The sequence below is a fragment of the Anoplophora glabripennis genome, unplaced genomic scaffold (assembly GCF_000390285.2).
Source record: "Anoplophora glabripennis isolate ALB-LARVAE unplaced genomic scaffold, Agla_2.0 scaffold418, whole genome shotgun sequence".
In the NCBI taxonomy this organism is placed as follows: Eukaryota; Metazoa; Arthropoda; class Insecta; order Coleoptera; family Cerambycidae; genus Anoplophora; species Anoplophora glabripennis.
The window spans coordinates 308,619-380,707 of record NW_019416647.1 but is presented as its reverse complement, the minus strand read 5'-3'; the positions used below and the strand labels follow the sequence as shown (position 1 = coordinate 380,707).

The 72,089-nt window shown below is 33.0% G+C and overlaps 3 protein-coding genes across 4 annotated transcripts; 2 read left to right on the top strand and 1 right to left on the bottom strand.

Moving 5' to 3' along the window:
- Positions 1 to 22,128: 22,128 nt before the first annotated feature.
- LOC108910091 lies at positions 22,129 to 30,760 on the top strand. Its single transcript, XM_018714599.1, has 3 exons — positions 22,129 to 22,350; positions 22,912 to 23,137; positions 30,273 to 30,760. The coding sequence occupies exons 2-3, from the start codon at positions 22,955 to 22,957 to the stop codon at positions 30,480 to 30,482; spliced, it is 393 nt and encodes a 130-aa protein (XP_018570115.1). The 5' UTR covers positions 22,129 to 22,350; positions 22,912 to 22,954; the 3' UTR covers positions 30,483 to 30,760.
- A 4,564-nt stretch (positions 30,761 to 35,324) lies between these two features.
- On the bottom strand, positions 35,325 to 41,311 carry LOC108910090 (protein SET). 2 transcript variants are annotated; one of them, XM_018714598.1, is made up of 4 exons: positions 40,962 to 41,311; positions 40,699 to 40,885; positions 36,742 to 37,077; positions 35,325 to 36,373 (listed from the first exon to the last, which is right to left on the bottom strand). In XM_018714598.1, the coding sequence occupies exons 1-3, from the start codon at positions 41,208 to 41,210 to the stop codon at positions 36,746 to 36,748; spliced, it is 768 nt and encodes a 255-aa protein (XP_018570114.1). In that variant the 5' UTR covers positions 41,211 to 41,311; the 3' UTR covers positions 35,325 to 36,373; positions 36,742 to 36,745. The 2 variants fall into 2 exon arrangements, with proteins under 2 accessions (XP_018570114.1, XP_018570113.1); XM_018714597.1 differs by having other exon boundaries at positions 36,754 to 37,077.
- A 775-nt stretch (positions 41,312 to 42,086) lies between these two features.
- On the top strand, positions 42,087 to 67,156 carry LOC108910094 (protein BCL9 homolog). Its single transcript, XM_018714602.1, has 5 exons — positions 42,087 to 42,124; positions 42,175 to 44,045; positions 59,072 to 59,303; positions 60,777 to 60,958; positions 65,374 to 67,156. Exons 2-5 carry the CDS (start codon positions 42,476 to 42,478, stop codon positions 66,795 to 66,797), a joined length of 3,408 nt encoding a protein of 1,135 aa, XP_018570118.1. The 5' UTR covers positions 42,087 to 42,124; positions 42,175 to 42,475; the 3' UTR covers positions 66,798 to 67,156.
- The last annotated feature ends 4,933 nt before the right edge of the window (positions 67,157 to 72,089 follow it).

Genomic DNA, 72,089 nt, shown 5'->3' with positions numbered 1-72,089 from the left:
GCCAACAAAGTAAACCCATATATCTGTATGTTTTTGTGGTTGCTTACTGTTCTTAATTTTTGAAGTAGGTACCTATCTACTCATTGCTTCAAAAGATTTTAATATTTTTCTCACTTCCGGTATTTTGGAAACGAACGTTCTACAACTAGAGACAAGATTTCCGCATTTAAAATACTAACATACCTATGTAGATTTCAGTATGTCTTTCAGGTGAACAATGCAAATTATTTATATACTTTGCTTTATCAGGTACTAAAATGCATGGTAAAGCAATTTATATTTTATAATTATTTCTATCTGTAGACTATAGTTATATTCAATTTTTGCCTTGACCTGAATTTCTATCAATCTATAGATTTTAATACTACGGAGAAAAGTTTTTTTTAAATTGATTACATATGCCTTGTTAATAGGTTACAGAATTCTAAACCTTCTGAAGATTAACACATGAGCTTGATTTAGTTAAATATTTGTTTAATAATGAGTGCACATCCTGGACACAAACAACCTTAACGGTACAAATTTATTTCACAACCGTTATTTGGTTGTCTGCATATTTTTTCATAACAATATAGACTCCTTTTAAATGAAAAATATGTTTGTAACAAATATGCAACCATGGGTTATTAAAATCTTGGTCGATTAATAATAATTAAGAGCATATAATAAATTTTATTAATTGTACGCTTTGATGATTAATATTAAGTCATTTTATACGGAATATTTTTCTTTGAATCAACTAATCAGTCAACCTACCTAGCATTAATTTGCGATTATCTTATTTTCACTTAAACCAGGACGATGCTCTACTTTTTATTTGGGACGCACAGTTCGAATTAAATTGGCTGTTTACACAACTTTGAAGAGGATATATTTATTGTGGGCCTTTAGATATTCTTCCGACTACGATGATCTAGTTGGCAATCCATGCCTTGCTATTTTCTTTAGAAGCGACTTTTATCATAAAATCACTTTTTTTATTAACAACTTAGTTACGTACAAATTTACGTACCAATCAGTCAGCACCACCAAAAACCTCTACATCCCAAATTTTATAGATTTATAATACAAAATATTTTTTTATAGACTTGAAGTTTTACTTTAAAATCTTAAAGGCTTAAAACCCCTATATCCCAAATTTTATAAATTGATGATGCAGATAATATTTTAGACAACGTTTTAAATTTATAAAATTTCAGTTTCAGTTTAAAATTGTTATGTTTACATTCGGAATTGATAGGTGAACCAGCAATCATCTCGGTTGATTCATTACAGCTTTACGGATCTAATAAAAAATTGCATGCTTATTATCACACAATGGGACAGATTGCTGCAATTTGTTTAATTTGCAGTAGTGTTACCAACTGTGTATTGTTTAACATGTAAAATTTATTGTATGTATCTTGTAAACAATTATTTTTAAATCAAGCAAAACTTTGCATTAAAAGTAATTTACTGTATAGCTTTAATAGTGGCTTCAACGGAGTTAGCAACAACAACCATGACCAACAGCCAACAACAGCTAGGTTGGTAATAAACAAATCTTCATAAAATTAACTAGAATCCATGCAATTTTGTTGCACGGAATAGAGCATGTTCTAATTCATGCAATTCAGTTGCCAGGACAGAACTGCATAGTCTGATAAGACAAATTTCATGGATTCTATCCCTGCAACAAAATTGCATTGTCTGATACGAGCTTTAGATGTATTTGTGAATTAACGAAAGGAAAGTATAACCGACAAGTGCTTAAACAATTTACTTCTAACAAAGTTACAGATTTTACAAGATTGATCTATAAATAAACTTCATAACAAGTCAAACCAATAGTTAATTATTCAATTATTCAAATATTCAACTAATTCGTACAAGTGTATTTCCAACTAAAGACACATACAGTGTGGATACAAATTGTGGAATATTGCTTATATTTCTTAAAATATTCGTCATATCAAAAACATGTTTTATTAAAAGTGTTAGGGGAAATTATTTCCCGTTTAGTGATATCAAGCAATCTTTCGTATCACAAAAAATGTGGTTGCCAAGGTAACCGACTTAATTTTTTTAAACGGCACCATATAACGAGCGTTCAAATAAAAACGTGGTCAAGTTGGTTCTGAAAATTTGGACGTAGGGCGTAGCGTATAGCAAATGAACTTAAACGTCATCTGTCAAAGCGCTATATCGCCGCTATCAATTTGAATATTTTCGTTTTAAAAAGCGTTTAAAATGGTGTTTTCTCAAGAACAAAAAGTGTTTATCATAGAGTCCTACTTTAGAAATGGACGCAAGATTGATGGAATTTCCCGGCGTTGTTGAGTACAAAAATTTTCAAAGTGCAGTTCAGCGTTGTGTTAATGTTTTTCGTGAAACGGGCAGTGTAACAAGAAAAGAAGGAAGCGGCCGACCTAAAAAGCGGACTGAAGAATTAAAAGAAAATGTCCAACAAATAATGGAAAATGCGCCAAGAACTTCTGTACGTGTTTTATCACAAATGGGTTTGAGGAACAGGTGTGAAAAGTGCTTGGAACAAGGAGGGGGATACTTTCAGCAGCTGCTTTAATTTATTGTTATAACAAGGAGGGAGACATTTTCCGCAGCTCCTTTAATTGTTTGTTATTGTTATCACGATTATTCTTTAAAATAAAGTTATATAGTCATTAACGTTATTGAAACTGACAGCTGCTATACAGCTCGTTGAGAAATGAGGTTAAGTTGGTCGCTATAAGCTACTCCCTACGTCCAATGTGTCAGAGCCAACTTCGACCACGTTTTTATTTGAACGCTCGTTACTTTTTTTGGTGAAAATTAATACATTGGACCTTCCTAAATACGATACAATACAATTTTAATGGGGTCACATAAGAGAAAAATATAGTAATTTCAATTTTTATAATTTTATTTTATGTCCTAAAGTAAGGAGTAAAAAAATCAAAAGGTCATCGTTTTAAGCTAATTTTAATAGGAAAAATGAAAAAATGGAACGGATTAATTCATTAAATGTTCAAAATGACGGCCATTATTGTTCAGGCATATTCTTGGTCTCTTTAAATACGAATCACTCTAGTGTGCCAAGATCTACTGGTCTTTCTTTGTAGACTATACTTTTTAAGTAACCCCACAAAAAATAATCACACGGATTGAAATCGGGTGACTTTGCTGGTCATTTAATGGCCCCTCCGCGACCTATCCACCTTGCAGGAAACATTTCATTTAGATATTCTTTTATGGCCCTTCCATAATGTGGAGGGGCTCCATCTTGCTGAAACCACATTTGACGAATTGAACCTAGGGCCAATAAATTAAGATATTTGTCGGCAGTTAGGTTCCCACCAATAAAAAATGGTTCAAGAATATTATTTTGTAGTATACCTGTACCTGTCCAGACATTAATTTTTTCTGGTCGCTGGGTTCGAGTTTCTCGTATCCAGTGAGGATTTTCTTGACACCAATATCGATAATTTTGTTTATTATAAAATCCATGAAGCATAAAAGTGGCTTCATCGGTGAACACAATCTGTTTGCCAAATTCTAAATCCATGTTAAATTTATCTAACATAGTGTTACAAAATTCAACACGTTTTGTAAAATCATTTTGCACAAGTTCTTGAACGAGCTGCATCTTGTATGGATGAAACTTTTCCTTGTGGAGATCCACGTAAACTGCCCTTGTACTTCCATGGTCCATCAGTTGGTCAGTCGATACAAAGGTAATAGAATAGACTATTTTAGTGTGACGTCACATATCTAGGCAACCCGCAACAAATTGTCATAGTTGAAATTGTACAGATCGGATCTGACCCTTGTGTACTATTTACATAGAGTCTATAGAAATGAACAACTTCAAATTAATTTAAGAACAGCCAACACGTGTTTCGTAAAATAAATACACTAATGTGCTTAAAACTTGCAAAAACCGATATAAAAGAATATTCTTAAATTTAAATATAGTAAAAATTTAATATTAGCCGTGTTATTCCTAATGCACAAGCTCGGGAAGAATAACCTCATACGCAGGTGAGATATTGATATATCATCGCTGTCATCATTAACGTATTTTCTCTTCTTTTGTTTAGTCTTGGCATTTTCTAGTACTACCAAGGTATTTGTTACTGTTTTTCTTGGTGCTTTGTTGTGTCAGTCTATTTATCGAGTGTTTTTTTTCTTCAAGTAGTTTATTATAGACGTACTCTTAACCAGAATCAAACTTTTCTTGAATGGTATCCTATTGCGAGGCTACTTCGCTTACATAAAATTATCTTTAATGCGCATGCTCATTAACATTGATATAATTTTAATTTATTAATTAATATAAAAGTCAATATTATTCTATAAATTTAAAAATATAAATTCTGTAATTCTTATAGTTTGTCATTTGGGGTTTGAAACTTCTTAAATATTTCTAATATTGCCTGAATATCGCGACACAGGGTGATTCACAACTTATCCAAAAAAATTTGGGAATAGATGCGGCATGAGAAATGGTGTCAATATCGTAAAAAAAAAATTTGTAAAATCCTTATAGTTTCCGAGAAAAAAATTATTGAAGTTGAACTACTTTCAAACACTACATCGCTGGACAACTATAGTCTCTAGCGTCATTCGCAATACGCGTGAGAGCCACGTGGCGTCAGCGACTCCCAATACAGTCGTCGTTGTGGTAGTGTGTACAATAGCTTTTTAGTACCCAGTTAGTGTCAAAAATGGCTTGTGTATAGCAACTCGGAGTTGGTAGATATCGTTTTAATTCATGGTGAAGCAAGACATCATTTGTATTATAGTGAAACATTTGTGTTATGGTGAAGCAGGACAACATTTGTGTTAGTTTGTAAAAACTTAGTAAGACAGGATCAAATGTGTTTACACGTCGGTGGACAAAATTTTGAACAGTTGTTGTAACATCAGGTATGTCAAATTATTTTATTGAAACCACAAATTAATTTCATTTATTAATAATAACAATAGCGGCAAAAATCAGTTGAATTTGCTGCTATAAAATTCTATTTATTCATTTCCTTGCGAAATTCTTTCAAGTTTTTGTCCGTTTTTATCACTGTCGCCGTAACGGTCGCATTGTACGAGATCAGGTTTTACAGTGGACCAGTTTCCAGTGCCGTGCATAAGTGTATTTTTAAATTGTTTTCGAACTGCCCTTTTTGATTTTTTCTTTACAAAATCGTATTTGTAAGAGTCCCCTGAACATCCAGATTTTTTTTTGATAAGTTCTGAATCACCCGGTATAGGTCATGACAAAGAAGAAATTTTTTTGGCACTTATGTCCAAAGTATATAGGATCGAAAATCGATCTAGTAAAAATACTGAGAAATTGCTCATGACAATGTGTCACGACAAGGTTGCCTATTATTTGACGTATGTGACGTAACTACTAAAAAGGGCTATGTGGTTTTTTTCTAACCTCAAAAAACCGAGCAGGAATCGCTATTTTCAAATTCTGAGCGGATTTTGACCAGATTTTGTATAAAGGGATTTTTTGGGTCGCTGATTACGAATATGAATTCACATTGTAAAAATTCAAGATGGCTGATCCAATATGGCGGGTGTACTTTTTTGAAATCCACCGATTTCAGTAAAATTTGGCATCATAAGGATTGCTGGTTGATCTCACCTTCATTAATCACACATCTGGAGCCAGATTTTCATAAATCAAGGTAAAAGATTCCACTCCGTCTAAAAATGTGACTTCGCTTAAAAAAATGACTTAAGGACTCTACACATGTAATGATGTGTAGTGTGATGTGCTTGTTTCCATGGGACAAGACAAAAAAGTTTCTACTTTATTCTTTCATTTATTTAGTCGTGCATGGGCTTATGGTTTTCCAATCAGATTTTTTTAACTACTATGCAGTTTTCCTATGGCATTTAGATGCTTTTATTTCTTAATAATTTTAAAGTTCAAGGAAAAGGACACATTACTGCCACACAGCACATCACTGCATCTGCTTATGCCTTCAATCTAAAAATGTGACTTTGCCGAAAAAATGCCGCCTACTCGGCCTAAAATTATGACTCTGCCTACAAATTTTACCTTGATTTATGAAAATCTGGCTCCAGATGTGTGATTAATGAAGGTGAGATCAACCAGCAATCCTTATGATGCCAAATTTTACTGAAATCGGTGGATTTCAAAAAAGTACACCCGCCATATTGGATCAGCCATCTTGAATTTTTACAATGTGAATTCATATTCGTAATCAGCGACCCAAAAAACCCCTTTATACAAAATCTGGTCAAAATCCGCTCAGAATTTGAAAATAGCGATTCCTGCTCGGTTTTTTGAGGTTAGAAAAAAAACCACACGTTCTAGCTCAATTCTGACAGTGGATTTGAATTCAGCAGAGTCTTTTACATAAAAATGTACTATTTGATGTGGAAATAAATTTTTTTCCAAATTTTCCCAGTAAATTTTCATCAATTTTTACTATTTTTCACAAGTTTTTTGAGGTTAGGAAAAAATTGTGACGTGATGGGCCAATTCTGATCCCAGATTCGTGTTCAGGAGGCCAAATTACTACGAAAAATATATGTCGCATAAAAAGTATACCCAACTTTTTTTTTGTGTGGCTGTGTAATTGTACTATCAGAGTATTTTTTTAATTAAAGCAGACACAATAGCGTGTCGTGTTATATGATATTTGTGTAGTGTTTGATCGACATGTGTCCGCGGTGGAGACATCGGAAGTTCGAATCGAGACCCACGTTGGGCGCCATGTCATGATAAATGATAGTTTGTGCCTAATATTTGAGAATTGTGAGGAGATTCAACAACCTGGGCTCGTCGCGAAGACGTCGAAACAGAGCTTCGAGCCCCACGTCGAGCGCCATATCGTGAATTATGATCTGAATTATTGGTTTCCCTGACCTGGGTCCGCGATAGAGACGCACGGAGTTCAAATGGATCGTCACTTGGGACGCCAGGTCGCATCAGATTCTCAAGCGACTGTGGTCTGTGGTGGATATGGCCTACAGACGTGGTGTCTAGGACATGAGCTCGTGGGGGAGATCTCGACGACGATGGTCGAGCCCCACGTCGAGCACCGTGTCGGGTTAGACTTTCTAAATAGGGACCACTTAGGCGGTGATCGAATGTTCGGGGGAAATCATGAGAGTGGACGGGCGATGTACCAGAATTGCTTAGATGAAGAGAATCAGCTACGTCACCTACGACATAGTCGGTTAAGGGGTTTTCGCATGCCATGGTACCCGAACGAGATGCGCATTGCTCCCACTGGGTACTATTTCGTAGAAATGCTGTGTGTACTGTATCGCCGGCGCCAACGGTTCCACGTTCCGGAACACCCGATATCGGAGGTAGGCCGACATCGGGGCCGGACCGCGAATCGTGGTTGGGCTCATGGGATTCCCCGGACCCTACCAGTTGGTACGTAGGTATAACCTCGTCCCGAGTATTCGTGGCTAACCCACTTCGTAGTAACACGTGAGAGCTACTCAGCTCCGTGAGTGCGTCGTGAGGGGTGGTCGAGGCGGTATCGATAACTCGCGTAGCAGCGGTCGCAACGGACCTCAACGCATACGGCGCTGTGGCTGCGCCGTGCCACGTACTTTCACGAGCTACCACCTTCGGTCCCTCAGACTCTTCACGCAACATCGAGATAGCGTTGGGGAATAAGACCATTTCCTCTTTCACCCGGAGTGTCGGGAGATCTTTCGCCGGCAAACAGGCGTGAGGGCAGTCCGTGTAACCGCTGGTCTCTCCGGATGGGGACGAGGTCTCGTCAGCTCAGTCTTGATCAAAGAATCACGATCTGACTTATTTGTTGTACCTACGAGGGCACCAATCCTCGAAGCACTGGATGTCGCGTCGCAGGGGTACATCTTACCCCGTACGACAATGTCGGAGCAAGCTCTTTTGCTCCGAAAGTCTTGTAGTAGTCTTGTAGAACATTGACTCTACTTTAAATGTAGGTCTCTCGAGGGAGCCCTGAGAAGCAAGGACAACTTCTACTAAATTTGGAGTACGCCGCCTCAATGACGTGCGTACTATTGCTTTGAACCCGTAGGTTGCAAAGAAAATGCCTCGTAGGGATGTGACGAGGAAGGCTGCCTCGACGAGTGACCGCCTAGAGGTTTGACGTCTGAATGATAGGACTCGTAGGAGCCTATATGTGTACCCTATACCGAGGTGCGGGTCTCTCGATGGAGCCAGCACAATCGGAGTCAAGGTCTTCGTCGGAAGTTCTCAGCCTCGGACGGTATGCAGGTCTCTGGAGAGACTGGGGTATCGCTGTGTCGATGCAGGAGGCTATCGCACAGGATCTTCGTCTGAGGTGGTCAGTCTCGGACGGTATCGCAAGTCTCAAAAAGGATCCTGGAATTTACTGCTGTTTCGATGCAGAGGGCTATCGAACAGGGTCTTCACCTCAGGCTAGGCTACCTCGGGTGGTATGTCTCGTGATACGAGTAGTGGTTGCTAAGCACTATTAATGGCCGCGTCAAGGAATGGCAGCCTTGACGGCCGCCAAAATTTCCAGTAAAAAGTACCATTCGCCGCTGTCGACGTCGGATCTCGTTCCCCTCTGGCCTCTCCGGATAGTTGATGTCGGTATCGGGGATTTTGGAGTTTTCTCCCATTTTGAGAAAACTCTACCCGCGGTCTCAGCTTAGGATACCGATCATCGCATCTAACCGCCAGAGCGGTGGGACCTTCGGAAGACGGTCCTTTCGGCCCAAAGACGTGGAAATTGGAAACATCGGTGAAATTTTCCCCGTCTTCGTAAAAGGGCTTACGGAGGTCTTAATACTGGATGGATAAGGTTCAAAAGTGGACTGGTGATGCACGGCACGAAGTAGTGCCGTGGTTGGAGTGTTCGGCTGAGATCACGCGGACACCTTCGACGGCAGCTAGGAAGACGTGTAAACCTATTATGGCTTAGCTGGCCGTTAGTAGTCGCACGATTCGGCTCGAATTTGGATATGTTAACCACCTAGGGATGCTCTAGTGTGGTTTTGAGGTTCGGCCGAGATCGAATGAGCGGAGCGGCTAAAAACGCGGAAAACGTAAAATCCGCGTTTCCCCATATAACGGCGTTTTGGCTCATCCGATTCGGACGGATAATGCCAGTGACTTGAGGAGTGCTGCATTAAATTTTGGCACCGATCGCTCAATGACTTTTCGAGTTATTGACGATAGCGTCCTTGACCAATTCAAAAGGTTAGTAAAAATTTAGTTGGTTGTTTCCAAATATAGCCCTGAAGCGCGCCGGGGTTCGTCTGCAGGTTGCGAGAGTCGCTGCAGTAGATACTGAGCGCAGGGAAGGCAGACCCAGGTGAGATCGGCCGCGATGCGGGTGACATTGGAAACATCGGTGAAATGGGTCTTCTCACTTCGGAGGCGCTATCGCCGGGAGGATCGATGTCATGTTATGGGGCGACATCCGCACTAGGATGCAGAGTCGCGGAAATTGTTCTCGGACGGTATCGAGTTCGGTGTCTGAATTGATACCGTGGAGGCTTTTTTGATTTACCCGGCCGACGGCGATTAGTTTTGCAACCGTGTCGGGTTTTCGGTTTGGATTGGAAAGGTAGGCGAATTTGAGTGTTCCCAATTCAACGGTCTCAGGCATATCCGTAGGTACAAGACGACTTCTAGGAATATACTGGGTGTTCTAAAATTCTGAAGCTCGCTCGAAGGGTGGAATACGACAAGCGCTTTTAACAGTACTAATGGATTTTATAAAACTCGTTTTTTCATACATAATATAAAAACACTATTACCATAATGCGTATAAAATATAAAATGATTTTTATACGGTTCAATATTATTATCTTTGTGCCGCTCGCTACGCACGTCGCACATCGATAGAATCTATAATCGTCTATAGACTGGGTTACACTGAACGTCGATCTATATTCTATCTCTGTCTTTTGCACTTGGTAGGGAATAGAGAAATGCTTTTTTAGTTGGGTGTAAACGGACTTGATTTACCAGTCCTGAGAAACGTCATAGCATAAGCGTAGACGAGGGGTCTAATTCCATGGCTATAATAAATTTATATTTAAAAAACACAACTGGGACGTTTTAAAATGCTGTAATAATTAAAATGGATCAAAGTGCCGGTTATAGCAAACCGTAAAAAATATTAGATGTTATGTTTTATTATCTTTTTTCAATATTTTCTATATCTTGTTGCCTTTTACGCAGACATGCCTATGGATTTTCGTTTCCGGCACGCTTCATCCCCCTTACTAGTCCAAAAGCTAGCGATTAGTCACTCTCTATAATTTCGACCGCGGAGTATATGTGAGTTTGGTGTCTTATACCTATTTATTCATAAATTATAGATATTATTTATAAAATTGGTTCGTATGACATTTTGACATATTTTAAAAATATACCAGTATCACAAACACCATAGTTAAACAATTGCCATTAATAACACAGACCCACAAAAAAAAAGTTGAAAATACCAGAGACTAGACCCACCTTTCCTTATGTATTTTGACGCGCTGAAACCGAATCCGGAGTCAAAATTGCTCCCATCACCCTCCAGTTTTTTTTAAATCGCGAAAAACTACCCCAAAAACACGGAAAATCTTCAAATTTCGCGATTTAAAAAAAACTGGAGGGTGATGGAGCTATTTTAACTCCGGATTCTGTTTCAGCACGTCAAAATACATAAGGATAGGTGGATCTAGTCTCTGGTATTTTCAACTTTTTTTTTGTGGGTCTGTGTAATTATTATTGATAAAAAATCATTTATTGCCGCAATTTTTATATTTTGACAATTTAGGCCCTAAACATTCTAATTCGTCATCTTCTTATCTTCGTCGAAATATTTAATAAAGAGGGGACATTTACACTCATTATAACATTTTAGACCTTCTTTAACGCACCCGCATTTTCGATTATCACAATTTTTATTGAAACAATAAATGCTTAATGATTGCCGAACAAAATCAGGAATTGACTTATCATTGGAAAATATTGGAATTTATGTGGTGTTGCTATATTGTTGTTATACCATACTTTAAGTTGATACATACCCGAAATAGTTAATTATAATATATTAGCTAAGAAATTTATTATTTAAATATATACGTTTACCTTAAAAAGTGTTGGTAAAAAACGCCGTCAATTGGAGGAAGCTCCCATGATGGTTTTTTGTTGTTGTTGCTAATTTGATTCTTGGATCATTTAATTTCTGAATTTGTTTATATTTGGTTTTATACAGTAAAAGAACCAGTTTTGTAACGATTTCTAAAGCTTCGTCATTAGACAGCATTAGCAATTCTAATAAGTTTTGAAGGACGACAATATTTTTTTTAAGAACGTCAAATGTAGATTTTTTCCTATTTTAAAAAAATCACTAGTAGTGTCACAACCGCTAAGACAATGAAGTGCCAAAAAACAAAATATTTCTTTGGGAAGTAATATATCTTCCTGAATATCACTACCACCTGATAATGAGTTGGACTTAACTGAATTAACCGAGTTATCGGCGAATTTGTGGTCATATCGAGTACTGATTTCCTATTTTGTGAGAAAATGTTTCTTTTAGATATATGTATAATGACTATAACATAATTTATAATATTTCGCATCAAACGCGAATAAATTTTCATAGCATTAATTTAGCTAGCATGTCGATGTCAGTTCTATATTTCGCAGCATTTATAATTTTCTGATAAGTGGCTTTTTCAGTGCCTAAAAAGATTTAGTATTATGCAGTAAAATATATAAACAATTTCCTAAAAAAATAATTGTGGTAGGTTTAAAATCGATGTTCTTTTGAGTAGGTAACCTATATTATACTTTGGGCACCTAAACATTATTTAAAATGATTTAATTACTTGTTTGAACATATATCAAACCTTTCTTCTTTTTAGTTCCACTACTATAGCAAATAAGGCACATTTCAAAAGTATGCAATTTTAACCGAGTTTCAGAATAATTTGAGAGACCTGCGGCACTGTCTGATTGCAAAATACAGGTAAGATCAATGTTTTGAAACATAGCATATGATTTACGACAGTCTATAAAGTATTTTATTTTAATTTCGCCATATAAAATATTGTTTTTTTTTTTGACAACAAATCTTGAATTCTTGGTCTTTGTACTACAGATTTGTCATCATCCCGCACAGTTTACTTACAAATAATGCACTCCATCGTCTTAAAAACTTAATATATTCTGATGATTATTACACACTGCTTATTAGGCACGTATGTACCTACTCCAAATCCCTCAAGCCGTACACTATGTAGATTACACATTACGTTGAACGCCCCATGCATCAGTTTAGCGTGCTATGAAATAACCGTTTGTTGCCAAACTATAAGCTTTAGGAAAAAAACTAATTATTTCAAAAATTTATGTAATGTTTGGGCTTCATTTTCTTCGCTGCATATATATATATATATAATCATAAATAAAAAAGTTTATCGATTGGTGAAAATTGTATTACACAAAATTTAAATATCAAGTTTTCCTGATTTTTAGCGAAATGAAAAAGCGAGTTTTATAAAATCCATTAGTACTGTTAAAAGCGCTATTGTGTCTGCTTTAATTAAAAAAAATACTCTGATAGTACAATTATTTTTTGAGATATAACGGTGCGACCTTAAAAACATATTCTCATAAAAATAGATTTTTTTTTATTTTTTCGAAATTAAAAAGATCCTGACCAACAAAAAATGTCGTAAAATACGATTTCATATGCCCAATCACATGCTTAATAAAACCTACCATGCCTGACCTGGTTCTACGCCAGTTTTTTTTTTATTTCGATAACTAAGCGACTTAGCGTTGCAATTTTGATCGTCTATACCCTTAAACTTTAAATGTTAAGTGACAAGTTCTTTCAATTCTGCTCATGACGACATACGGCTCTTTAAATTTTGATTTGGATATGACAATAACATCACTTAAAGAATAAGACAAAATATCAATGAATTAAAGAATGTTATTTTATTAAATGTTCAAATCGGTTTCCCTCCACTTCCATACAATAATAATAGTACGGGAGGCAGCGACACTTTTTTCACGACAATGGGTACAAAATTGATTTCTTTTTATTCTGTTGTTTGCATATTATAGGTAAAAAAATGGAACTCTGCCAAGCTTTTAGCGTTGACTTCATAAATAACAATTTTTGAAACATGTAAAAAATAATGTGTAAATGTCTTATAAGTGCAAGACTCAAACTTTGTAGAGTGGTAAAGTATATACATATACCTTAAAATGTAGGAAAATGATACTCTGCCGTGTCGGAAGCGTTGCCATCAACACTCTGTCACCTACGCAAGATGTTAAAAGAATATACTTGTTTGACTTATTAGTACAAGGTTGAAATGTTTTTCTCAAATACCTTATAAAAGAACAAAAAAATTAACTCTGCTGATCGCCTAATGTTGCTAAAGCTTTGACAGAGTCCTCAAAATGCATGAACTCCTGGTCGTAATCGCTGTGCCGGGCGTTAAAAATCGCTCTGAATAATTACATTTATTGGTTTGACTGAAATACCTAAATGTATAAAATAATGTATGCGTAACATAAGTTGATCTTTATAGTAAAAGATTTCAATTTTTAACTTGCTTATCGGTGACAAATTAAAAAATTAGTCTTCTCCGTCAACTATCTCTGTTTCTGAAAATGATAATAAACAATTATAAATTATAACATATAGATATAAGTAAAATTTAATTGCAAATATCTCATTACCTGAATCTTCATTGATTTGTGGTTCATTTGTTACATCATCGCATCGATGGAATGTGGAATGTGGTAATTGATCACCGTTAAACCATTTAAAAACATATTTCTTATTTTCATTTTCTTGCCAGACACAATCGAGAGGAGATAAAATTGTAGGCTCATCAAAGCTTTTTACTTTTTGACGAAAAATTTCCTCATTTTTCATAATGTAAAAATAATATGAAGTTATTAATAAAAAAAATTTTCTGCACTGCAAAATTAGCAATACCTACAGAAGCAAACTTAACCAGCTTTTAAAAAGAAAACAAAGTTTACTTAATTTTCTTAAACAAATAAATTGATTGTAAAAAATAGCTTGGAACTTCTTTAAGCTTTAATGCATGTACTAAATGCAATAATTTAGAGCGATCTTATCATTTTGGCGCAGTGGCTGCGGTTGGCAGTTTATGTATTTTCATGACTCTTGCCACATTTCCGTTGAAGTCGCATCCTGAAGACGTTGTGGCAGAAACGTCGGCTAGCACACAGTCGGAGCTGGTCGTGCGGTATTTAGAACTGCAAAGTTCAGGGCGCCAGTAACCTATCAAATACCTACGTTTCTCAAGTCACTTAAAATCCGGTTACAAAATTTTAAGTTTAAAACCTTACTCGGACGCTTATGCTAAAATCGGGAAAAAAACACAACTATTAAAATATACAAAAATATAAATTTAATAACACGTTAGTAGCATCAGAATTGGATCTTAGTTTCAACAATGAAAATTATAGAAACGACAAATATACTTGTCAAGATTCAACCAAATGACAATAATTTATAAGTATAAACTTAACCGCTCGTGATCACGGGTCGCGCACAATAAAAATATATAATATTATAAATATTATAAATAGATGATAATAATTTTTGTAATTTACTTATATAAAAAACAGTTGTAAAAAAACATACAAGACAAAACTATATGTGCATACACACATATATAGGTATAAGAAATGATAACACACGTGTATCAAGACAAAATTACGGTAAATATCTTCATTGGTATGAATTATCACGCATCAGACCAAAAATAACACGTATTTAAATAGGTATAGATTTAGAAAAGTTGGGATAATAAATCCAATATAATTAAAGAAAAAAGGTAACTAAAACTACAGCTTATCTGTGGATGTTCAACGTCGGGGTACAGCAAAATGGCGGAGCAGTTTGACGGGACAGCCGGTATACTGTAACAGCTCCCAATTTTCCACAATTTCCGAGTCGTACGATTTGTAAGCCAATCAGCCAGTATTCACCTTTCTGCCGCAACTATTAGGTGTAGAGATGACAGGTAGAAAGGATGCACAATGCACCAGAATATGCACCATGTGCTAAAAAGCCCTAAATTCGAGATTTACACCATTGTTAAGGTCTAGTCGATCGCGGAAAACAACAAATAATGACTTACGTGGTTGGAGGGTGGCTTGATAGTGAGCTATATACATATAATAACTTGTATAATTGATCTAGGTGTTGAAAATGTGGGCAGACGTCTTTAAATCCAGCAATGCAGCCGAAACTATAAGCCGTCCAAACAATACGGTCACAGTTATAATGTAATTTTGTAATATATCCTAAAGGAACACTTTAAAATGTTAATATCGACGAAAATTGCAATAATTCACCTGCTTCACACTTTAATAGCAAACTCTCTTTCTAATAATGATAAGTATATCGATACGAACGGTTTTTGTGTTTTGAATAGCCGCAAAAACGCTGTTCTATGAATATTCGATATTGTTATTTCTTAACAGAAATAACAAAAGTTAGATAATTTTTAACAAATAGCATTATTTAATTTTAACTGCTTAACTTTAAATAATAATAATTATATACTGATTAACATTTAAACATAATAAAACTACTCAAATTTATTTAAATATCTCCATCGGAAAGAAATGTGAATTTTATGTATATTTGGTTGTATACTACTAGAAATTGTTTGATTTTTGAGCGTTTTACTCTATAATTATTCAAAATTATACTAAGGTTAAAATTTTAACGTTACACTCTGTCAAAGCTTCGGCGGCAACTAGGTACAGAAATTCCTAAACTACATGAGACTTAAATTTGATTACCCTCATTACGTACGATCTGTTCACGTTGATGCTTTCTGTTTGCAACCGATCCAGTTCCCGAATGTTTATGCACTAAATCCAGGACGTACCGATGCGAAGTGTCTTTGTCACGATGACGATCATTAAAAATCTGTGCTGCCTGCCGTGCACAGTCATTATTCTTGTAGAACAAACTAATTATTTCCATTTTTTCAGCAATTGTATATACCATTTTCACGAACTGGAATTCAATCGATTTTGTGATGATTTTATGGGATATTGTCTCGACAAGACAAGACGAGACAATATTGTCACGTTTATAGTAAAACAGGTAAAAAAGTTGAAGTGATAGAATATGAAGTTTTTGATAAACGAAATATTAAAACAAACTTTTTTATCGAAAAATTGTTGAAGAATATCGTCAGATAATGCCCGAAATGCTTCGCAATGTTCGTTCGGATGTGGAGCAAAGTTTTTTTTATTGTATGGAAGCGGAGGGAAACCAATTTGAACACTTAATGAAATAACGTTCTTTTATTCATTGATATTTTGTCTTATTCTTTAAGTGATGATTTTATTGTCATATCCAGACCAAAATCTAAAAAAATCGTATATCGTCATGAGCAGAATTGAAAAAGCTTTAAAACGGAGGTGTCACTCAACATAGGGTGCCATTTAAAGTTTAAGCAGTAGCTTCAGAGACGCCAAAACTTACGCCATCATGTGTCTCCCTTGAAAAGAAAATCGACGTGTCTCAGGTTTTTTTTGTTTCTTTTTTAATTTCGATATTTTCCGGGTGGGGAGTTTTAATTAAAACATCCTATATTGCGTTAAACATGTCAAATTGGTATCGTTGATCGACCTGGAAAGTAGCCATGTATGTTACATATAAAATACTACATACATGAGAGAAGTGTCATATGCAGGGTGTTGATAATACACCTTGCCAACCTTTAATAGTGAATTCTTAATCACAAATCAATAAAAAAAATTGGAATGAACGTATCTCCGGAAACACTACATTTTGGAGATACAGGGTATTGATATTAATATATAAATGACTTTTATTTAAATATCATTGATAATGAATTATGGGCAAAAATCCACACAAATCTGCCAATCAGTGGCGAAGATATTGAAAAACACCCTGGCTAAAAACCTAGAATTTTGACATCACTGGATGTTTTAGAAATTGGATAGGTGCATTCAATTTCGATTGACATTTCCAACAAATTTAAAATAAGTGTGTGATACCTATAGCCGAAAATAATGCCAAAATTATTCGTGTCACCAAAAAAAGTAGAATTTTTTTGTTAAAAATAAAATCTTTAAATAATGTAATCATCCTGTCCTACAGAAAAGTAAACATTCCTACATCAATATTTTTTTTAAACTTTTTATAATTGTTTTTAAAATTGTATTTCTAAATTTTTTTATGCATTAATAGTATTGGTATTATTTTCAATGTACTATGCTTATTTTATATCTAAAAGAATATTAAATGAAAAATGGCTAATTTTTCTAATTCAAAAAGAGCGAATTCCCGAGCGGCTTTTGCCTGACCCTGGGACAATTTGTTTATATCGCTGTTTTGCACGTCCTACTTTGTTATAGTTGTAGAGTCACTTAATTTAAACTTTTTGAATTTTTTTTTTCGATACATTTCTTTGGATCAATTAGAACCTATATCTACGATATTAACTTCTAAAATTAAGGTTTAGTAATTAAACAATTAAATAGTTGTAAAATAATGAACGAAATTAATTTGGCACACGTTTGTTTGTCTTTGGATTGACAGTCTTTTCCATAAATTTCATCAACATCCATTGCTTTTTGCAATAATAATGCACAATTTTTGAAAACTAGGAGTTTTCCTCGTCGACCTTTTACAGTTAACAAATTGGTGAAATATGACTATATAGGTACCTTAAATTGTAGGTAATTTAATTGCGTAAACCATAAAATAATTAATTTTCCGATATGTCGTCTAAATTTTCATGTACACTAAAAAATAAAGAAAAACACTTAATTTTGCCACTTATTTGCAATTTTCCAACTTAGCGCCATTTCTTTCGAGTTACTTTTTTGTTCTTATCAAAGTACATACCCTTCCTACTAATAATTTTTTTATGTTCAAACTCTAATTCAACTGGTGTAGTAATGTTTACTTAATTTACAAAATATACTGTAATCGTAAATGCAGTCTCTAAAACTTTGTCTTATTTTATATTATATTATACAGGGTGGGCTATTAGTGTGAGAAAGTAAAATAACTCCCTTGTTATTCATAATACAGAAAAGTTGTACAGAATCAAAAAACCTAAAGGACACAATTAATTTGAAACATACAAGGCGATTAGTAAAAACGGGACACGACAAATATTACATTTTTTAAATGGAATACTCTGTATTCTATTCTATATATGGCAATATAAACAGTTTAACATTTTAGTGCGGTGTTGCCAAGTTATGTAAAAAATTCTTCGAATTTTGGAAAAAACATGACCTCGAAGAAGTTGTATTAACTTTCAACTACTAACACTTGGAGCAAAAATATTTGACAGAGTTATAGACAAATCTTAGGCAAAAACTCCTATATTAGCTAATAACGATATTTTATACAGGGCATTTTTTATAATACGATAATTTTTAGAAAGTTCAAACTTGATTTTCTAAAATTTTTCAAATGGAACACCCTGTATTTTATCCCCCTTCAAGTTTTATTAAGTATTAGTTTTAAGATAAAGCAACATTTCTGGGAAGACCTAATTTTTATTATTTTCGGTCGCACGAAATAGCTTTGGAAAAAACTGTCAGATTGTGTCAACTTGTCAGTTGATAATTTATCCTTCCATTTTGAGTTAATTTTATTATTTAATATTTATTTGTGGTTTTCTATAAAATAATAAAAATTAAGTTTTAGCAGAAATGTAGCTATATCTTAAAAACTAAGAATTTTAGATGTAGAACATGCTTAATAAAAGTTGAAGTGGACCGATATGTGAATAAAATAGAAAGACAAAATATAAGGTGTTCTATTTGAAAAATTTTAGAAAATCAAGTTTAAACTTTCTAAAAATGATCGTATTATAAAAAATGCCCTGTATAAAATATCAATATTAGCTAATATAGGAATATTTGCCTATAACTCTCTAGCTGAAAGTTAATACAACTTCTTCGAGGTCATGTTTTTTTCCAAAATTCGAAGAATTTTCTACATAACTTGGTAACCCCGCACTAAAATGATAAACTGTTTATATTGCCATATATAGAATTTTCTCGGAAATCCATGTTTAAAAATATACAGGGTGTTCCATTTAAAAAATGTAATCTTTGGCGTGTCCCGTTTTTACTATCGCCCTGTATGTTTCAAATTAATTTTGTAGTTTAGGTTTCTTGATTCTGTACAACTTTTATATAAACTTTTTTCCTGTATTATGAGTAACAAGGGAGTTATTTTACTTTCTCACACTAATGACCCACCCTGTATACAATTATGTATTGTATTATATATACTATCCTTAAAATTATCCTTAATGGAAAACTGTTCTAATATTAAAACTTTTCCAATTTTTTTTAATTTTTCAGATAAACTATGAATATACAGGGTAGGCCACCAGTAACGCCTCGGTCGCTAGTGACCAAACGGCAAATGTTATAGAAACCTGTTTAGGTGGGTATGTGTAGGTTGATTACGGCTACATTTTAAAAATATTTTGAAATATACAGGGTGTCCAGGAAAAGCGTACCATATCAAAGTTATTTTTTTTTAATGGAACACCCTGTATTTTACTGCATTTTTGAAAGCACCGTAACAAACTAGGTGAACTTTATTAAAGGTTCTGCATATCTAGGACTTATTGTTTGTGAGATATTTCAATTTTAGTGAAAATGCAGGCTTAGCGTAGAAATTTAATATTAGCAATAAAAAATTATTTTAAGGAAGCAGCTTTGGAGGGTCTATTTTAGATCCTTGAAGAATTGTTATATTTGTCGTCACTTATACTGGGTGTTCAAAAAACTGCTGAATACTTCTCTACTTTAAACAGCAATAACTTGGTTATTTTAAATGGAACACCCAGTATATTTTTACTTTGGGAGTTGGGAAATTTAAAACTCTTTCAAACCGTGTATAGGTTCTCTATACCTATCTCTAACGGTATTGGAGATGTTTGTGCCGTTTATAAAATTTAATATTAAAATTTAAATTTTTTATCGATTTTTTTTGTAAGATGTATCCAGGTGTCTTTATCGAGGACTTTACTGAATTGATTTGGGTTCTTCTTGATAACGTTTCTTTAAATATATTGAGAAAAATGAGGATGCAATTAGATGGCGCACCTGCAAATTTTTCATATTCAGTGAGAAATTATTTAAATCGAAAATTTCGTAACAAATGGATAAGTAGGAATGGTGCATGTCAGTGGCCATGTAGGAGTCCAGACCTCACCGTAATGGACTTATTTGTTGCGAGCTATATAAAAAATATTGTACACCTACTACTTGCGATGATATTAAAGCGAAGGATTAGATACGGATTTTCGTGAGAATATCATTTGAAGATAGAATAAGATGCTTGTATTCAAGAGAATGGTTATCAATTTGATCATCAATTAAAATTTTTCTTTGTTTCTTCTAAAAGTAAAATTTCCTTTTATCATTATCATGACAATATTCAAAAAAGTTTTCTAATAAAAAATATTATTTTATAAGCAGAATAATTATAAAATGTCATTAATTTTGTATAAATATGTTTGTAGTAAGTAACTGAATTATTTATGAACATGAAAAATATTTATTAAAGAAAATTTTTCTTTTAGAAGAAACAAAGAAAAATTTTAATAGATGTTCGAATTGATAACCATTCTCTTGAATACAGCATCTTATTCTATCTTCAAATGATATTCTCACATTCCTTAGAATATTTGGGGTGATTGTGGCAAATGCATATCTAATCCTTTCCTTCATATCATCGCAAGTAGTAGGTGGAACACTGTGTACAAGATATATTTTTATACAGCCCGAAACAAAGAAGTCCATTACGAGAGGTTTGGACACCTGTGGTAGCCACTGACATGAACCATTCTTACCTACTCATTTATTACTTAATTATCGATTTATATAATTTCTCACTGAATATGAAAAATGTGCAGGTGTGCCATCTATTTGCATTCACATTTTTCTCCTTATATTTAAAGAGACGTCATCAAGAAGAACCCAAACCAATTCAGTAAAGACCTCGATAAAGACACGTGGATACATCTTACAAAAAAAATCGATAAAAAACGAAACGGCACAAATATCTCCAATACCGTTAGAGATAGGTATAGGGAACCTATACACGGTTTGAAAGAGTTTTAAATTTCCCAACTCCCAAAGTAAAAATATACTGAGTGTTCCATTTAAAATAACCAAGTTATTGCTGTTTAAAGTTGAGAGAAGCAGTCAGCAGTTTTTTGAACACCCTGTATAATACTAAGTGACGACAAATATAACAATTTATAATTTCAAGGATCTAAAATAGACCCTCCAAAGCTGCTTCCTTAAAATCATTTTTTTATTGCTAATATTAAATTTCTCCGCCATGCTTGCATTTTCACTAAAATTGAAATATCTCACAAACAATAAGTCCTAGATATGCAGAACCTTCAATAAAGTTCACCTATTTTTTTACGGTGCTTTCAAATATGCAGTAAAATACAGGGTGTTCCATTAAAAAAAAACAACTTTGATATGGTACGCTTTTCTTGGACAACCTGTATATTTCAAAATATTTTTAAAATGTAGCCGTAATCAACCTACACTTACCCACCTATACAGGTTTCTATAACATTTGCCGTTTGGTCACTAGCGACCGAGGCGTTACTGGAGGCCCACCCTGGATGGTATACTCATGTATAACAATTTGTTGTTGCCTCCTAAAATTATTTTAGAATAACCGAAAATTTTGGGAAAGTAATGTAAAAAGAAAAATAAAACTTTTCCGCGGAAACAACAAAATTTTCTGTGTATATTGTAGTGACTATTGTATAATAGTAAAAAATTATGTTCTTTCTGTATGAATATTTCTGGTTACGCAAAACTGAATTTATAAAGTCAAGGATAATGATAATGTCGTAGAATAAGATCGGTTGTATCTCCTGGCGGTCTTGCACGTCCATACCACTGTTACTGGGTTAAGCAACGGTACGTGAGTCCACGATTTTCTGCTGGCATGCTAAGAGGTGACCTTCCTCTACTGATGATGAGTTGTTTGGCCTTGGGAGTCCACGCTCTAATGTTTGTACTTAAAACGCACTAACACTTTGAAATGCAATAGTTTTTGTGTTTGTATGAGGCTTTCGACTGAGTCTTCTTTTATTGTAGTTAGTTAGTTTATTAACTCTGACGAGCACTCTCGCATCTTTTTAACACTGTCTGGTTTGGCTGGAGCAGTAAATTTTTGTGAGGTCTCCTGAAAGAACTGGAAGCTTGTATTGTGAGGTCTCCACGTGTCTGATATGGAAGCTTTAAGAGCTTGTATCCCTCAGGATCTTCGTCGTAGGCTCAGAAACTTCTGGATGGTATGAGTTACAAGAACTATGGGAGCATAGAGCCCGTTAAATTTTTTGAGAGAAATTTTTAACTCGGTAACAAATTTTTAGCTAATTTACAATAAATGAAAGCAGTGATAATAGCTGTATATGTATAATGCAAGGGTAAAACATTTGGAGCGTACTGGCCTGGTTAATAAGCTGCAGGGTACTAGGGTTGACGTTCGAACCCACATTCTAGGCTAGCTGTACAGGGGATCGACAGGGGTGTCTGCGTTGGACCTGAAAAATTGGCCTCCTTGAAAAACGCCCAACTTGGAATAGTGAAAATTTCGAAACAAATGTGAAATTTTGTTTACCCGCTCTGCGCCTTCCTCCTGCGGTTTCTTATCCATAGTCTCGTACTTTTTGCGGGATTCGTACCCTGTGATTGGTTTTTTAAAAGTTTATTGAATTATTTTGAGAAAATTCGAATTCCGCTAGGGTCTCATATAACGACAATAAAATCTAAAATAACTCTTATATGAACCGGTTAAAGAAAGCAGATACCTACAATATTTTATTTACGTTTAACTAAGTCCGTTTTTTTAGATATGAACAAGGCTTAGAAGATTACGATGAAGCACAAGCAAGTATGAGGCAATCCAGAGGAATGATGATGATGATGAACGATGAAATGGATTACCACGATCATGATGATCATCCGCCCGCACATGAACACAAGGAAGAACAAAAAGCCGTACAGGAAGATCCTTGGGCTGAATATTATGACTTCATTATCAATGAAGGATCTTTCAAATTTTGGGCAGTTTTCCAGGTAATAAGTAATATACAGGCTGTTACAAATTCGCTTCTCACTACAGGGATCTGGGAAACGGTAAGAAATACGAAGTAGCTTAAATGGGGGCAAGGTTGCATAATCAGGGGACCAACATTATACCTAAAAAATCAAGGCTAACATGATGAATTTTCGAAATATTTCGAAAAAAAAACGAAGTTTTGGAAATCCGTTTCTGTTTCATTTCAGCCTTGTTTGAGGCGATATTGAAAAAAGAACACTTTTTCATGGCAACTTTTAGCACTCTATCGAATGGCATAATTATTTTTTATATGTAATGTTTCGCCTCTCCAGGACCATCATCAACTCCATTTTTTTTTAATGATACGTTGGAAATTTTATTACATTTTCGTAAGTATCGTTAGACCCTGTTAACTACCTAGTTATTTAAACTATTACCATCACACGTTACAATAAAACATTATTAGAATTTTAATCTCCATCACCTGGTCATACATAATTCGATAAGTTGTTGCGTCAAAATTTAAACATTATTACAATTTCATTTTCATTATGACAAATTAATCCTTAAAATGCATATGAACAACCAAAACTCCAAATGAATATTATACTTTACAGTAAATGTACAAAAACGTTTCCGTTTTGGCAAATGTTGATAAGCGTAATATGATCGGAATTTATTATATAGTTTTTCCGAAGTCAATTGAAGAAGCAATAATTTCAAGGTATGTACCAGGCTCGGTCGCTAAGCAGCAACTTGGCATTGAAATATTTGAAAAACTTGTTCCCACATTTATTTAGCCATACCCATATACAGATCAGAACAAAACGTGCAGGTGGTAGAAATGTATACGCTCAGTTGAAGAATGAGCGTGCGGGCAAAGAGCAATGCGCACTGTTGCTCTGGTCCATTGCGTCATAAAATTCAAGTCGCCTAGCAGTGCAGTGCGGGAATGCGGAATTTGGTGTGATTCAGATAATTTTAATTTATTATAGGCACCCTTCTATTAATCACTATATTACGATTACGAAAGGAATAAGAGATATTTGTTTTACTAATATTATTACAACATGGCATTTTGGAGACCTTTACCATCAATATAATAAAATTGTTTGAAGACATAAATAATTAAAATATGTTGTTGGTCAAATGAACATATAATAGACATTTTCTACACATTATATACAAATTATTATAATTTTCTATCATTAGCAGAAAACTTTTTTAGGGACGCCCATGAAATTCATTAAATTTGATTGCTCGTTTTTTTTTATGCATGTTCAACTGACTTCGGAAGAACTATACCTGTAACCTCAACTGTGAAAGAGCATGTCCGATGTACCTATTTGTATGAATATCCTGAAAAAAATTAGATTGAAATTTGTTTGTATTTTGAGCACTCGAGGAACCTAGAAATAACTATAAGCACGGGATTGAAACTAATAAAAAATTTAAATAAATTTGGAATGAATATATTGAAGATGATTTTTTCGAAACAAAACGTCTGAATCTGATCCGGGCTGAGGCAGTACAGTATTGGGGGTCATGAAGGCTTGCAAAAAATGTAATAATATTTCCAGGGTTGCTTTAAAAAATTGAAGTTGATGATGGTCCTGGAGAGATGAAACGTTACATATTAAAATAGGGCAAAAAGTTGCCATGAGAAAGTGTGTTGTTTTTTTTTTTTCAGTTATGTTAGCCTTGATTTTTTTGAAGCATAATGTTGGTCCCCTGATTGTGTAACTTTGCCCCCATTTTTTTTTGCCCCTGATTGTGTAACTTTGCTACTTCGTATTTCTTGCCGTTTCCGAGATCCCTGTAGTGAGAAGCGAATTTGTAACAGCCTGCATATTTTCCAAGGTCAAATGATCAAATATTAGGATAGAGACAAAATTTGGAGATGGACAGCTATTTCCACCTTTAATACATTTTTGATAGTAGAAAACGTTATACCTTTAAATATTTCCGAAAAAATAAATAGGTGGAAAGAAAAACGAGAAAATTGAAAAAACTTGATTTTAAAACAAACAAATACTTATACAGGGTGATTCAGTCATAATGTCATTAATTTTAACCACATATCCGGAAGGCTTAATAAAGACAGAAGCCCGAAGGCTTACAGCAAAATAAAAAATTAACATTATGATGTTAATAAAAACTGATTTTTGGCAAGACATGCTCAGACCTCCTCGAGGTTCTTGCTGGGCAACAATAACAATTTAATGTGTTGATTGTATAATTATAAAAAATAATTTATAGCATTTTAAATTATTATTGTGAATAACCGGCTGACGTCAGCCGGTCAGTAACAACCTAAAAAGGGGGTTAAATAAAGATTTGAAAATATATTTATTCTACTTAAATATGTATTTAATTTTTTTTTAATCACTCCATCGTATTATACTCATTTTTCTCTATCTGCTCTTAAAATTAATGACATTATGACTGAATCACCCTGTATATTTCTCCAGATATATAAAAAATATTTTATTAAAATTTATAAATTCTTGGTCGGAATACTCAAATTTCAAATTAGTACTCAAGCACAAATTAACAAAAGATAAAAATATTATTTTGTTATTTCAAACAACAAAAATATAAAAAAATCTATTTCTTATGACTAATCGAACAAAACTAAACAAAATATAATAACATTTATGTTATGACAAAAATTCAACAGTTAAAATGTTTTTTTATCCAAATTTCAACATAAAATCGAATTAAAAAAGCGAACTTAGAAAGAAAAACATTATTTTATAAATTCACTTAAAAGAAAGAGCGTCAGGTTCCATTCCTTTTCTAATGTTTCGTCCTATAATCGTATAGTTATTAGAAAAAATCGTATGGATTTTTTTGTGAAACATTACCAATTTTCACAATTTCCACGGTTTTTAATGAACGATATTTTGATGCGCGTATTTGTATTCGAATTCTGTGGGTTTTTCCCTTTATTAGATGAATCGGTAGACTAATGTAAGTTACATCATCCTGCATCAAACGTCTTAGGAGATATTTTAGAAGAGTTGATTTTTTTAATTTCAACACCCTGTATCTCAAAAACTATAGATTTGTGGATGCATGTTTATATAACCTTTTTTATTTAAAATCACTGAAAGAACCGCTCCTAAAAATTTGTCGATTTACTTATGTCATTTTTTCTTGAAAAAAATCGGTTCTTTTCTAATGCGCTATGATGACTTAGACAGCGGCCAACTATCAGTATATTTGTCCGCTATTAGCTATTACACGAACATAGAAAAAATTGGGTTTTTTTAGAAAGAGGGCCTGCGTAGAGCTTATAGCCCCGGGCCTCACCATAGGTTAATCCGGCCCTGGTTTAACGCCTTAAGGGCTGTGACATCATCGAAATTATTTTTCCCAATTTCAAAAATATTTTCACATCATCTCTTCTCAACAATTTTTATTAAGAAAGTTATTCTACATATTTTCTTATTTAAAATATAAGACGATATACAATGTCGAAAAATTAAACACTGACCCAGTTAAGTCTGCCACTCATTTTGTCAGTGTTGCTACTTTTTCATTACTAAAACTTTCTTTACACAAAAAAAATGTTTTTCGAGTCTGAAGGTCAGACTATGTCTATTACATGTTTTCGGGGTCGCTGAATCCGAATCCGAGATCTATTTAACCCCATTACATCAGGTTTTACCAATAACCCCATATCACTTCATAACCCAAACTGTCAAGTCCTATTACACACAACGCGGTCTTGTAAAGGAAGCTGTGCACATTACTCAGTAGTTTGATTTGATCTCTCATCGCGGGATATATTAAGGATCTATAAACATAATAAATTGAACCCTATAATCCCCTAACCCTTTAACCCTATAACTCCAATAATAACGTTACGCAGTAGTTGGATTATTTGATGCAAGGAACATAGTCTATATCGTTATTAACTCCCAATTTCATCACGTCCAGTAGATTCTCCGTCAATTTCAAAAATATCATGCCAAATGAAGCTTTATTTCGCGTATACTAACCCAAGTCCCTGGACTCCTTGGATCATGGCTTCCATGCGATCATAACAGGTACAGGTGGAAGACGTGTGGCTGCGTAAAGAAATATAAATAATGAAAGTTTTAGTAACACAAAAGTAGCAACGTTGACAAAATGAGTTACAGACTTAATTAGGTCAGTGTTTAATTTTTCGACACTGTATATCGTCCTATATTTTAAATAAGATGTAGAAAAACTTTCTTAATAAAAATTGTTGAGAAGAGGTGTGAAATATTTATGAAATTGGTAAAAATTATTTCGATGATGTCACAGCCCTTAAGTAACAGGACTTGGCAGCTTGGGTTATGAGGTTATATGGGGTTATTGGTACAACCTGGATTCGGATTCAGCGACACCGAAAACATGTAGTATGTAAAATTTTAAAAATTATTTGTTGGCAAAAATAATATTAATAAAATTGGGAAAAATAATTTCGATGGGGTCACAGCCCTCAGGGCACTACATTTAAGATCCCTGCCAGCGGTTCCCTATTCGCTCTTTCTGTTTTCGTGTAAAGTCATTACAGGAAATTACCATCAGTTCTGAGTCATATCATAAAGCGTTTTCAATTCTTGGCCGTTTTTCTGTATTTTTAATAACCTCTTATATACGAAAATTTTTATTTAGTAGGTTTTTTTATTTAGTTTTTTGCGTAGAATCCATTGTCATATGCGAGAATTTTCTATAGGTTTTTCAGTTTAAATCCAAATTTATATATTTTATATAACACCCTACACATTTTTCAGTTCTTCAAATCTATGTTTTCTCAAACGAGATATCCTACGTTTTCAATTTGTTATACCAAGTGTCCCATTTTAATTGATACACGTAAATATCTCGTCAGAGAAGCCACCAATCGAAAAATGGTCTAAAGTAAAAGTTGTTCAGTTCACAGGGGGAAACCAGATGCTTACCTAGGATTTGACCTTGGCCTCAACTTGAAGGTCAATTGAAGGTTAACTTGAGAATTTTAAATGGGGCCCCTATTTTTAACCTTAGAAATGGATTCAGCAGAAAAGTTCACATCCGGATATGATCACAGCATTGTCCTTGAGGTCAAGGTCAAGGTCACAACTAGTTTAAATGATTCGTCACTCTTGAAGCAGCCTCGAAATTCGTCCTTGACCTCCACATTGTCAGTCATTTGAAACCGACTATAAAAATCGACCTTCACCTCTACAAATGTTGCGAAAGATGTTCGGGATTGAATCTGAAGCTCTCTGTCGCCGAAGGTGACCTTGTCGAGCTCTGAATTCGAGAAGATGAATAGTATTACCATTAGGATGACGATGTCTTGGGAAGCGTTCACGGTATAACACTGCGGATCTTCTGTAATTACGGCGACATTCTCCCAGAACAAGGAGGATGTCAATGATATCGTTTGCTGGATAATCTGTCATTTTACCTCAAACTTAATCGAAATATTGGTTTAACGTTGTAATATTGGCACAGTCTTCACAAAATGCAATAAAGTCAAGGATGAAGTAATGACATATGAACATCGATGTTCATCAATACAGCACCAACGCAAAAAAATGACGGAATCGTGTAGCTTTCCCGTGCTTGCTTGCTTGAGTAAAAAGTTGAGTTTGCACAAACTGTGGTCAAGCTTCTACTTTAACTTGATATTGACACAATTTTACGAGATATATTTTAATATGATATTAAATGAACAACGGATTAATGAAATAAATAGGTACTAAATAATAATTATCAATTGTAGGAAAAAATAAAGCTATGAACGAGTGCGAGGAGAATGATAAAAATATCTTGTTACTCAACCAAGGTATAACTTCGTCTGAGAATTGAAAAAAGAGATATATGAGTACGTTACAAAGTAAATTGACTGACTGAAAAATTGAGAAAAAATAAAAATATCATACTATTTGTGAGCCATCGAATTATGTTGTCATTACGTTAGTATTCTGGATTTAAATCTTCACCTGATCTTCAAATGAACTTTTTATTTGATCCCTTACTTTGCAGCATACTTGGATACAAATTTACCGTTTTCCCAAGATCTGCTCTAAGTAATACACGGCCTGGCAGAAAAGAAAACAAAGTGAACCTTCAAATTCATTCCCAAACATCTTTCGCAACATTTGTAGAGGTGAAGGTTGATTTTTATAGTCGACCTTCAAATGACTTTGATATAGTGGAGGTCAAGGACGAATCGAAGGTCGTGATTGAGTACCTTGATGTAAATCCCATCGATTCTGGAGGTCAACATCTTATTCTGAGGCTGCTTTAAGGGTGACGATCATTTAAACTCGTTGTGACCTTGACCTTGACCTCAAGGTCAAAGTTGTGACCACATCCGGATGTAAAATTTTCTGCTGAATCCATTTCCAAGGTTAAAAATTTAAAATTCCGAAGTTGACCTTCAAGGTAAGGTCAAGGTTAAGTCCTAGGTAAGCAATTGGTTTCCCCCTGTGAACTGAACAACTTTTATTTTAGGCCATTTTTCGATTGGTGGCTTCTCTAACGAGATATTTACGTGTATCAATTAAAATGGGACACCCGGTATATGGCCTTTTGAGTGATGCAAAAAAATAAATAAAGTAATTTACTAGCATAATTACTACTTTGTTTACAATGATTCATCATAATTCTTCAAAATACATGTTAAAATATGGGAACGATGGCGTCTCAACTGAACTTTAAAATTTGCAACTTTCATTACAAAAAAATGCATATATAAGAAAAAAAACATAAGTCCAGAAACGCTTCGTGTTCGAGATATAGTGTTTGTTTGATTTCAAGCAATATAAGAAGTTTGCAAAGTAGTGAATTTTTACCTATACTGAAAATTTGTTTAAATCACTAGCCCACCCCAAGTCCAATTCATATGTCAAATATTCAGTATCTCTAAAAATAGGTCCTTTAAAATATTCATCCATAACAACTTTTACTCTTAAAATAATCTAATAAACCATCTTCGTTATCGTCAGAATCAGAAAAGGGCCTTAATCATTCGTGTGCAAAAGAAAACGGTTAAAAATTAATGAATCTGAAGATATAACATAATGAAATAAAATCTTTCTTTTTTAATACCTATTAGTAGGTATCTTTTATTTTTTCAGCATGTCATTTAAATATTTTTGTACTCATTGGCTTCTATTTTTCCAGCTATTCACAGCTGCTCTTCTGATTTATTCTGCATTCGCTGCTGTGTACTATGCAAAGTTCAACGTGATCACCACCGACTACGACTACTACGATGATTTTCTAGGTAGATCGCGCAGGGACTCATCATCGACGAACAGCTTCTGGTCAGGACTCTCATCACAGACGTTTCAAAGGATACTCGACGCTATTTCATCAAAAAAATATACATGAGGCTGTACATGAAGAGGGGAATACCTATTTCAGATATACTTTCTTTAGACTGATCGATAAAAGTTTTGAAATAGGAATTTGGACTCTTCATTTTTAATATAGTTATTTATAAAGTCAACTATGAGTTTTTTTTTAGTGGTTATATTTTGATAAAAGTATGAGACCCATGCCACTTTTCAGGGGATGATTTTTATAGAGGCCCACAGAGAAAACTTTCAAGACTAACAAATTTCAAAAGAAATTTGCGAAATTAACAATTAAATTAGGGGTTGCTGACCCCGAACAGCAGTTTTTTATAATGTTACAGTATTATGAAGTTTGAACAATACAACTTTAATATTAAATAAAATAATACAGCTTAATTGTTTTATTTTCCATTATCAGAATAACCAACCCATTTTATTTTTTTTTAAATTAAAGCGTGGGGTCTTTTTATATAGCATTCGTCATCGAACTATGACGTCACAACATATGAGAAAAAAAAAGAGTGTTTGCTCGTAACTTGGAAATGTCTGGAAATATTAAAAAAACTCCCCTTGGTTCGGAGTATAGCGCTCATTGAGGCGACACAAAATATCAGAAACAAAAACACTTTTTGCTTGTACCTCGGAAACGACTGGAAATATTAAAAAATCTCCCCCATAATAATTTTATTACCATATTGTTCTCATAATGCTCTCAACTTTAGATAATTTTCACTTCAAAAGCGTTTTTGAAATAGTATAAATAGTGTGAGTAATTTTTAAAATATTTCTAATACTCTTTTGTGATATTTCTATTTGTATTATGAATGACTTAATTCGAACTCCAGACAACTTCTCAAAAAATTTAACTAAAAAAAGTTGTTACATTGTATATTAAAAAAATAATAAATAAATAAATATGCTCTTCTAGTTTGGGGATGCGGCAACTTTTACCAAGAATTTCTTTCTTTTTGAGAAGGCACTGAAAAAAGTTTCTAATATGGATTACGAATTTTGCCATTCATCATACAAATAAAAATGTCACAAAACAATATCAGAAGCATTTTAAAAAAGCTACACATCATTTTATATTGTTCAAATACGCTTCTAAAATTGAAATTTTCTAATGTTGAGACTATCGTGAATATGGTAACAATGACGAACTGATAATTAGAAAAAGTTAATTATGATTATGAATCTTGAAATAAACATAAAAAACATAAACATAAAACACACCACAGAAATGAGACAACCCCCAAATCCAAAGCCAAAGGCGGTGCGGAAGGGGGCTACACTTGAAAAAACGCGAACAAACACCCATTATCGCTACCGTGGCGATTAAAATGGTAGGTACATGAAAAACAAATAACATTACATACTGAAAAATAATATAAAGTTACAATTTCTTCTACGCGTAGTCAATATTACATCTATCCTTTTAATAGGTAATAATAATAAATTATGCAGCAGAAATAAGGATACAAAATGATATCTTGACAAAATAAATATCTGTAGGTATACCTAAACTCTTTTATTTAAGCATGCCTATACACATAAACAAATATAAACATTTGTACAAAATATAAAATAAATGAAGTCAATTTCACTTGATTCATCCATATTTCAAATAGTTCTCACTGACTAAGTAGTTGCTCATCAAATTATATCGAAACGTATAGTCCATATTCCATTTTCTTAGTTCTTGTCCCTTGTCCTCGTCTATAATAGGTAGTGGGTATAACTATGTTTAGGTAGATGTGTCGCAAAATTGGAAATCTCTTTACACATATCGTTTTAAACATATTGTATTAATATTAATTATTTTATATGCACCTTACAATAACCACAACTGCACACACTACAAATTATCAAAGTAAAGATGGAGAACAACGAATCAAGGCAAACTGGCAAACCGCAAACCTAACCTAACATAATACGAATTACGAATTGAAAACGACACACGGGATCACGGGAAACAAACTCGGGCTATTACGCGCAGTCTACGGAAGTCACGAACATACATTTTTTCTAGACTTGTTCTTGTTATAAATATGCCAGCACAATTTTTTTCTGTTTATGTCTGTTTGTATAACAAAGGCAAATGAACTAACGCTTGAGAGGGATTGGGGATTGGGAGCAAAATTTAACTAATGTCGAATGTTCCATAAGATAAGCAAAAAAAGCAAAGGGTTGTTCGTCTGTTATGTTTTCGAGATCGAAAGGGAATGTTTCGAGTAATGTTTGAAACTCTCTTCAATTGAAACGTTTCGTCTATGTTTCACTAAAGAAGTTTTCAAGTGATACATTTCTGTAATGAAACAGAAACGTTTCTAGTTAATGTTTCAAATGTTTAGTAAAACATCTCATTTGCAACGTTTCATTTACGTTTCGTGTTTAGTGGGAAAATTGCTCTAGCACCCTCCAGTTTTTTTTAAATCGCGAAAATCATCCCAAAAATACGGAAAATCCCGTATTATTGTCTCGGATCTTAACATTCTCTCTTTTTTTTTATCGTACTCTTTTATCTTCAAATGATCTGTGTAGTGGATACATTTTTCTTTTTCTGCTATCTGGCTCGGACTCCCTTTTAAGCATCCAACAAAAATCGTCCATCATATTAACATCCCATCGTCCTTGGTACCGGCGTTCCATTTCCTTAAATTTAAATTTTCTAAACAGGGATTGTATCTGAGGATTCGGTTTTAGCTCGTCAAAATACATATAAAATAGTCTTATTGTGCTGGTTCTCACATTTATTTCAACCTTTGGACCCGAGCTCAAGCGAGAAAGATTTTCCGTGTTTTTGGGGTAGCTTTCGCGATTTAAAAAAAAATTGGAGGGAGATGGAGCATTTTTGACTCCGAATTCTGTTTCAGCGCGTCAAAATACATAAGGATAGGTGAGTCTAGTCTCTGGTATTTTCAGCTTTCTTTTTTGTGGGTCTGTGCAATTAATAAGGCAAATTCATAGTTTTAATTCTAACTTGATTTATTTTAGTTAGCACAAATGTTTCCAAACAAAATATAAGCTTCATGTAACTCTTCAATTACGTAGGTAATTAAATTTATTAGAGATGGGCACTTTTCGGAAAAGTGTGTTACAAACATGTCGATGAAATGTCCGGACATGTCGGGAAAAGTACTTTTGACCTTGAATCTAATAAGGCACCTATGAGTGACATCATGTTTTTACAGGTCACTGCTTGAGGGTACACAAAGCAAAATATTACTTTTATTCTAATGAATATGTGTCGAAATATTTTATTACTTTATTACCTACCTTTAGACTTTTTTTATAAACTGGTTTCTAATTTTCCCCGGACAGCCAATACACTTATTTAAATGTTTTCCATCCTACTGGAATTCTTAAAAATTGTTTTTGTTACATTTATAATGATCTGTACTTAATTCAGAAAAATATAACCAAACTGTTGATTTTGACATCATACTTCATATATAAACTATTTGTGTATTAAATATTAAATTTAGAATCAACTGATTACTATTTACTAATCGTTAACTTTGCCAAAAATAATAAAATATGGACATATAAAAGTAGGTATATTTTTAAAATGTAAATTGTCAGTTAAACAATTACCGACAAAATTACAAAAATTTTTTGCGGTAATTATGAATGCAACAAATAATTCCGTGCATGTGCATACAACTATTCAATCTTGAAAAATGTCCTCAGGACATGTCCACAGCAAACCTCTAAAATTTATAATATGCCCAGTACATATGGCAACACACTGCCACACATTGGAATCGCTAGAACTGTCGCCTATTACAGAGTAGAACAGTTACCATGTCAAATTTTATTTTATGCCAGCTCAGAAGAACCTGCATTATTTTTGTGTTGCCAATTTCCAGCAGTTAAAGCGCGGTTTGGAGCGAAACTATATTGTCTGTGGTAGAAGTATGGCGATCATCTGGTCTGGCTCCAATGAACACACTTAAACGAGTCTACCATGTTTTGTTGAGTGCTATTGTGTCAGGGGCATAGAAAGTGCAGCCATAAACGGGAGGGATTTGTTTCTCTCTTCGTTACATTATTACGTATGAGAATTTTACTAATATCTAGAGTTACTCTTATTATTATTGCCAGAGACTTCTGCTCTGGTTATAGAACTGCAAGATTCAGGGTCAAAGTTCCATTCTACTTCGAGGTGGCTCTGCAAATTCTCGGGGACTGCTGTTCGGTTTAGATTTATGTAAGGCAATCCGATCTCGTGTCTTAGCACGAATTTTGTGGCATTCCCGAGTTTTTTATGGAAAAATTCGAAGCTGAAATGAAATTTTAGGGTGTCTCACAATGGTTATCGGCGGTTATTCTGCTCCATGTGTCGTATGTGGCAGCTCGGGGTGTTAGGAACAGTTTGCAGCTCTGTGGAGTTTCGACAGTTGAATTGACAGTTGAATTCGAAATATGGATGATAATTTCGAAATGGTCTACTAGACGTTTTCGAATAACAGCAACTACTTTTGGACGGGCTTTCTGTGCAAAAGGTATCTGCAAATGGCTTTGTACGTCAGATTCGAAAGTTGAGTGGAATTTGAAATGCATTCTGGACTTGGAATACGATAATACGTTACTAGCTAATTATCACCAAATTCTTTTATGTTCTACCAGTCCCTGAATGTATGGCATCTATTTTCAAAACACACTGAATTATAAATGAAAATAAAATTCAAGGAAACTGACATCTATGTAATCCTTTTGTAACAAAAGAACTTTGTAACATATGAAGGCTATGCTTTCAAATTTTGTATTAAAGAATAAAGATTTTCAAAATGAAACAAAATACATTCAAAATACATTAAACTTAAAAAGACAGAGGAGGATATGACAGGAAAAAACAACACTAGTACTGATTTTTTTTTTTATTTTTTTAACAAATATGATTCAAAAGTATTTAAAGAAATATATATTGTACCCATGATACAACGACTAGAAAGTAAGATATTTCTGTGAACTAACTCTGATTTAAGTAGTGTATTATTAAAGTTTATGCTAACTGTTCATGATTACCTATCTAATAAATTAAAACTGGTTACAATATCTCAATAACTGCATAAGCCTTCAGTTCTGACATATTGTTTGACAAAAATTTGCTAATAAAACCGTTTCATTAATCATTTGGTAGCTCTTATTATTATTTTTTTAATTTAGCGACTTCTGGAACTAACTAGTCTGATGTGCTGAAATACCTGAAATAAATCCGAGTATTTTTGATAAGTATGTAAGCTCCAACCCAAATTTTTAAAATATTTTTGTTATTTGGAAAATGAAAAATATGTCCTTATTAAACAATTTGCTTCAGTTGTCTGTTGTACAACCAAGTACAAAACACATTTCAGGATGTCATTAATAGATAATAATCACCACAGGAATCAAAAGTGTGATACAACAATCAAAAACACACATAATATAAACATGAAATTTACTTTACTTTAGAACGTACAACCAAACCATAAAAATGGGTTGGCATTATTAATGGCACTGCTCATCAGTCCCACACAAATAATATCCAAAAACTATTTGATATCTACGTGTGTCATAACATTGCCGTGAGTAGTATGCACAATATCATATCTCTTAGTATTTGTATCATGTATTATACCTACTCATATACTTATTGTCTTAAAACAAAAACTATGAATAAAAAAAAGGATAATTACTAATGTAAAATCCAAGAGTTTATAAAAAGGGTCCAGTACACTTATAGTTGTATAAAAAAAATATAATAACAATAAGTGTAAATGATAATATGTGCTCCTTAGTAATAACATTCTGCTCTGGACTAAGTAAAACATTACAAGACATATTAAGTGCCGCAAATGTTATAAAAATGTTTTATTAAAAATTTAACCAAATTTTCTTCTTTCCTAATTTCTGATAGAAATCAAGCTGACCTACCTCCTGGAACTTAATAATCACAGTTTAATTTCTATGAAATATTGTGTCATCCTAAGACCATAATGAAACAATTTACATACACAAAAAACTAAATCATTATTTATTGAAATAAAAGTTTTACAAGAAATTAAGAATCACAACTATAACAGTTTAATATTTTCCCTCTTCTAAAAAACTATTACCTATTAAATTTCGCTCAGCAACATTGAAAAAGAAACATGTACTGTAATCTACTTTATTTGTAATACACTAAATATAAATTTTTCATATAAAAAGTTATCAAAAAGCGTATACGCACTAAAAATGTATTCTTAGGATAACAGTACACAATGTCATAAATTAGTAAAACCAGTAATAATAATATAAAATCTACCTACATTATTACTTACGCTGACTGGTAGATTTATTTTCATCATCGTCTACATTTTCCTCAACTTCAGTACTACTACTACCATCTTCTTGTTCCATACCATTCTCTCCATCTCCTTCAACATCTGGCACCAAATAATATTGAAGAGGATTTAGCCATAAATCATCCTTTATAACTTCAGCAATATCATCCGTATACGGATCAATATTATCGTTAAACCAACCGAAGAATGTCTTAGACGGTTCGTGGCGCCGTTTTCTTCCTCCTCTACTTATTTCTGAGGTTTGACCCAAAGTGCATCCTTCCTTCCATATGATCTGTGTGCTCTCAGAAGTTGGGGTGGCTGAAAAAATTTAAGTAGATATTTTTTACCTAATTATACAGGGTGATTCACAACTTATTAAAAAAATTTGGGAGTAGATGCGGCATGAGAAATGGAGTCAATATCGTAAAAAAAATTTTTGTAAAATCCTTAGTTTCCGAGAAAAAAATTATTGAAGTTATAGTACATTCAACCACTACATAGCTGGACAACTGAAGTCTCTAGCGACACTCGCAATATGCGTGGAGAGCCACGTGGCCTTAGCGACTCCGAATACTGAAATCCGTCGTTGCGATAGTGTTTGCCTCTTATCTGTGGTGTTTACAACAGTTTTTTAGTAGTTAGTGTCAAAAATGGTTTGCATGTATAGCAACTCGGAGTTGATGGATATCGTTTTAATTTATGGTGAAGCAAGACAACATTTGCATTATGGTGAAGTATTTGTGTTAGTTCGTAGAAAGTAAGACGGACCCAAATGTGTTTACACGTTGGTGGATAAAATTTTGAACAATTGTTGTTGTAATATTGGGGATGACAAATGATTTTATTATTTAAAAACACAAATTAATTTTATGAATTAATAAAGGCAAAAGCATTTGAATTTGCCGATATAAAATAGGTGCTATAAAATTCTATTTATTTCTTTCCTTGCGAAATTTTTTGTCCGTTTTTATCACACCGCCATAGCGGTCACATTGTGCGAGGTTAGATTTTACAGTGGACCAGTTTCCAGTGCCGTGCAGAAGTGTATTTTTAAATCATTTTCGAACTGCCCTTTTTGATTTTTTCTTTACAAAATTGTATTTGTAAGGGTCCCCTATACATCCAGAATTTTTTTTTTTTTGATAAGTTCTGAATAACCCTGTATACAGAAAATTCTTATTGTTAAATTTTTATAAACAGTGTGGCCCATTAAGAACCTTAAAATTTCATTGGGACGTACGATACGAATGATTTTTTTCCAAACAGTGTCTTTTAGGGATGAAAACAAATATTTCACAAAATTGTGTCAAAAAAGTTGTTTATAATTAAATTTTATGGTCACATACAGTTGTAGAGGCGATTTTTATTGACAATTTCGTAAAAATTAATTTATTTTCTTTAATTGCTCCAAAAATTGATAAATGGTAATAAAATTGGATTCTAAACAACTTAAAACAACTGTGATATCTTTGCAATATCTGTTTAATAAAAAAATAACAGAATTAAGTAATTTTTATAATTTCAAATCCCTAATATGTTAAACATTTGTCTAATAAGTTTAAACACTTATGTATTTATACATTTTTACTTTGAAAACAATCTTTTACTCAGTAGTTCTGTACCTTTCAACTTGCAGTATCACTGAACTCAAGAAAAATAAATAAATCGAAAAGGAATCTCAAAAGTAAACCTTTGCCAAAGTATATGTAGACAGTAAGTTTTAAAATTTTTAAGTTCTTCACAATATTTGCTTGATGAAGATGCTTTCAATTTTTTTTTTAATTTACAATGTAATCAATTCTGAATATGTAAGATGTTCAAGTTTCTATTAGAAAATCAAACGGTTTGAATACATGCACTGATTTGTCATGTATTTTTAATAATTATAATAAGTCTGTTAACATGTTTATAACAAATATACATACATTTTAACAAAAGTTACAACATTATCATATCTGTGAGTTGTGAGATGATAAAATTACATTACATTTTGACCAAAAAAACACCATTATAGTTTTTATATAAACAAAATATCATTGACGTTTCTTTGAATTGTCGGCACTACTCCACATAGTGTCGTAAGGCAATGAAATGTCATATGAAATTTCAAAGTTTGCCTTCTTGACGCTGTTACATGGCTACATTTTCGAACTTTAGAAAAGAACCTGATTTTTCTGGAAAACTGTTAGAGATAAGTATGGACAGTATTACATCAGTCGAAAGGGCATTCAATTTTCAAAAAGTTTTTCAACTCGTAAGATTATTAAATGTAGGTCTCAGTTTCTCCGAGTTTGAATAATGTACACGTTTTGTTCACGGATGACAAGATGGAGTAATTTATGTCAAAACGAACTGTGAAAATTGCAGGTTTCCAACTCTTATGGTTTAGATGCTATCTAGCTTCATTTAGTGAGCTAAAATCGTGATTTTTTTTTTAAAGACAACTGAATCTCTCAAAAACGGTAAGTTTTAAACACTATGTACATTTAATAAACTCTACCTAATATTAACCAAGGAATTCAAAAATGCAATAATATACAGAGCATTTAAACTAACAAAGTTATGTAACGCCCACGCAAAATTAAACACTCTGTAAACCTAAAAATATTTTCTTTACATGGCTCACACGATTCTAGACAACTTTTACTAAAACCATTTTTTTAACAATTTTACAGTTACAGAGTTACAGAAGAATTCCTCTTAGGTGGAACACCATGTATATTTAAACAATAAATTTATATCTATACAGGGTATTTTATGACGATGATGATGTGTGTTCCTTGCAAAAAGTCTTAATGACGTCTATTACTTGTTTATGAGAGATAGCGTGTTGAAATTTAAAAAAATATTTTTTTCTTTCAAATACATATCGCTAATTATATTTTACATAGATCGGTGAAACTTGTAGTGGTTTAACTAATTAAAGGTAAAAATTCATTGATTGAATTGGTATAGAAATATGTCAACTAGCCGCGAAGATACCGGAAGATAGTATCATTAAAAACTTCAGAATTTTTGTCACCACTGAATTTTAAATAAATTCATTGGTAGAATTTAATTCCTAATTGTATTTGAAAGAAAAATGATATCTTACACTTTATTAAAAAAAAAACAGGATATTTTCAAGTTTTTTTTTTAGTTTAAAATAAGCCAAGAATAAATAAACTAAAAATCTCTAAAAGTATTCAATTCACATAAAAAAATGTAAAGGACATATTTGTTTGAAATTTTTTAAATGAATAAATTTAAATGTACCATCAAAAGCCTTAAAAAATTAAATTTTTTGGGAATTATTCCACAGATAAATAAAAATTTCTATAACGATATTTTTGAAATTTCGATGATTATATTTTATAGGTATTTGTTTGAAATAAAAATTCCTAGAAATATTTTTTGTAGAAATGTTTCATAATCATTTTCGATTTAACTATGGGGCAACTTGTTAATGTCATGTTTTTCAAACAAAACATATCAAAAAAATGTATCTTTTTTCATTGAAATACAATTATGAAATTATCAAATGCACTAACCAAACCAAAAAAACTTAATGACGTAGAAATTCTGAGGTTTTCAATGATAGTGCTCCCCCCCCAGTATTTTCGTCACTGGTTGACGTATTTGTATTCAATTCACCAAATATTTGTCTTTAGTTAAGTTACTAGCTCGTTTCATCAACATCAAGGAAATTTGAAAAATGTGATATTTTCATTAATTCCAACACCCTGTACCTCAGAAACCAGTGGCTTTATACATCCGGTTCATTAAAACTTTGGGACATAAAAAGAATCAAGCAACACGTTCTTGAACTTATAACAGAACTTAAAAATAACTATCTATATTTTCAATTAATCATTCCAACCACAACTTTTTTATTTGTACAGAATAACTATTTGTGATTCCAGAAATGGGTTAACAAAAATATTAATTAATTACAATTACCACAGCCTAAATGGTATTCCTTCGTGATAACTGCATTTTCAAAATATGGATTTTCCTCAAAATAAAATTTTATCCAGTAACCGGATTTTATGTCTTCAAATTCTTCAACTTCCAGTTTAGTTAAATGATGGAGGCAATCTTCTTCAGAATCATCTAAGAGAGCGCTCAAATCTGGATGGTTCATTATCTAACATAATAAGGATTAAGGAAAACTTTAAGCAAATATAGGGTTATGTTAAACAAATGACAGGTGAAAAGGATACAGCTGTTATCCAGAAATTAGGAATATTGCTGATAATATGATTTCTTTTATCGAAGAAAGGCTTTCGAAGTTGATTATACTTTTGTTCGACTTTAAGAATTTCCTCACTGGCTTTTTCATTTATATTGTCAATATCGTTCTGACACACATCAATTTCTTCGAGGGCTTTTTGAGTAGCTGCATCGAAATCTGAACTCCTATCGGATTCTGAAAATCTTTTTACTTTTCTAGAAGATGTATCTCCTGACATACTGGCAGTTAGTTACTCTTATTTATAGAGTAAAATTTATAAAAATACAGTGACACCAAAGCTACAAGTTTAAAACCAAGACGCCGAAAATGAAAACGCGACTAGCGCCGCACGTTCAAATAGCATGCGTATTCAATGAATGTATTATTTTAAATTGTCCCGCCCTTTAAGGATAGTCTACCTTAAATTGCTTTCGAAAATGAAATTGAATTAATACCTATAGAAATATATATTTTTTAATATTGTTCTGATTTCGATTGAATTTTATGGATATTTTAGGAATAAATGTAAACAATACAAATAGAGATAACAATTTTACCTCATTCCTTATGCCGCATGTATATACATACTTGCTTGGTTTAGGTATGGGTAAATTTACTCCCATACAATTTGAGATAGATTATGCGCTTGCGTAACTTCCACCATGTTTTGCTCTACCCACGGCTTTAAATTATTTATTTATATGTAAACTGTTTTCGAGGCCATTTAACATCTTTCAGAATTACCTACCTGCAAATATATAAATTACTAAATATTTACCTTTTTGTAAAATAAAGAAAATGGACAGACAAAAATAACTACTCGAATTGGATATTGTAGAACTAATTTTAGATTCTCCTCGGTGCAGCTGTGAAAACGTTATGTTATTATAACAAGGTTTTTAGTTACTTACCTAACTTAAGTTCTTATAAAATTTAGACAGTTCAGAATTATTTTAATATTTTTATATAAACAATAATTTATTATTTCATAAACATATTAAATTTAATTTCATAGACGATTTCCCAAATTCGAATATCGCGGTAGTGACTTTTGAAGTTTATATTTGGTCGTGAAAAATCAGTTGGTAGCAACGCGTGTGGACAGTTTGGCATTTTGTGATGTGAGAATTTTTGTTGAGAGTTTTTTTAATGGTATAATTCTTAAAAATACAAGAAACATTAATGTCCTATGGAAATTTTAGGAATAATCAACTAAAATCTAACTATCCAAGATACCGCGCAATGCCACGAAGACCAAGAATTGACTGTATGCGTCTCTTCAAATTTGGTTAAGAGATGAAAATAAAAAATGATGGAATGCAAATAAAAACATTAGAACATATGTGATGTGAAACATAATTTAGTGGCATAAAAATAAAAGGAATGAGTGAAAAGATATAGTGTTGATTTGTTTAAGGGCTGAGACAAGTAAAGGACATGATCAATGGTAGGTGGTAGTGTTAGTGCAGCATGAAAGGAAGTAGTGTATGATAAAAGTGCGAAATGATTAAGGAAAAGCACGAGAAAGGTTCAGATACAGCAAAAGATGAGGCTGGCAGCTCTGACAAAGAAGTTGCCAGTGCAGAAGTTCGTGTTAAAAAGGAAGATGATAGTGTTAAAAAGGAGCCTACCATCGGGCCTATCACTAAGAACGGGGGAATTGTGGGATCAACTAACACAGGTTCGATGCAAAGTGCACCAGATCGAAAGACTGATGTTCACTCTGAAGACACAGGTACTGATAATAGTTCAGTTCCTCTGAAGCAAGAGGAGTGTGTAGATAATGAACTTAGTGGAGATACGTTTGGGTTAGGATTGCCTACTGGTGGAGGAGGTCCACATCCTACTCCTCCAGAGGGTATACAACCATTAGCCAGCAATGTTATCAACAAACAACCCAATTCTATGGAGGTACAGTACATGCAGCAACAGAGTCAAATTTTTGTATTTTCTACAATGCTGGCAAATACGGGTGCTGAAGAGGTTTTACAGGGCAGGTATCCTTCGATTATTGCATACCATTGTGCGCAACCTGGTACAAAGAAGTACTTAGAAAAGAACCCACTTAAAGTTACTCAATTTAATCGTCAAAATCCTGCTCAGTGGCTGAACAATCTGGCAATGATGAAAAATAAAGGTTGCACTCGTAGTCCTGGACTCGGTCCTAAACCTCCACCCACCTTAGATAATTTTTTGGGCCCTGATGGTCTCGATGATATGGTGGGTTTAGACGATGGAAATATGCCTTGGGATCAGAAGAATAATCATCACCTAGAAGGTCTAGATGCTGCTGTTTCAAATGGAATACCTGATGTGGTGCCTGATATGGATGCTTGTAGTCCTTCCTTATCAAACGTTCAGCCCTCACTTCAGGGCGTCAAAGTGCCTGATGAGAACCTTACTCCCCAACAACGGCAGCACCGCGAAGAACAGTTAGCTACAATACGTAAAATGCAGCAGATGCTGTTTCCTGAAAATCAAAGTATAGAAGGTGGTGGCCCACCAGATCAGAATATGCCACCCGTCACAGCTCAAGTAGAGTGGCAGAAGTTACAACATCAGTTTTATGACGATCGAAAAGGTAAACCCGGCTCTGGATCGGTAGTACCAGTTGGTCCCGTGAGTGGAGGAAGTGTGGCAGTGAGTTGTGGTACTGGAACTATGGGTCCTAATGTCCCGGGAGGAAGCGCTAATACTTCCTCTGTAAATAGAAGTGTATCGGGGTCAGGACCAAGATTACAAGGACCTCCTCCCCCCTACCACCAAACACCACGTTCTGCTAGTGTTCCAATAGCGTTACAAAGCCCCAGTCCTGCTTCTCCTAATAATCCCACATCAAATTTATCTCTACCATCCCCTAGAGCTTCATCGGCTCTAAATTCTCCAGCCGACCCCAATAGACCTTTTGGTTTGACAAGACACATGAGTACTGGGCAGAGTCCTACCTCGCAAGATTCTCCCTCGGCACCAAGACTTAATCACAGTAATCCAGGCACACCTCTCTCATCACACCACCTGTCTCCAAGTATAACTAACAGTAATACGGAACCAACATCGACCCACCAATCGTCAGGTTTGTTTCCAAAATATTTATATATTTTTTTATATACACACAACATAGGTAATTCATGTAGTTTTAATATAAAGATAGGCACAAAGTACTAAATTGCTTCTTTTAAAAATATGCACGCAAATAAATTTATTTTAAAAATAATGATACAGGTAGTTTACATTAAAGGAAAGTGTTTGTATTACTAGTTTTAGAAATATAAACACTAAAAGAAACATTATCATTTCTATCACTAGCAAAAAAAGGGGTTATTTTGTAATATATTTCTATTATTTATCAATAAATTTTTTGTTTTAGAGCAGGTTTGAATAACTGTTATGACTATTATGAATAAATAAATAAGTAAATGGTTTGGATAGATTTGTGACACTCGTAAGTTTTCTTAAAATTTTTATAAAATCGAAAAAACTGATTTTTGTCATATCAAGGAATACTAACATGAACACATCAAAAAAGTACATTTTAATTCAGGAAGGCAGTAAACCGAGGGGTTAATCAATCAGTAATTTTGATGTACAAGATAGTGCAAAAGTTTCTAATTTTCTCACAATCTGTAAATTTTTACAATAAAGTCGTTCCCATTTTCTATTATTTTATTTTTCAAAATATTTGATATAAATATATATTTCCTAATTTCTTTTTATCATTTTATGCAAAAAAAGTACACAGTATACGATCATGTAAATATTAGATGTTTGTGTATTACAAATATGTTTCTATAGTAATCGTAAAAACAAATCTATGATTTTGACACGTACATTTTCAACTTACGATTTGTCATTAGTGAAGTATTTGTATTGGCATTTTGTTGCGATTAAATCCCGTGTATAGTAATTTTACACTTAAACCACATTTGACCGTTTTTGGCAGTACCCTCTATTCTATACAGTCTTATATAGTTGTGAGACAACTACCTATATAATTGCAGAATCCTATACAATGAAAATTGGTACTTTTTTCCATAATTTTGCCTCTGTCACAGAAGTGCTATACGTTCTCTGCCTCTGACTAAACAGTACGTCAACTTCTATTAGGTATTTCCAGAAATTCTTTTCAAAAACGAAAAACCAAGAAAGTAATTTTGATATTAATTGATTGATTTAATTGAGTAATACTTTAGTAATATTTCAATTATTTATGTCATACATGCGGTCCACGCATACAGGATTGGAAAGTCCCCATGGTTCATCGGCCGTTACGTAAGAGCGATAAAGTAAGTCATAGAAATACGTGCGATAGAGAAAGATGGCTATAATGAAACCATCTAATAGTCACCGCCCATTTCGCCCTTCCACAAATAAGAAGTGGATCTTATTTGTGGAAGGGCGAAATGGGCGGTGACTATTAGATGCCTTCATTATAGCCATCTTTCTCTATCGCATGGATTTCTATGACTTTCTTTATCGCTCTCACATAACGGCCGATGAACCATGAGTACTTTCGGACCCTGTATATGTCTTTGAAGCTGCAATCTCTCATTCCATACCCTTTTTTCTTTTATTTCTGAGTAATACTTGAGTAATTAATTATTAGTATTTTAGTATATATTTAGTCAGCAGTTTTCCCTTCGATAATTTTATTAAAATTACTTTTAACACAACACTGCATCGGAACAGTTTCTTTACATCTCGGTTACCATAATCGAAACTTGAATATTAATTTTTGCTAACCATGATTTGAGATGAAGAATACAAAATTATCATATTTTCATTGTCATAACTATTTTAACTTACACTTGATTTTTTTATTGGTACACAGAAGATAGTATTGACTATTATTATATGACAATATATCGCAAAAGGCGGATATCTAATATACATACTATTTATTAATAACATTAATTTATATGTACATGTTTATTGGTTATAAATGTCCATTACCCTTAACTTTTTCATTTTTATATTTAGAAAAAAGTTACATAATAATATAATAGTTATCAAGCAGTACCTAGTTGTTTATGATAATATTGAATTTTGTACAAGGTGTTCTCAAAAAAATGTGGCAAACTAAACTTATGCTTTTTCTGCTCTTTTCAAGGGGGAAACCGCTGGCCAAAATTTGTACACTAAATTCTCACTTACATAAACAACGACTTAAGTATTATTCGGAAATAATAAAAGAAAGTAAGAAGTGGGGGAGTAGCGGCTTTAGACGCATAAGTACATGCATCGTGTGTATGCAGTATTACACAAACATTACTCAAACTCATATATCAAATTATGCCTGCGGTTTTTCCTTCAGTTTTTACTAATGGAACATTCCTTTTTTTTGTATTTTTGAAATCTGTTTCTTGATTTCTCTAAGTCCAGCAATATATATCTAACCGTTTATGAAATGTAGGAGAATTTTTATTGATTTTTCTTTTCCAACATGAAAATAGCTCAAATGAAAATACAAAATTTTATTAATGTCTGAATAAATGTTCAATGTGGCCTTCGGTTTGTTCTATGTGTAACTTATAAATGTGTATTAATTAATTTATTATTTTTGCTCTCATTTATTATATTTTTTGAGTTATTTCATTCATAAAAATTGGTTCTAAGGTAACACCGTAAAAATGTATTCATAGGACTTAAATCAGGTCCATTTACAGGCTACTGAATATAGCCAAATTTGCCCAACCAATAATTGGAGGGCTCAGAAGCCAATCAGTGGAAGTCACTGAATCTAGAAAATGAGAACATTGGCTGTTTGTAAAACTTGTAGTAAAATAAAGATTCCCGTAAATATACTAATAATTATTTTTATTGAGATATAGGTAATATTTGATACATTCATACATTTCAACTTTAAGAAAGAACCTTCAATAGGTAACTCAATTTCCAGGGAAGTGACTTACACTGATTGGCTTCTGAGCCCTCCAATTAAAAGTAGTTCTCAGCATATTTCTTATGTTAAGTGAAGGAAGAGTCTTGCCAAATAATATTGTTAACAAAATTAACTACCTACTAAATCTTCACAATATTCTTACTAAAATAACTCAAGATATAGAAATAATAAATGAGAACCACAAAATAATAACAGAAACAATAAATACATTAAAACGTAGTTATAGGTTATGCATAGAACAAACTGATGGCCATCATTTTTTTTTGTAGATATCAATTAAATTTCTTACATTTCACTTACATTTTTTTTTTTCATATTAGAAAGGATGAAAAAGTGCCAAATAGTCTCCTGTATTTCATAAACAATAAAAGCAAATATACAATATTGCTGGAATCGGCGAAAGCAAACCACAGATTACAAAAATCCAAAAATAGACAGTGTTCCATTAAAAAAATAACATGTTTAGTATGTTACATTCTCTACATAGTTATTATTTTGTAAAGATTGGTGCCCAAGTTGCATCGAGTATTACACAGGGTGTTGCATTTGTGTTGCGAAAGAGAGTGATAGCATTTATAGTTGGTACGATCTCAGTTGGAACCGCATAAAAACATTTAACTCATAATTTCTACCGAATCCATTGACGTCCAGAAAACTTGAGCCCTGTCTCGTCTAGATATACTATATTCCGAGCTATATTACCATATAATTACCATACGATTGTCAAATTTTTTATGTTTAAAATCGAATTGTAATGAAGCACGTCGTAAAATATCTAAAGATTTATAATTATAATCAGGATAATCACTTAATTTATCTCGAATTGTGTTTAAAGTAGGAACTTTATTTTCTTTATACATATTATACATTACATCTGGTAAAATCGTCAATTTTCTTTAATTTCATATTTTGCCGTTTCCTCTTTGTACTGTGATCAATCTTTTAATTACACGATAAATTGTCATTTTTTATATCTTAGTTAATTCGTTAATACGTTTCCTAACTTTTTTATCACATTGTTCACTATTTTCAATTTTCAAACATCCATATATATTTAATATAATACGTTGACTTTTTACGTGTAAATCTTTGTTTTTAAACTGTAAGTTTGTTTCGATACTTTTGACCGTTTCCTCTATTTGGGGATTTTCCCGAGTTATTTCGTTATCCTCCGCTTCAAAGAGTCTCCAGAGAGCCACGCTAAATTACTAGATAATTGCATATAACATTTATTTTAATAACTATTACCCTTTACTGGTTACGATATGAACAAATAATAATATTAACTAATAAATAATAATATGTATTATACCAACAACATACCTCGCCAAGCAATACTCTGCACTGTACTGGCAAAGCGGCAAAGCTAAGTGAACCTGTGTACCATACAAAAAAATTATTTATGACCTAGTGGACCAATACAGGTTTGCTTTGATGGCTAGCGTGCCGCCGTCAATTCTACACCAGGCGGACTAGTTTACCAATACCGGAGTCGCCGAATTGCCATTCGAGTATAAATTACGAGACACATCATGGTCAAAGCATACGAAGAAATTTCAGGACAAGTGCATACGGTCCTGTGGTAACAACTATACTAGATACCACATTGTACTAAACATTGAAAGACCACCACTAGATTGCAAAATGGTTTCAACTAAAACAATTCATTTAATAATACTGCTGGAAACACCGCCTTGCTTATAGGGTGTTATACAAAAGTTGAGTCATTCATATTATATTCTGTACCGCTTAGTATTTCAGTAAAGATGTTTTTTTGAAATTTAAAGCTCAGCAACATTGTTGTCGAATGCAGAAAATAGTTAAAATGCTCTTGTGAAAATTAGTCTCAATTGTTTCGGACACCGACACAGCAAATACTGTAATGGGGTGTTTACATAAAAAAAAATGTGTAGCGTTTTATCACTGAATATTTTTCTTTGATGAAAGTTAATGTTATAGTTATAAACAATTTTGATAAAAACTCCTTTTATTTGATTTTAAAAATTTTAATTCTACCTCTGACGTATTAGACTATGGACATTGTTATTACAGAAACTTCTTATTTAAATAACTCCTCTGTTTTTCTATTACTAAGTAAAAGGAGAAAGGCAGTAGAGAAGGTTAAATCGTACTTATAATTTGATACACCAGGATTCCGCCACTCAAAAGAATTTCCTTGATTTTCTCTATGAATTCCTTTAAATTCCCTTTGAATTCCTCTGACTTTCCCCTTGAATTCCTCTGAATTCCCCCTGAATTCTTCTGAATTCCCTTTGAATTTCTCCATTTTCCTCTGACTTCCCCTTGAATTCCTGACTTTCCTTTGTATTCCTCTGACTTCCTCTGAATTCGCCTTAAATTTACTTGACTTCCTCTTGAAGTCCTCGGACTTTCCCTCAAATATCTCGAACTTCCTGTGAATTCCTCTGACTTTTATACTTGTATTTGCGACTTAAAATACACTTTTTTTTACAGAAAAGTAAGTAAAAATCGAAGTAAAAATGTATTATTGTGTTTTGTATTTATAATAGATGAGATTTCTGTAGAGACAACTTGGTAAATTTAAAAACCACATTACTTGAATTACATATAAATAGTTTAAGTAATATACAGAGCGATTCGCAGCAAGTATAAATAAAAGGTCAGAGAAGAAAAGGCATCAATGTTGCAAATTGGCCTGAAGTTCATGGTGTTAAAATATTTTTGGCAATAGCTTAGAAACAAATCAACATTTTTTGTTTATTTTTTGATCATGTAATAAGATCATTAAATTGCATTTTTGAGTAGTTTATAATCAATTTCACTCTAGAACTTTTACACCAGTGAAAGTAATTTGAATTTTATATCGGATCAAAAACCATTTATACATTTTGACATATATAAATTTGTTTGAAGAGTAACCAAATTGAATTTCAATTTTATTTTATTCAAACTAGTCATATTCAGCCTGATTCGCAATGAAAGTTTCAAATAACATTCTATACTTAGTTTTTAATATTCTCTGAATTTAAAACACGTTTTTTTAATATAGTATGTCAGTTCTTTCTAAGAAGTTTACAGCAGAAAAAACTGAAAAAAATTAGCTAACTATTTTCATATTCATATTAATCACATTTATGATTTATGAAAATGTACTGTTCAGATAGATATTTAAAGGTAACACAATTATTTTACATACTGTTTTCCTAATATTATTTTGGGTCGGTTTTATCTTTTGCTTAGAAATGTCTAAGGATTCGGAATCTGACATCAGGTTTAGATTACGACATAAAAGTTATAGGGTGAAATAAGATAGACATTTTCCATATGTATTATACTGAATAATGTTTTAATCATAAACTTTCATAAGATAGTGTAATTAGTGTAAGGGGCCTTATGACCAAAAAATAAATAAAAAATCTTAATTCGCTTCTGAGTTATTGTAAAAAATAATTTTATTTTTGTGAACTTCAATGCCCTGTAACGTTTGAATTGTTAATAACACCGCCACACAAAAAAAAAATGTTCAATTCTGGATGTCAGAGTATGTATATTACATGTTTTTGGGGTCACTGAATCCTAATCCGTGATCTCTTTAACCCCCTCATGTCAGGTTTTACCAATAACCCCGTATAACCTCATAACCCAAGCTGCCAAGTCCTATTATTGTAACCTGTAAAGGGAGTTGTGCATCCACAATAACCCTATAATCTTATACATTCCTCTTCAAACCTCCTAACCCTATAACCGATATATTTAACCCTATAATTAGGCAATCCAAACCACGTGACAAAATCGGAATTCAATATGGCGTCGAGGGCAAACATTTGTTTGATTCATATAAACTTGTGTGTGTTTTGTTAAGAGTTTGCGTTTTTCTGTTGGCTTGGCTTTGTTTTTTTGAACTTTGACTGTATAATGAGTGTTTCGTGGATTGTAGTTAGGTGTCTTTGTTGTTGTCAATCAATATGCAGAGTTATTATTTAAAGAGAAGCTAATATAAGAATATTAATTAATGTAATGTTGGCATTATAATGAAAAATACATAGATTAAGGAATTGGAATGTATTGATATCATTGTAAAAATTCTTGATAGTACCTAACAAATTTTTCTTGATTTTTAAAAAGTATTATTCCATTCTATTTTCGCTTGTATTTTCTAGTCATTTTCTTCTTTTATATATCCATGTTTGGCGCCGTTTTCTCGATAAATCATTTAAATGAGGAAACTATTTAGAATTCACTACGTCAGGTAAACAATGAAAGCTAACTTGGTCTCGATTTCCACGACTTCCACAACCCACTACTATGCATGTTACCGGCATTAGTAATACATATCGTTGCGACACAATTCAATAAAAGACGAGTTGAACACTTCTTTAAATAAAATACATGAATAATTCCTTACAAAAAACTCGGATTAAACGCTTTTAACTAAAAACTTCTGGACTGACTTCAATGCATTCTCAATGTAAACATAACTTGTTTGCCATCAGCGCCATATTGCTTAAAAATTTGACAGGTCGTTGGATTGCCTAATTCCCCAACCCCATAACCCTATAACCCCATAACCCCATGAATCATTGTGTATGTTTTTATTTAAGAGAAGCGTTTTTATGCATAATTTTCAGTGAATTTATAGTAGTCTATAAGTTAAAAACAATATCTCTTCACTAGTTATACAAGTTTTCTTCAGGGTATAAGACAGTTTGCAATATGACAATACATTAAGAATGAAGAAATAAAAATCACAAATTATCGCCAAATCCCCAAAGTGCCTTTTGCATCTATAATATATATTTTTTATTTGAGCTCTAAAATAAATACATACATCAAAAACTTTGCCTATTTTTGTTTGCAATTACTTTTAATTGCTGCTAGCTATTTATGTCGTGGGAGATACACTGTTACACATGCCAGTTGTAACTTATAGTATCAAACCGAGTGGTGGACTAAAAGAAATATATCTAAAATATTTCGGTTTAGCTTTAAGCTCAGCCTTTGATTTCCCCCAATTTCTATGTGAACTCCCTTGAATTCTTGACTTCCTCTGAATTCCCCATGAGTGGTTCTGACTTCCTTATTTCATTTTCTGTTGATATCTGAATACGTTGTTATACACAGGATCATTTTATTATGATGGGCTTTACGAGAAATGAAATATATTTGTTCATATCTCAAATAACAATTTAAATCTTTTCACAATTTATGCGTTGAAAATTGTCCTTTTAAAGCTTGTTAAGAGCAAGAATAATTTTTTGCAATTTTGCAAATGCTTGCAATTGTTTGTAATATCTAAAGTTATTCTCAAATATATACAATTGTCTGCAATTGTTCGCTATTGTTTGCATTAATAACCTTATCTGTTGCTATCTATTTGATTTTTCTATCTACAGAATGTCTCAAATTCTCATTTTATCTATGCATCACCTAACTTCATTTTTTCAAATGACATACTCTGTATAATATTGCATTTTTGAATTTACTGCTTACTCTAATAACAGATATTGGGTTCAAACTTATTGTTTTAGTCGATGGGTAAATCGCGGGAAAATTATGGTGTTTATGGGGCAGGAATTCTAGGAGAAGTCAGGGGAAAGTCAAATAGAAATTGGGGGAATCAAAGGCCAACCTTGAAGCTAAACTGAAATATTTTAACAGGGTGTCTCCCACGATCTAAGGAGCAACAGAAATTACAAGTAACTGTTTACAAAAAAAAAATAAGCAGTTATATTTATTTTCGAGGATATTATTATACCCTTTCTGTCTTATGTATCATATGCTTTCTTTAAAAATATACATACATAATTCCTTTTGTAAAACCAAGTGAATAAGAAGACACATTTCTATTAAAAAAATAAACTAATAAATTTGAAATACAAAAATTTATGTATGCATGACCAGCAAAAAGTACTTGTGCTGGTCACCTTTTGCGGTTTGGCAATAATTTGTGATTTTTACATTAAAAAAAGCTTATGTAAAAATATACACGATGATTCACAGCAAGTGTCCAATTATTAACAGTTTAAAAGTTACAGGGTGTTGAAGTTAAGAAAAATAAAACTATTTTTCACTGTAATTAAAAAATTATTCAAGGGCGCACAGTGGGAAATATGGGAAAAAATTCTATATACTCGGCTATTTTAACCGTACAGTGGCAATTTCTTTTTTATTTTTCTTCAAATGTGCTTAATTTTATGATCCTGCTGCGACAATTTGATATATCTATACAGGATTTTTTTAAATCAAGTGAGAACCCATCAGCCTCAACACCAAAGATAATCATTCGGTATTTAAAATTTAAACGAAAATTTTTATAACATTGAATAAAAATTAGAAATAAAAAAAACAAAATAAAATAAAAAATAATTATAAATACAAAACCGCGGTAAAAGGGTTTAAGTCTTATATGAACAAAGATAGCGGATTGCAGTCCATCGAATAATTTTGGCAATAATATAGATTTTGAGTGGGAGTTTTTCTGAAATTGTTGGCTAGATTTGCCTGGAATTGTGATATATTATAGTTCTCGACATTCTGATGAAAAGTTGCCACGGGCCCAAAGTGATCCTATGGATAGCTTCAGAGATATAGAGGGGGGAAGTGTGTGATTTTGGCTGTAGGACTGAGTAAGCTTCACGAAGTTTCAAGTTAATGGATTCAAAAACTGTAATAATGTGTAATGAATTTTGACCAGTAAGCACAATGCTTTTGGGATCGCTGAACCTGAATTCTTGGAGAGCTTAGCTATCTAAGGTCACCTGGGGGGTCAGGTAAAAGTCGTGTCAAGGTCAAACTGAAGAAAAGACTTGTATTGATTCGCAGAATCTGAATCTGGAGATAGCGTAACCCTGATGATCACCTTCAAGTTGATTCAAAATCATTTCAAGATAAAACTAAAGAAAAGAGTTGTATTGCATTTCAACCAGTGCGTATATATATATGTTTTTTTTTTGGGGGGGGGGGGGGGGACTGAACTTGGGGATAACTTAGCTCTACAAGGTCACATTTAGGTCAAGTCAAGATCATTTCAAGGTCAAAGTAAAGAAAAGGCCTTTCACGAATGTTAACCTGTAAGTATGTATGCTTTTGAGGTCGCTGAATCTAAATTCGCGGATAGCTTAGCCCTATAAGGTCACCTGGAATCAAGTCAAGGTCATTTCATTTGATTTAATCTCAGTTCAAGCCCCGCAGGTAACTTTATAGGGCTAAGCTATCCCCGAATTCAGGTTTAGCAATCCCAAAAGCATTGTACCTACTAGTCAAAATTCATTACATGCCTCAGGAATAACTTTGAGCACGGGATTAAAACTCTAATAATGTTTTATTGTAACATGTGATAAATAACTAAGTGCATTTCACAGGGTCTACGACATTTAGAGTGTATGCGATAATTCATGAAACAGAAATCTAATAATAAAATGATAAATTTGGAACAAATACATTGAAGATAAATTTTTCGAGACAAAACATCTGAATCTGGTTTGGGAAGAGGCAGTACAGTATTGGGGGTCATGAAGGCTTGTAAGAAATGTAATAAAATTTCCAGGGTCGTATTTAAAAAAATTAAGTTGATGATGGTTCTGGAGAGACGAAACGCTACATATAAAAATTAATTATATCATTCGATAGAGGGCAAAAAGTGGATTTGAGAAAGTTTTCTTTTTTCAATATAACCTTAAACAAAGCTGAAATGAAACAAAAACGGATTTCAAAAATTTCGTTTTTTTTTTCAAATATTTTGAGAATTAATCATGTTAACTTTGATTTTTTTGAGGCATAATTTTGGTCTCCTGATTGTGCAACTTTGCCCCGATTTAAGCTACTTCGTATCTTACCGTTTCCGAGATCCCTGTAGTGAGAAGCGAATTTGTAACAGCCTGTATAGATATATTAAATTATCGCACCAGGATCATAAAATTAAGCATATTTGAAGAAGAATAAAAAATAAATTATCGCCGTATGGAAAATTTCTAACCAATTTCACCCTGTAACTTTTATGCCATAATCTAAACTTTATATTGGATTCTGAATTCTTAGATATTTCTAAGCAAGAGATGAATTCATCAGGGTTGGCAGTGCCGACACAAAATCATTTACAAAAAAAAATATGTAAAATAATTGTGTTTTCTTTAAATATCCTATCTATGTATACCTATCTACCTATTTATATGGTACATTTTGGTATATCGTAAATGTAATTAATACGAATATGAAAATAGTTGCTAAATAATTAGGTAATTTTTTTCTGCTTTATTCTGCCACTCTGTAAGCTTCAGACATTAAAAAAATTAAAATTTTTCGTTTATTAGTTTTTTCTCTAATCCGTTTACAGTATTTTAAAATGTCTACTTAATTACTTATTATTAAATTACTGAATCTAAAAGTGATAGAACACCCGTGAGGGTGATAGATCTGGTACTTCATAGTGTCTCAGCTGCAATACATATACTATTTCTGTATGTAATCATTCCGCATTTTAATTTGTGTGTCGTTGCTTAATAATCGCTGGATCGACATGCCTACCCTGCATCTCGAAATGCGGAATGCCCTGAAGCCACAGGCGCCACTTTTTGATTTGATAAAGGATTTTCTGAGGGATTTTAATATTTTTTTTGTTACTGTTAAAACACTAAAAAGTGATTTCTACATAATAATGGAATTTTCAAAATCAAATTAATTAATAATGGCGAATAAATTTCTTGCCAGCACAAGGCATAAAAACGTTCCAATAATTATATAATTAGTAACAAGAGAGCATGCATAATTTATTAGAAAAACTTTACTTTTTTGGAACTCTTGCAATAAGTTTGTTAGATCAAGTGGTCTCCCTCATCCAATCCATGTGTGAAAAATGTTGATTTAAACATTATTTTTGCTATTTTAGATTAGGAACTGTAATAGACTGAATACTAAAAATTGAAGTAAAATTAAATTTTTCCCCTATCTATGTTAAACTGTAAAATACGTGGTGCTGCTTTAAAAAAAATCAAGTTATCCATGATTCGTGACTTCTAAGGCCATAATTACTAATTTTATGTTTTAAATGTACATATTAAGTATCAAGTTTTTCATGCTTGAACGAATAGTGAAAACCACATTTTGTCATCGTGTATAGTTTTGGAGATATTTTTGAGGCTGCTGCAAGCGTTAATTTATAATAAGTCGTCAAATAACAGCAGAACTGATTGTTTAGTATCTGTTTTTCAAAGTAAGTTAAATTCATTTAAAATTGCATTAATATATTATATTAAAAAAAATTAAGTTAGGTAATGCCCAAAATTTATTTTGCCCTCCTTCATAATTGCAAATCATTTTAAAATATGGACTTTTATTTAAGACACTTTTTAGTATTATTGATATTACCACAATTAGGAAAAATCCGTTTTAACTGGGGCACCCTGTATAAAGTAGTGACAATAATTTGAAGGTAAAACGGATAATAATGAAACAAATATTATACAGTATTTTTAATTACCCCTTTAGAATTATGACATGGTGTACTCAAATGTGTTTTAAATCACCGTGATTATGGAGATCAATAAAGGGAAGAAATCATGGAAAGTATTAAAAGCATTGAATTTTGTATACTAAAATGATGCTCATTTATTTCAATGAGTGTAATTATTTTCAAGGTAGGGAAAAGTCTATAATTTCATTATTGTCTCTCATCAAATTTTTTCAACAATTTTTAAATATCTGTACAAATCATAGTTTGAAGAATGCAATCGAACGTTAGACCTAAAATTTTAATTTTAATTTTCAATCGATCAATATTTATAGTACATACAGGTCTGGTCATATTTTTATATCCGATACAAAGTTAGTAAATTATATAAATATTTCACCAGTCTCCCCTAATAATTCTGATTCCGCCCCCATATCATTTGTATAACTTTATGCCATCGATGTAAGGGAATAAAAAAATGCCATAAGAAGTGTGCAAAGCCTGCGGTTCTAAGCTCTCCTTGACTATTGGTTTATTGTCTCTGTTTTGCATTAGGCATTTGGGAACAACATACATCTAAGATACGTACATACGGAAGATAGAATACTGGACAATAATTATGTTTTTGATTTATTGCGATGACATAAAAGAGTATAAGCCACGGTCTGGAATTGACAGCAGTGTTGCCATACATACAGTAATTACCCTATTTGTATAATTTTTTTTTACAAGAATGATAAGAGGTTTTGAGAGCATACTAAAGCATTCCAACTTTATTACAAATTATTTATAACCTTATAAAACTAAAACAGTATTCTAAAATAAAATGAGTGGTAATTCTTAAACAAAATAATGAATTATTTTCAAATGCTTATTAAATAAAGCTTATTATTAATTAATAAGGTGTTCAAACAAACCACCTGCTTCAGCTTCACAATACCATAATCTGTCGAAAAGTTCTTGACGAACATTTGAAAAAATTTCAGGAGGATCCTAAAATATTTCTAATTTTAAGCCATAATTCGTCAAAATTTGCGGCTCTTTCATGTCGATGTTTGTAGAGAAGTTGCGTTAAATGACCCCATAAAAAGAAGTCGCAGGGTGTCAGATCTGGAGATCGAGGAGGCCAAGGTATGATACCTCTTGTGGAAGTAAGCCTTTTAGGAAAAGTTTGTTCCAAATAATCTTGAACTGGCCTTGCGTTGTGTGCAGGACATCCGTCTTGCTGAAACCAAATTTCCTCAAAATTTACATCCAAGTTTCGTACATCTGGTACAACACTATTTTGTAATAAATGCAAATGTCTCTCAGCATTTAAGTTACCATCTATAAAAAAGGGACCCACAATATTATCGCCTAAAATGCCAGCCCAAACATTTACCTTTTGAGGGTACTGCGTTCTTAATGGTATACTTAAATGCTTGTTTTTCCGGGACCAATATTGGACCACTGAAGGATTATGCCGGCCAAGTAGGGATAAAGATGATTCGTCTGTAAATAAAATCTGCCTATCAAATTAATTATTTTCATCTATTTTTTCCCTAATGGATTAGAAAACTAATAATAAGAAATAATTTCTTGAGAAGTTTGCATTTTATAGACTTTGTAACCATTATTTTTTAAGATGCGACGAACTGTACGACTTGGAATGTCAAGTTCTTCAGAAATTTGTGACGAAGAACACGGCTCACTTTCTTCTACAAAAGCACAGACATTAACCTCTTTCTCTCCTTGCTTCAGGAATTTGACAAGGTTCCTGATTGCTACATTTCGTACACTGATTAACACATCCACACTCCTCAAACTTATGAAAAATATTCACTACAGTTCTAGCAGTGGGGACTGGTTCGTTGGGGTATAAAAATGTAAATCGACCAACGACTTCCTCTGCACTTTCTTCACAACAATACGATTTAATAATATTATTTTTTTGTTCGACACTGTACACCATTTTTATTTTGTAAATTCCGTCTACTTCTTACTAAAGGTTTGTGTGAAATAATAATAAAAATAAAACTGAACAAACAGCAAAGCACTTTAGGTATTTGGTCGGTTCACAAAAAATACAACGGGGCACGTGCGCTCCCACAGTCAACCAATTACGAGAGTCCGAGTCGCAGCCTCGATGAATATGTCATGTCCGACCCCTTCCACCCGAAGTTGATAGGGGAGATAGTGTAATTTACTTAGTCTATGCGAAATAATTACCTGGCCAGACCGGTATAATAAAATTTCACTAGTCTTCTTAATAAAAAACATTTTTGTAAAGTAATTAAAAAATTTAAGAAAAAGCTGTTTTCATTTACTTTCTACCTTTTTTACTATTAATTTGTTTCTTTGCTAAAAACACATACAAGGTTCCTTAATTGTTTTTGATAGTTGTGGTGTATGTAAAAATAAAAAAATAAAAATAAATCATAAAAATAAGTCATTGTTAAAAAATAGTCAATTAAATATCTGAGAAGATTAAACTATTTTATTTAATAATGATAAGCAAATGTATCTAGACTAAACGGAAGCTTTGATAAGATATCATTACTCTGTGTCAACTAAGTTTCATATCTTGGTTGCGATTTTTTATGAAGTTTATTTACTAAATAAATGTGGGTTTTAAGGAGATTATTATACAGATGAAAAAGAGATCAAAAGATTTCTTTCAAATTCTGGATGCATTAATTTGTTGCAAAAACAATTGTCGTCTAAGTCGTCTATTAAACAAAATTAATATTTTTATGTTCTGTGATGGGTATTTTTAAAATGTCTTATGTTTTAGTGGATGGTATGTTTGGTCGTACACTCCAATCTATGGCACAACAAAAACAACAAATCAGCACCTCAACCACATCATGTTCTACGACCCCTACGACAGGAGTTGTTAAAGAACCAAACCTTATGCCAGTTCCTTCACCCCAACAGATACAGTACCTCAACACTTTCGAGGGGCAAGAATTGATCATTCAAAAACAACCAAACACCAGTTTAAAAGAAGGAAATATTATATCTCCGTGAGTTTTCTGCTTTTTCTTATTTATTTCAAAAGATTTACGTTAAATCGCCATTTTTGAAATTTTGTAAAATTTTGGGCAAAAAAAAAGGTATAAAATATTTCATTTAGAATTAATTACTGCTTGGATATGTTGTATAAAAGGGAATGTTCTCATTGTGTGTTTTAGAATATTTGTACACGAAACTGAAACAAAACAAAAACTTTTTTCTGAATTTTTTACTATTAGGTGCTATACGAACACCTTGCTGCACTGTAATAACTACGTCTTTAAATTCTGATCTTTACAAGTATTGAAAAATATGGACCACTTGAGAGCATTTTCAAGAAAATTGGAGCAGTATTTTCATAAGAATAATGAACATTTGCAACATTAAAAAAAATAGAATATTTTGTGTTACTTAATTTTATAACAATTTTATCATGTAGAATAAACGCAGATCTTTCATCTCATTTATTCACGTTTGTGCTACATGAAAATCTCCAAAAGTTAATTCTAAAACATTTTACAACACTATCGGAAGTTTGTACATTGGAATTACATTTGTAGTAACTGGAAAAACAGACACAATCCGAGCTTGAAGTGAGATATTTGCAGTGGCGTTTCATTTAATCCAGTGTATTGTTGATATACATTTAAGTGATTAGTCACTACTATTGGCCAACATAATACGCAACAGTAATAGTTAACACTGGTTTATAAATTATGAAGTATTGGTAAATGTAGTAAAACTCATTAAATATCTGTATCTTATAATATCAGTCTTTATCGAAATTTTCAGATAATATTGTTTTACTTCTTGTTTTAGATGTATACATATTTTAAAAAGTATGTTTTTTAAACGAAAAATCGCCTATATTTTGACAAAGCGTCCAATCTGGCAATTCAAGGTTCAATTATTGGAGAGATCTAACAGATGTAAAAATAGAATCCTATCTAAAAAATCGATGCACAAACAATTATATATTATACATTATTTAATGATTTCCCTAATTTTTTGTTTAATACCATCCACATAAAATAAAATTTCAAATCAAAATTTAAAATAAGTTTCTGACGAAGGCAAGAAAAGGAAACTACTCCATTCTGTTTCCATCAAAATCATGTCTTATATTTAAAGTTATTTTTAGTAATTTTAACGAAAATAATAAAAAAAAATATGTTTTTAGTAACTTTATGCAATGTAACTTATTTATAATATTAATTTTGTGTGTGGTTTATTTAATAACATAATGAGTGTATAATCGATAGTGTTTACTTGTCGGTAACATTTTTTTAATACAAATATAAGCGGTTCTCTTTTGACGATGATTAGATAAAAGTCAATCTTATTGTTGAAATTTTCAAAACAACCCATCAGATAGTTTCTTTCCAGAAATAATGAAATAGTGGAAAGAAAAAGAATATTGGACTAACTTTATTTAAATTTTATTTATGCTTTCAATGTTTCTAGTGTTACATTCCCTCTTTCAGCGTTTTACCAACCACGTTGGATAGTGGTTTCCCAGGTAACACTCCAGATCTTCCTCATACGAGGGTATCGGGTCCTAACACACCTACTTCTATGGATGTAGGTCCAAGATTTCCCCCCACTCCCTCAGATGGATGTCGCTTCCAGATACCAAGCCCTCATACCCCCACTGCCACTTCAGCAGGTACAGTGCCTATTTTTCTTAAGGAAAGCCATTAAATAACAAGAATTGTATAATAACATTGTTACAGGAGCCCTTATAGGAATTATTTGGTTCTTATTTTTTTACACAGTCCTGCTTCATAACATGCTAAATTTAGTTCAGCACATTAAATTTATGTACATCAGTGTGCCCTAGGATATAATTTTCTGTAGGTACATAAGAAACTGTATTTAAATATTTCTAAATCAGTTCTTTTTTAATATGTCCCACTTCATTCCACAGAGGCTTTATCTTTGTTCAGTTACATATTCCTTGTAGTACAGTGTAAATTCGATTATCCGGCGTAAATCGGACCAGCGGTGATCTGGATAATAGAATTGTATAATACGTATTTCAAGAATTTTATTTCATTTACGATGCCTTTCTATTATATTTTACAAACACACAATTTAAAAAAATTAAATATTTTTATTTTATGTAATGTACAGGGCTATTCACATAATATTCTACCCCTCTTATGTTTTTACTTTCATATTAGAAAGACCATCATAGGCCAAGTTAGAGGAAAGGACCCCGCACAAAATGAATGGAAATTGGTCCTGCTAGATTTGGTTGGAATTGTGATATGTTATAGTTCTCGACATTCTGATGTCAAAGTTGTCACGGGCCCAAAGTGATCCTATGAATAGTTTCAGAGATATAGAGGGGGAAGTGTATGATTTTGGCTGTAGGACTGAGCAAGCTTCACGAAGTTTCAAGTTGATGGATTCAAAAACTGAGGCATGTAATGAATTTTGACCAGTAGGTACAATGCTTTTGGGATCGCCAAACCAGAATTCATGGATAGCTTAGCTATCTAAGGTCACCTGGAGGTCAGGTAAAGGTCGGTTTCAAGGTCAATCTGAAGAAGAGAGTTGTATTGAATTTTGACCAGTGAGTGTATAGGTTTTTGAACTTGCAGAATCTGAATCTCGAGATAGCGTAACCCTAAAGGTCACCTTCAGGTCAATTCAAGGTCATTTCAATATGAAACTAAAGAAAAGGATTTTATTGAATTTCAACCAGTGTGTATATAAGGTTTTTTGGGGGAACTGAATTTGGGGATAGCTTAACCCTACAAGGTCACATTTAGGTTATGTCAAGATCATTTCAAGGTCATAGTAAAGAAAAGGCCTTTCACGAATGTTAACCTGTAAGTAAGTATGCTTTTGAGGTCGCTGAACCTGAATTCGCGGATAACTTAGCCCTATAAGGTCACCTGGAAATCAAGTCAAGGTCATTTTATTTGACTTCATCTCAATTCAAACCCCGTAGGTGACCTTATCCCGGGCTAAATGTGACCTTGTAGGGCTAAGTTATCCCCAAATTCAGTTCCCCTCCAAAAAAAACTTATATACGCACTGGTTGAAATTCAATACAAGCATTTTCTTTAGTTTCATCTTGAAATGACTTTGAATTGACTTGAAGGTGATCTTTAGGGTTACGCTATCACCAGATTCAGATTCTGTCAGCCCAAAGACCTATACACTCACTGGTCAAAATTCAGTACAAGTATTTTCTTCAGTTTGACCTTGAAACGACCTTTACCTGACCTCCAAGTGACCTTAGATAGCTAAGTTATCCAAGAATTCAGGTTCAGCAATCCCAAAAGCATTGTGCCTACTGGTGAAAATTCATTACGTGCCTCAGTTTTTGAATCCATGAACTTGAAACTTCGTGAAGTTGCTCAGTCCTACAGCCAAAATCACACACTTCCCCCCCTCCATATCTCTGAAACTATCCATAGGATCACTTTGGGCCTGTGACAACTTTTCATCAGAATGTCGAGAACTATAACATATCACAATTCCACCCAAATCTAGCGGGACCCAATTTCCATTCATTTTGTGCGGAGTTCTTTTCTTGAGATTTCAAAACTGTTCTTAGACAAACAATATAATGTTAGAGATACAAGCCAAACCTATACATTTTTTTTTAACAACACCCTATACATTTTTACGTATTTGGACATAGCATTATGTTGATATAAGGTTACACAGGTTTATCCCTTACAATAAGAGATTATGACCAAAGGAGTCTGAAAGATTTATTATTAGCATACTATTTTGGTCATATCTTCCTTAATGTTAGAGATAGATCTATCAAACCTTATATTATTTTTCTCTTGGGAAAGAGTATTATTCAAATATGTATGTAAAATTGTACCGTGGGTTCTTTTTAAAGAAAACGGGTTTAACAAACACATTCAACATTAAAACAAGCTGTACGCATGTGCTATCGATCACTAAATTTGCATCATGCTGAAGTTAATAGTTTAGAGACTTAATAAAAATAACTTTTTAATTTTCACCTTTGAGGGCCCGTAATTTGTTAACGAAGGCCCATATGAAAAAAATTTATATGAAGACCTGATATTATTTTGACCTCATCAATAGATGAGGTACAAATATGTACTCGATTTTTTTGTATCAAGTACCGGGACACCCTTTATATCTCCAAAATAAAAACCACTATTTTCTTAAAATTTCTATATATTATGCAAAACAGTTAACTAGTTAATATGTTTTGAAATGGTTTACTGAAGATATTTGTTTTTATCCTAAGCATGCAAAGTGAAGAGTTAATACATTTGAAATATTTAGATAAGTTGTTGTAAAGCAGAGACTATATAGAAAAATAGGATACAAACTATAACTGTACAGGGTGTCCCACCACGAACTCCATCGATGGATATCTGGGAAACTGCTGGAAAGATTTTTTTGAAATTGTGATGGTGTGATATGGACCGTGGGGCCTACCAAGCTAAAATATTTTCGAGGTCATCATATTTCTGGTAATACTGGAAGTCGATGCTAACTTTCTTATTTTAAATGGAACCTCCTGTATATTATTGCATTTTTGGAAAGAACATCTATTTTTAAGTTGAAAACATGTAACACACTGTATACTTAGGATTGACCGTTTCCGAGATATTTTGATTTTTATGCAAAAATTGACAGATGCAGACTGTCAGCAATATTTAGTTTTCCCGGAAACATAGGTTTATTTTTTTGTGCAAATTGGACATTTTGTAGAGGAAGACCTAATTTATCGAATTTAACATGAAAATTTTCCAGTTTTTATACAGGGTGGTCAAAAAAAATAATCGAATATGAAGTTCAGAAAATGTGGAAAACTCAAAATTTTTATATGGAAACCCCTAATTTTTATAACGTATTTGCATTCTGCACTAAAATTTAGTATAACTTTGTTAAAGCTTCCCTATACCTAAACCCAGTGGTTTTCATTTTATTTACGAATAAACATTTCCCTTTTCTTAAAATGATGCTTCCATTTGTTTCCCACATTTTAGGTTGGCCGTGACAGGTAAGTAACAATCAACATGTCAACTGTCACAGGTTTTTAATTGTCAAATTTATTTAGTTCCTTGTAGGTCGCTGCTCTAATAGAATCCGGTGATAGAGGCTATTTTATTTGGGACACTAAAAAATAATGTGTATAGTACTCCAGTAACAATAAAGGAAAATTGTATGCATAGAGTAAGGCGCAAGCATTTGAGCATTACCGGATTCTATTAGAGCAGCGACCCACAAGGAACTAATCCGAAAGTGTGAAAAATGTTTAGAAATGAGAAATTGAAGGAAGACATTTTGAACATTTATTAAAATAAATTTGACAATTAAAAACCTGTGACAGTTGTCATGTTGATTGTTACTTACCTGTCACGGCCAACCTAAATTGTGCGAAACAAATGGAAACATCATTTTAAGAAAAAGGGAATGTTTATTCGTAAATAAAATGAAAGCCACTGGGTTTAGATATAGGAAAACTTCAACAAAGTTACACTTAATTTTAGTGCAAAATGCAAATACATTAAAAAAATTAGGGGTTTCCATTTAAAAATTTTGAGTTTTCCACATTTTCTGAACTTCATATTCGATCATTTTTTTTTTATCGACTGGAAAATTTTCGTGTCAAATTTGATAAATTAGGTCTTCCTCTACAAAATGTCCATTTTGCACAAAAAATAAACCTAAATTTTGCTGAGTCTGCGTCTGTCAATTTTTGCATAAAAATCAAAATATCTCGGAGACGGTCAATCCTAAGTATGGAGTGTGTTATATGTTTTCAACTTAAAAGTAGATGCTCTTTCCAAAAATGCAATAATATACAGGGGGTTCCATTTAAAATAAGAAAGTTAGTATCGACTTCCGGTATAACCGATGACCTTGAAAATATTTTAGCTTCGTAGGCCCCACGGTCCATATCACACCATCACAATTTGAAAATAATCCTTCAAGCGGTTTCCAAATATCCATTGATGGAGTTCGTGGTGGGACACCCTGTATAGCATTATTAAGCAATTCATGTTATTTAATAAATTTACTTTCCATATTTATGAGATGATTTACGTTTTATATATTTTACTTCTATAGCTGACAAGCCCCCTCAGAGGCATCCTGGACCGACAGGAGCTCCAGGCCTAAGTCCTCAAACAGTACCTGGTCCAAATTCAGATCCCCTTAAAAATGATCTTTTCCCAACACCAAGCCCTCACATGATGGATGTACCACGTTTTGCCGGACCAAATGCTTCTCCGGGTGCTAAAATGGGAGGAGGATTTGTGAATGTGTCCCCACAAGGGAAACCCTTAGATCTTCCTAATTATGGGTGCGTCAGAGGAGACAACGTTCCGCTGAATCCTAATTGTACAAGCACAATGTCTGGTAATCCCAAAGTTTCACATTTCGATCCAATTTCTTCATTAGCACAAATGAGTCAGCAACTTACGAATAGTGTTGCAAGTTCCTTAAATGGCCAAGGTAACCAAGGTCCACCCATGATGAACTTTGGTTCCCCTTCCATGCATATTATGGATATGGGTGGTTGTCATGGAATACCAGATATAGATCAAGGACCGGCGAATATTATGGGCATGTCGATGCAAGGCCCTCCGCATGGATTTCATCCCAATTCACCCATGGGCCCCATAAGATCTCTTTCACCTAAGTTAACCGGTGCTTTTCCTAACCACATGCCTATGCCACGGATGATGGGGCGTCCACCCGGACCAAATCCTTATAATGGAGCTAATGTTCAAGTAAAGCCTAATGCTCCTAACACTATACAGTACTTGCCAGCTAAATCTCAAGTAGGACAAGCACCAGGTCCTCGAGGACCACCTAGTTTAGACTTCTTAACCCGCCTTGCAACACCTATGAACATGATGGAATCTAAAATGCAATCTCAGAATCTGCAATATTTTCCAAACTGCGGCCCTAATAATGGACCTATGCAAGGAGGACCAATGCCACCTCATATGCCACACATGGACGGATCCATGCCTCAAGACGGGAGTATGGGTCCAATGGGTCTAGGAAATCATATGGGAAACGGCGCACCTATGGGTTCGATGGGAGGTAACATGGGAATGCCAGGAGGAATGGTACCGATAATGAGGGGGCCCATGAGGCCCCCCATGGGTATGAGAATGCCCCAAATGGTATTCAATGGACCTCCAGGTGGTCCTGGAGTCCCCGATTCCATGTTTAACCCAGGCCCTAGCATGGGAAATCCTTCGGCCCAGATGTTTGTAAGCGGGCCTAAAGGTAGTCCAATGGGTATGGGTACTCCCGATGCTAGCCAACCACTCCCCCCTTCGATGGGACAGAACAATAGCTTTAAAAATTCACCCTTCGTCGGGCCCACTACGGCGGACCCTAACTATGCACAACAGTTCCACAACTTCCAACAACAGCTGTACGCCACGAGCACCCGCAGTCAAATGGGTGGCCAAGCTATGGGGCCGGGGCCAGGACCCCCGCATATGCAGCAGCCTCCGTACTTTAATCCCAAATAGCATATATGGTGCTGAGTGTGTGAGTCAGAGTATTTTGTTTTATTTTTGATATTACTAATGAGTAATCCGGCAATAATAAGATTGTGAGATTGTAAAATATGTGTTACGCATCGAATTCAAGTGCAGTTAAGGGTCATGTAAAAAGTCGCCTGCCTGAGGGCTCAGTTTGCCTAAATACTTAATGCTATTCTGGATTTGTATATTTGCCATAAATAAACTAGAAAGACTATTAGTTATAATATTAAGTGTTGGACTTGCTTGGTCCTTTTTATGACGGAGGTTTCACTATTGCTCATTAATTTGTTTCTATCCATCTGTTATTCGTTTATTGTACATTTTATGAGTATTCATAATTAAAATGATAATAAAATTCTATATTATATATCCTGTGCTTTTATTTTTCACTTAATATGAGCTTATCACGCAGGAACATTTTAAAGCTAAAAACTTTAAACATCACTGAAGTTATAAATAACAATGACACGTTATTGGAAACTAGAATGTTTAGTTTAGGTTTTGCTAGCATTTATATTTCCAAAAGATAGCATTTTTAAACTTAAAAAGTTTGTGTGATATTTCATCGTAAACTTCCACTTTGTCTCATTTAAAATGAAAAATTAGACAAATACAATTCTCACCTAAGTTCAGTTTTTCATGCATTTCATTGCAATCAAATCAAATGGAGTGTCAGTTTTGTAAAAAAGAAAGGTAGATTTAAAATATATCAGCCTGTTTTGTTCATCGTTCTCTGGTACTCTTGAAAATATTCGAGTGTCGTAACATAAAACCACAGACAAAATAGCTATCGCCACAGACCGCTCCTGGAATAGGCCAGCAGTTTTAAATTTCCGAATTGCCGTTAGAGTACACCCCAGCAGAATTTTAGGAAGAATCAAATACAGCGGCCCGCATACCTAAGCGTATCCTAGCAACATATAAACAAGACTTTGGTAATGTTGCCAGGCATTCTTACGGATTTCTTTTGTACACTTTTTTATCAATATCTGTTTTTTGCGTTACTGTATTTACTTAAATGTATGATGTAGGTATTGATAAAAATGTTTTTAAAGAATCAACGAATATATATGTATATATCATATGATATTCTGCAGTGGTGTTACAATTAAGTTATTTAATCATAATTTCGTTAATTAGCTACCTACTATTTTCATTTTTTGGTATTGAAATACTGCAGAAAATATATTTCCAAATAAACAAAATTCGTAATAATATTTTAAACAGCTTGTAATATAATTTTTTTAATATTTGATGACGATAAATTTATTTAATATACAAGGTGGGTTATTAGTACGTCGCGGAATGTAGGTACAGTTTTTTTTTGTATTTTGACATCCACTTATAGGTTTAATAATTAAAGATAGAAAGAAACTTTAAATACAAATGTACGACTTTTCCTTTATTTCATTTGACATCAAAATTTACTGGCATAAAATATATATGTTTAAAATAAAAAAAATCATTAAAAAAAAATTAAAATTCATCCTTATGAAAATAACAAACAACGCTTTTTATAACTAACCTTTACAACAACATAAGGAGAATAACTAAAAACGAAATAACATTAATATACCTACAATTTTTACAAATCAACATGCAAGTGATTGTGATGATACAGTTGAAAATATGTTTCAATTTACTATTAATTGCTTCAAAAACAAATTCAAAATTATCAAGCATTTCGTCCTGTATTTTTTTCAATACTTGCAAATTTTCAGGTAAAAAAAATATGTCTAAAGGACTGACAATGAGATCGGGGCTGTTTTCTGGCCACCTAAGGTTTCTAATAATATTTTTTAGTGTTCGTTGACGGGATTCTTCCTCCAAAATAAATTTGCCAATATTCCTGAAGAACTTTTGCACATTATTGTTATTTGAATAATACAGTTAATTATGTTTTATTTTTCGTCATCAGAGTAACCCATTGTAATTTTTTTAATTTTTTAAATTAAAATGGGTTATTCTAATAATGATAAATCCCATGTATTTTTAAAAGAAGGTCGTTTCTGTCGTTTTTGTCTGATTGTGTGCGAGAGAGATAAAGTTACAGTGTGCGATAGAGATACAGTGACTTTGTCCTCATAGAGAGCTTATCTCTCTCTCTCTGCTGTGTTCAGGAGTCTCCCCAGCAATTTCAGGACACCTAGGGAGGGAACGTGGGGTAGAGCGCGTGGCCTTGTTAAGCCTTCGTTATCGATCTATGATGTCACACAGTATAAGAAAAAAAAATGGTTTTTGCTCGTAACTCGGAAATGGCTGGAAATATAAACAAATTTCCCCTTGGTTCTGAGTAGAGCACTCGGTGGGTGACGCAGAGCGGGGTGTCACAATATATGAAAGAAAAAAAAAACAGTATTTGCTTAGACTCTTATGTATCAAAAAATCTCCCATGGTGAACGAGTGAAAAACGTCAGAACCCGCATGTAAAAAAAAAAATCGGGACCAACGGTGTGTGACGTCATAGGATAAAAAAGTGTTTATAACTCGGAAACGGTGCGTTAAATCGAAAAAAGAATTGAAAAATGTCAACCCCTCCCTCCCGTGTTCTGTATGTTCCTTCTGTGTTGAATGCAAAAGGTCCGAAGTCCGTATGTCGAAAATAAATTCTGGAAACAAGAGGTATGTCGTGTTATAGTAAAAAGGCCGTATAACTCGGAAACGGTGCGTTAAATCGAAAAAATAATTTAAAAAATCTCCCCACTCTTCTGGTTCTGATTGTCCGTTCTGCGTTGAATGGAAACGGCCCGAAGTCAGTATGTCGAAAAACAAAAAAGTTAGTTAGTTAAAAATTGCAACAGCAGTAGCGAACGCATTATCTTATCTCTGTATTGATTGATGATTTGTGTTTTGTTTTTTTAAATAATTTCGTATTCAACTACTCCTTGAGGTTCCAGCAATTTTACATTGTGTTAATTTTTTTGAACACCTTGTGTCACAAATATGGGCACTACCAATTACATCCATAATATGCAACACTTGTGTCAATAAATAATTATTTACCTATCTAAAGAAATCAACAATAAGAGGCAGTACCCATCTAAGCATACACAATCTGTATAATGCAATTTTTTTAAATATAGGTTTTGATATCGTACCATATTGGAAGTCGACGCACAAATCTAAAAACATTACTTTCGAGTTTTTGAATTTTCCCATTCCAAGGTGATATAAAATAAATAATTAATTAGGTAAATTCATAGTTTTAATTCTAACTTGATTTATTTTATTTAACATTTAAGGCAAATGTGATTTCCAAACACAAGATAAGTTCTTTATCTCTTTAATTACATAATTGAAAGCATTAAATTTATTTAGCAGTTATTATTTGGCAACAAAGCCACCGCTGGAACTGCCGTCTATTAGCAAGTAGAAGAGTTACCACGCTAAATTTTATAGCTGGAACCCGGCTAAGGAGACCCTGCTTCCATTTCGGGTTGCCAATTTCCAGCATTTAAGTAGCAGTCTGTAGCAATACGCTATATTGTCTGTGATAAAACTATTTATTCAGTAAACTCTAAATAGTTATACTGTTAAGTTTCAAATCTGTTGTTCTTGTAGAAAACACACTTGTGAGAACAGCTCCCTTAAATATGTACAATATTTTTTCAATGAAGGTAAATTATGAACATCATATAAACCAACAATTCAATTCTATTGGCTCTTTAATCTTTTCGACTCGATACGGATACCTGGATAGAGAAACATATTAAAATACAAAATAATGATCATGAAACATGCATTTAATGAATTTTTATTTATTAGGTACTAATAATTTGCGATCATTTTCTATACTTAATCACTTTATGTTCCTTATTTGTCCTTTATTAACAACATATGTTATCAATATTAAGTTTTACCAAAATGTTAAGGAATATGTATTACATGTTAACAAAATCCCTCCATTATGAAATATATTTTATTCAGCATCCTATTAACTAGAAAAAAAAGATTAATTTGGGGGTGCACATTTTTACGAAGCCATAGAAGGTCCATGTCTAAAAATTTTTTAAATTTAAACAACTAAACTTTAAACTAAACTTTGAATTCAGACTATAAACTCTGAATTCAAACTTTCAACTCGGAATTCAGACTTTAATTTCTGAATTTAGACTTTAATATGCGAATTCAGACTTTAACCTTTGAATTCAGACTTTAACCTCTGAATTCAGACTTTAGACTCTGAATTCAGACTTTAACCTCCGAATTTAAGGCATTGAGTAGCAAAAGGATATAAGTATGTACCTACACTTACATTATATATATCACACAGATACAGGATGTCACAGAGTAAGCGTACAAAAATTAACTGGGTAGTAGGTTCGGTCAAGATATGACTAAAATTCTTACAAAATTTTCTCTAACAGACGCACACACCGAGTTAGTTTTAAATAAGAAAAATATATATTTTTCGGCCATAATTTAACGATCAATTTTAAATAAGAGAAGTGCACATTGCACAATGTGTTATCAAAGTGTCTAATTATTAAGGGCCCAAAAGTTAGGAACAGATATTTGTCAAGATAACCCTAATGCCAAAATAATGTCGCATAGTTTTAATGGTCCTGAAGAACACTTTACCCAAAAATCAATTTAACCCTTGAGGGATGTTTAGGTTTTGACTGAAAGTTGCTATTATTTTCTGAATTTAGCACCTTAGATCCCTCAGAAGAATTTTTGGAGAATTTTGCTTGTAGTCAAACTGAACTTGCACTTGAAACTAATGGAACATTTTTACATTGGAACAAAAGTCAATAATTCAGAGATTAAATTCTGAATTCAGAGTTGAAAGACTTAATGCAAATTTAAAAGTCTGAATTCAAAGTTTAATGTCAGAATATAGAGTTTAAAGTCTGAATTCAGACTTTAAAGTCTGAATTTAAAAAATTTTGAGACATGGCCCCTTTTACGGCTTCATACATTTTTGCAGAGACTTATAAATAAATATTTTTACTACCGTATATAAAACTAATTATGACTTACTCTCATTGAAATAACTAAGGCAATGGAGTTATCTACATACATAATTTAATATGAGCGCTCTAGGCTGCATGTCATCAGAAGACCTTTGTGCAAACAAATACATAGTGTATTGAGTAAATCATTGCGAAATATAATTTGGATACATATATATATTGCATATAATCTGTAGGATTTGCTATGTATTTTGAAATCCTTCCTTATCTACAGCAAACTCTACTTTTAAGAAAAATATTGATAGTGTGATGATGCCGAGGAAATCTAAAAAATGTCAATTTTAGGTATTCGCGAATGCGA

What these genes read in the sequence shown, in the direction of transcription:
- LOC108910091 (XM_018714599.1), top strand. Translation starts at nt 22,955, where the DNA reads ATGAGGCAATCCAGAGGAATGATGATGATGATGAACGATGAAATGGAT. An exon ending in AATTTTGGGCAGTTTTCCAG is followed by an intron (nt 23,138 to 30,272) that starts GTAATAAGTAAT and finishes CTATTTTTCCAG; the next exon opens with CTATTCACAGCTGCTCTTCT.
- LOC108910090 (XM_018714597.1), bottom strand. Translation starts at nt 41,210, where the DNA reads ATGTCAGGAGATACATCTTCTAGAAAAGTAAAAAGATTTTCAGAATCC. An exon ending in CTAATTTCTGGATAACAGCT is followed by an intron (nt 40,886 to 40,961) that starts GTATCCTTTTCA and finishes TTATTATGTTAG; the next exon opens with ATAATGAACCATCCAGATTT. An exon ending in AAATAAATCTACCAGTCAGC is followed by an intron (nt 36,374 to 36,753) that starts GTAAGTAATAAT and finishes GTGATTATTAAG; the next exon opens with TTCCAGGAGGTAGGTCAGCT.
- LOC108910094 (XM_018714602.1), top strand. Translation starts at nt 42,476, where the DNA reads ATGATTAAGGAAAAGCACGAGAAAGGTTCAGATACAGCAAAAGATGAG. An exon ending in GAAGGAAATATTATATCTCC is followed by an intron (nt 59,304 to 60,776) that starts GTGAGTTTTCTG and finishes TCCCTCTTTCAG; the next exon opens with CGTTTTACCAACCACGTTGG. An exon ending in CCCCACTGCCACTTCAGCAG is followed by an intron (nt 60,959 to 65,373) that starts GTACAGTGCCTA and finishes TTACTTCTATAG; the next exon opens with CTGACAAGCCCCCTCAGAGG.